Source organism: Crassostrea angulata, chromosome 8, assembly GCF_025612915.1.
Source record: "Crassostrea angulata isolate pt1a10 chromosome 8, ASM2561291v2, whole genome shotgun sequence".
In the NCBI taxonomy this organism is placed as follows: Eukaryota; Metazoa; Mollusca; class Bivalvia; order Ostreida; family Ostreidae; genus Magallana; species Magallana angulata.
The window spans coordinates 50,426,499-50,492,583 of NC_069118.1; the positions used below are offsets into that span (position 1 = coordinate 50,426,499).

The 66,085-nt window shown below is 32.0% G+C and overlaps 3 protein-coding genes, 1 non-coding gene and 3 pseudogenes across 4 annotated transcripts; 4 read left to right on the forward strand and 3 right to left on the reverse strand.

Moving 5' to 3' along the window:
* Positions 1–1,953: 1,953 nt before the first annotated feature.
* On the reverse strand, positions 1,954–3,632 carry LOC128158796 (uncharacterized). The gene is made up of 3 exons (XM_052821748.1): positions 3,362–3,632; positions 2,486–2,716; positions 1,954–2,159 (listed from the first exon to the last, which is right to left on the reverse strand). The coding sequence occupies exons 1-3, from the start codon at positions 3,630–3,632 to the stop codon at positions 1,954–1,956; spliced, it is 708 nt and encodes a 235-aa protein (XP_052677708.1).
* Positions 3,633–17,160: 13,528 nt separating this feature from the next.
* Positions 17,161–19,622, forward strand: LOC128161069 (uncharacterized). Its single transcript, XM_052824318.1, has 2 exons — positions 17,161–18,025; positions 19,012–19,622. The coding sequence occupies exons 1-2, from the start codon at positions 17,161–17,163 to the stop codon at positions 19,620–19,622; spliced, it is 1,476 nt and encodes a 491-aa protein (XP_052680278.1).
* Positions 19,623–25,133: 5,511 nt separating this feature from the next.
* Positions 25,134–26,077, forward strand: LOC128161070 (melanocortin receptor 4-like). Its single transcript, XM_052824319.1, has one exon. The coding sequence runs from the start codon at positions 25,134–25,136 to the stop codon at positions 26,031–26,033; it is 900 nt and encodes a 299-aa protein (XP_052680279.1). The 3' UTR covers positions 26,034–26,077.
* A 2,972-nt stretch (positions 26,078–29,049) lies between these two features.
* On the forward strand, positions 29,050–34,009 carry LOC128160291 (uncharacterized; annotated as a pseudogene).
* A 253-nt stretch (positions 34,010–34,262) lies between these two features.
* On the forward strand, positions 34,263–40,974 carry LOC128160290 (uncharacterized; annotated as a pseudogene).
* A 9,594-nt stretch (positions 40,975–50,568) lies between these two features.
* Positions 50,569–54,244, reverse strand: LOC128161406 (uncharacterized; annotated as a pseudogene).
* Positions 54,245–58,986: 4,742 nt separating this feature from the next.
* On the reverse strand, positions 58,987–59,106 carry LOC128161950 (U5 spliceosomal RNA). The gene has a single exon (XR_008240543.1). It is a non-coding gene; the product is annotated as a U5 spliceosomal RNA (small nuclear RNA).
* Between the last annotated feature and the right edge of the window lie 6,979 nt (positions 59,107–66,085).

Consider the following 66,085-nt stretch of genomic DNA (forward strand, 5'->3'; position numbering starts at 1 on the left):
AAGGGTAAGAAAAAATGTGCACATCGCCGCTTTTCAAAAAATAATTCATTGTTATTTCATGCATCTTCGTAGTCTGTCCAATCGCCAATGGTTCCTCATATATAGAATGTTATTATAATGTTATGTTCTCTTATCAGTTAATTAACTAACGGAAATAAACCGAAATTTTACAAAAGTGAACGGTGGTCAACAGAAAGATGGCCACACGCGCTTATTTTTGCAATATAAGTCCAACCTATGCTATGAAACGGTTAAACATGGTCAAATCAGAAGCAACCACCGCCACCATAGGCACTTGTTTCTGTGATAAAGTCTACCCCATTGTATTATAATAACTGTTATTACAGAAACAAGCTTGCGTGTCAAATATCTATAAATGAGGTATTCCGAACAAATGTCATAAAATAAATGTATTAAGACTAACCCTGTTTTATGAAACTCTCTTCATGATTCATCCTCATGCATGCATTGAAAATGTATATATTTATAGTGAACAATTTTTGGATGCATGTTCTTTTCTAAATATTTCCTGAGATTTAGGTGCCGTCTTACTTTTCTTTCTCTCTCCCTCTCTCTCTCTCTCTCCCCATCTCTCTCTCTCTCTCTCTCTCTCTCTCTCTCTCGCTCTCTCTCTCTCTCTTGACATTGGACAAAATTTATCTAGAATGTGGCCTCTTTACTCAATATATAGAGGCAAACACTTTGTGGTTTTATAAAAATTTTATATCAACAACTAGAGGTCAGAGGCTACATAATTCACCTGACCATTAAAAGCAAACTGGCATAAATCTGAACAAAAACAGCTTTAATAAATCAATAATGGGAAAAAATACAATTAAGCAGATTAAAAAAAAATTATTTTAACATTGATTCCTTAATAAGGATTAAGATTTTGACTGATTCTGTATTTTATGCTAAACTGTGGCATTGAGACTTACCCCATCCAATTGCAAGGGATCATGATTTAAACAAAATTAAATCTACACGTCTGTGGATGCTTCCACATAGGTTTCAATTTTTCTAGGATAATGGTTTTTAAAAAAGAAAAAGATTAATAAAAATCTACCCTTGTAAGCCTTTTTTTTAATTTGACCACATATTCTGACCCCATTCTACCCCCGGGGATCATGATTTGATCAAACTCAAATCTATGTAATCTGAATACCATATATCCTTTTTTTTTTTTTTTTCTAATTAATTTCTTTAAAAAGGGAATAGTCCTTCAATTTCACCAAACGTAAATACCCATGGACAAATTAAAAAAACATATGTACATTGATCTTTAGCAACAATATAGAATGCATCAATGTTTCAAAGCAATTGCACATACAAAAACAAGCTTATCAATTTTGATATTTTCTTTTCCCTATAATATTCTCAATAATATAAAACGTGACTGTATGAATGTTTATGCAGTATAATTTATGGTTAATTCATTGAATTTACAAGGTTACAGTATTGAATTCATATCCATACCATATATAGTATCAGATGGCTTTTATCTTCCTCAGAACAAATGCATTAAATTTTAAATATTTTATTAAAAATGTCACATTGCATTCTAAAATATTAGAGAGAAAAGAAAAGAAATGCTTCAATGCATGAACCTGCTTTAGAATTCTTAATGTCTCTAGATATAGCTATAAAATAAATTTAAAACTGACTTAGAATGAAACCTAACAAAATTACATGTTATGAAAATTACAATAAAATATCATTATAGTTTATGAATTTTTAATTCAATAAACTTTAAAATAACGTCTTGTAAACTAAATTCCAAGGAAAGAAATGTTTGCATATGATTGTGACAAACTTAAATGATAAGGAATTACAACAACCATAATGATCTATCGTAAAAACATGCTTAATAAAACAGTTGTGGATACATGTACATCGTTGTATATTAACGATATTCACATTTTTTAAAAACACGTTGATATTGGGCATAGAAATTTATTTAGTGTAAATTTCAAGTTCTGGAATATTTATGATATTTACAGAGCCTTTGATAATACGCAAGCGGACGTATTGGCCTACAGCTGGTTGTTCACACAAAATCTCAACTACTCCAAGGGTCTTTGATGGTCCTTTGTAAAACCCGCGCTGTATGTATTGGCTACTATTGGTCACTTCAACAGCAACGTTATGGAATCTTTCACCTGTTCATGATAAAAAAGATCTTTTAGAAAAACGTCTTAGAGTTGTATTCTATAGTATCAATTGATGACTGTAACTCTCGCAATGTGCGCAGGAATTTTTTTCCCAAACAAAATATCCAGACATGTTATGCAAAAAAAATTTTGCATAACAATTTTTGCATAAAAATTTTACTGACACTAAATCTGTAATATTTTTTTTAAAAATGACCCATACAGTTTTTAAAATACGGAAGAAAATATTGTACAATGAACCCTTAAATGAGTCCCAACGTTATGATAATCATTCATAGCAATATTTTAGTGAAAAGTGGTAATAAACAATGTACCGCCACCATCTCTCCTCATATATACTCGCAAAAAGGATATTGCTAATGCCTGTTGCAAATCAACCCTGATCCATGGAGCAGTTTCATATTCTGAATGAAATATATGTATTCCTCCATTTGGAATCAAACCATCAGTAGTATATTGTGGAGACCAATTCTCGTAATAATTATAGTATACTGACGAGCTATCAACTAGTTTTTGAAATGCTGCATTCTTCTTCCATTCCAACTCTAATAAGATACATAAAAAAAAGTATACAATTTTTCTATGAAGTATGAATCATTAACACAAACTAAAGTGCAAATATAAAATTTGAACAGATAAAAATCAAAGTCTTTTTTATATATATAAATATATGGTATGTTTTGAAATTAAATTTTATTCGTTGAAAAAATATAACATAGAAACACATTTGACTTTTCCTGTTAAATACACGAATGGATAAAAGACCAAACAACGTGACTTTGATTTTAAGGTAGAATGATACATTAAAATTTCTATGGATTGATAAATCATATCTAAAACAGATTGTTTGTTCATAGAAGTAAGTATAAACCAAATTATTTTAACAATTCTTTTTATATTTTACAATTGAAATTGGAAATAATTTTTGGTTGCAAGTAGCACACTGTTGAGTTAATATTAGTCCGCGCTATCATAAAAATATGACAAAAAATATAAACTAATTGAGTATATAAATATCCTTCTTAAAAAACAGTTCAAAGCTTTAGAAATCAAATGTAAAAATCTTAATAAGATCTAATTGCTTATTTTTACTGCATAGATTCCTTATGTCAGATCCGTAGATCAGACTGTGCAGATAATACATTTAATTGGTTCTCAAGACACTCATTGTAATGCAATTAATTTCTTACCGTATTTCCACCACTCGACATTTCCATTGGTCACACCAGTACTGTAAACGAATGTACAATTCCATCGACAGTGGTTATTATCACCGTTAAAGAAAAAGGTAACATCCTTTGCTTCTCTTCCAATTGCTGCACACAGTAAGAGACTAACTACGTATCTCTCCGTACAATTAGCAACAAAAAAGGGAGGTTTTGTTCTCATTTCATACCATTGCTGAGCCATGTTACTCATTGATATATCAATCATCAGTAATATTATTTTGAAATGTTTCATGTTTCTCAGTCCAAAAATTAAAGATACATGTATGTAAGTTTACATTGACAATTTAGGACAAAATGAGCAGCAGCTTCTATTGAAAAAGAAACACATTGCCGTAAACAATGGTTGTGTTACAACATCTGTTCCGTAATGCAATTACATATAATGATTACATAAACTGCATTATCAAAAGCTTTGTATTAAAACGTTGTCAATATGTATGCAAATCAGGTTCAAAATGAATAAAGAACAAACAAAAATGAACAGAAAAAAATTCATACATAGGCTAAAGAATAATTTAAAACTTTCTTTCATGTAAGCATGAAATTGGCAATTTCCACTTTTATATCCTCCTATCAGTTAATTATTTATTTCGATTTGGAGATAAATGATTTTTTTCATCTTAGTAAGAATGCCAAGATGAGACGCATATATTTCAAGCTAAATGCCTCTTGCAAAGTATGAAGAAAAATTAAACTTGGGTTCATGGGCCAGTCGTGAAAAGCTTAAATCTTAGATAAATGTCATTAAGCTACCTTAAGATTTCACCTGTGACATTTACATTTGTATAACTAAAGGCATTTATTTGCTGGTTTACCAAATTATTGCCCATAACATTTAGGATAATATCGTTTTAGGAAACACTTTTATTAATACTTGTGAAGCTTTGTAAACCTGGTTCCATACTTGTTTCAATAAGTTAATGTAATTTTTAAGTAAGGATGTTATTTCATGTACGTGTCTTTCTTCCTTTGGATGGTGATCGATCATTTGTCTATGAACCAATGCATGAAGTCTTATAACTGTCACCTGGTAAATTCAAATGTACTTGCTTTTCATCTACATTATATAAATAGTGCCTGTTTGGGAGGGTAACAGTTGAAATTCACCCCCCCCCCCCCCCCGAGAAAACCATTGTCAACATACTAATTCTCTCGGTGGATTGTATTCACTTAGTTTGTAGGCTGCACGATGTAAGTCAAACTCATAAAGCCTATGTGGAAATTTACTAGCCACTAAATTTCATTTTTAAAAACTTTAAACCATGCAACCAAACGATACGATAAATTTTCAACATAAGATATATTACTTAAAATCTGCATAACACTTTTAAGGATATTCAGATATGAAACTCGTGCTAAAACTACAGACGAATTTGTAAATAATATGTTTAGCACAAACCTCTTATGAGAAAAAAGGCGGTTAATAACAAGTTGCAACAAGAACACAGGGAAACGCTATATACTTACAATAAGGTCAATTTTGGCTATTGTGACAGCATGTAATAAAAGGTCTATCACCCCAGCCATACGCTTTTTCTTACAAAAGTGTTTTATAGATAAGAGGTTTGCATAAAAATCATGATGAATATAATGAAGAAGAACTAGTGAGCAAAATAACGTTTTAAAAACTTGTTGAATAAGCAAAGGTATACATAAATGTCGTTGAAATTGCTTAATACATATTTGGCATTTCTAAAATATCTCCGATGTATCTAGTTAAAACAAATTTTGCTTGTTCTTGCCAAAACTTTTTAGATACAAAACGTCTTGCAAGACGTGCAATCTGTTGCAAGATTCCATGCTAAGCATAGATAATGTCGACATAAATATATTTATCAAAAATGTATTTTAAATTTATTTAAAAGATAAAGTTGAAAAAATTAACAAATATCGTTAAAATTTTCACACATCTAATATCTTTATACAAATAACTATTTATCTAAATATATTGATTTTTTTTTGTCTCCATCAAATAATCTACTCAACCCAATCTAATGAAATATACTTATTGGACATAATCATGTCAGGTTACAATCGAGAGTCCCTCTACAGGAAAGGGATATTACCTCTACTAACATATGGTTGTAGATGAAGGTCCTTTTAAACAGCGTTAACTCTAAGACTTTGAAACGATTTCGGGAACGAACACACATGTCAAGAGATTGATTAATATCTAGGATTTCATTTCAACTTTAATACTCATCTTTCATCAGGGTTCATGTAGGACCCTGGAACAGACCATTAAACTTGAAAAGAATTCGATTTTTACGGCCATTATTTACAGATAAAAATTAACTGATTAAATGCAACATGTTTCATATTTATTGGAATTAATTAGTTGATCGCTGACTTTTTTATCACTTTTTTCAAAGTCCAAGTAACCACTCACAACGGGGTTTAATGTCATTTTTCATACACAAACTATGAAAGCGTCTTTTTTTTTCAAAAGTATGGGCTTTAAAGTTTTGGAGGATGACATAATGTTGCTGTCAAGTGACTTTTGTGAAAAGAATAATTTATGAAAAGGCGTTTGTTTTTATTAAGGTCTTCCGTTTCCAACGGAAGACCTTACTATTATTCTGAAAAAATTTCAAATTTCTTATTATTTTTTTTTTTCTTCTAGACGCCAACTTTGATCCTTAATATCTCGCTCGTTTGTTCACCGATTGTTTTGAAATTTTCAGGACTGATAACATGCCGCGTGATGTTGTCGTTGCATATTTTAGTTGAGGAAAATCCCCATTCGGTTTTGAGTTATTCCCCTTTTAGTAAAATTTAACGACTTCTTTTGTCCAGGGGGGTTTAGCTATAACGATGGCTGGCAGAGTCTCAAAGATGGGCTGGTTTGGAAGCTAATACATTGAATTTGTGCGAGATATATTTTATTTATTATTTAAATGCAAATAAAAGGGGTGGTATAGATGTTGAAACAAAGGCAAGAAAAAAATTCAAAAAAATTCGCGTATTTTCCGTGTTAGTTTCCTACCTGATAAAAATTTGTTATAACATGTATTTTAAAAGATCTTGGTCTTACCAAGACCTTTCATTCGGTATACAGAAAAAGGGGCTGGCCCCTATAATTAAGGAGTTAGATGCGTCAAAAGTTTCTTGTCAATAACTTGTAAAGGAATAAAAATTTCTAATGCATTATTGAAGCAAAGTTGTAAAGAAATTAATTTTGAATCCTTCCGTGGTATTCAATTTAATGTTTTCGTAATTTATAGCCAGTATTTGCAGAAACAATTGTTGTCAGTTCGGTCCATTTTTGTGGGGGTGCGCACGTTTAGGAGGTTATGAAAGGACTTTTTGTAATGCACTAACTGATACATGCAGCGCGCAAAAATAATTCTACATAAAATTCCCAAATGTTTTTATTCATATGTACATATTCATTTCATAAAGATGAACGTCTTTGACCTTATTTTTGTTGTTTGTTTCATAACTGTGCCCCTTTCTATATTTAGATGCATTACGAGACTCAGGTAACCGATCGATAGAAGAGTCGCTAGCTGTATTCAGGCCGTCGCCTTGACGACAGTGCATATGCTTGTAGAGCTGGACGTACACATGTTTAACGCCCCACTGTGTTACTGTAACAGAGACATTTTGAATTGTTTCAGTACTGGGAGATGTGTTAATTAAATGGTTCGAATGCATGGTAATTAAACTCAACTTTTCTACAGTACGTATACACGGCCGTCATATAAAGCACAATGTGTATTACTGACATGACAAATGTACGCTGGCAATTTAAACGAACGCGGGATTGCTCCCGATAGAACATTTCTTTTAAAGCAAAACGAAATACTGATTTCCGATGGATATAATATTATCATCGTGGAGATGATTTTAAAAAGTGAACTTAATATTCGTATACGATAATATTTGAATCCAAAGCCGCTATTTTTAAGTAACGGTTATTAGGGATACATGTATTAATTATGACTTGCCCCGCGTTTCACGTTTTTTACTTGCAATGCATCTACAAACGAAAATACCAAACAACCTTCGGCAGCAATTTATAAATAATTTATTACATACTAGTACACAATATTAAAGAGATAATTAAATAAATTGTGCTTTATAATTGTACTCGCTATCTTCCGTGGAAATAATGGCATGGAAAAAATGTTGTTCAATGTTCATCAAAAACGATGTAGCCTTAGCAATCGAAAATAATTAACAAACTGTATATTGATAGATTGACACATTAACAAACATTCAGACCCGCAATGTATTTTTTGCAAATTCTATAAAATGTAGACTCAATAAGTTAATTTTTCCGTTTGGGGTATTTTGAATCACATGTGTACGCTATGTGTACATGTACATATAGATTAATAGCCATATAGATAAACACTTTCAGTGTTGAATTTTTAAAAGATATTTTGTACATGCAAAGCAATCCAATGCAAGGGCTATTAAATTCGAACAATGTACATACGATAGGGATCGAACTGATACTGGTTCTGCTTGTTCTACAAACAGCGAATGAAATGCGAAGTATTAGGGTGTTATTTTTTAAACAAATAAGTATTGCTCTCTTAAAACCTTGCATTACTAAACAAAGTATTTCATCGGAAGCATCATTAGTTATCTTAGCTGCATACATGTAGCTCTCCTTCTGGAAAAATTGAGTACCATCCGAAATTTTTCATAGCAATAGCTTTCCAAAAAGCTTGCCTGACTACCCAAATTTATTCAATGGAAGCATGCATGTATCAATTAGACAATCTTATAAGAAATGAAATTTAATTTTCGCTGCGGATCATAAATTATTAAACTGAACGTGCAGAGTTTAGAAGCAATTTCAATCTTTTTCTTCGATCGAGTGCATGTACCTGTATATCACTGGAAATTAAATCATTTCATTATTTTAAATCATTTTAGGAATGTACATGTATCGAATAATCTCAAACAGTCAAATTGAAAATTGAATTTGTTATATATTAGATGCAAAATCAAAGACATTTTGTTATTTCTAACCATATAGGAAAGGATATTCAAACACGTACATGTAGCATCGTTATTTGAAAGTGTGTGTGTGTGGGGGGGGGGTTAGGTGGGCAGCTTCATCAAAAAAAAATCTTGACAAGGAATTTAAAAAATGGGGAATTTTGAAAATCCTAATCCGTAGGTGGGAGGGGGTATTTACATTTTAACTTCAATTTAATTCAATTAGAATTACTTTATTTTTTGGTTCCATTTATTACATGCTCCGACAAAAGTGAAAGATCCATGATATCTCTATTTATTATATGACCAGTTAAGAAAATAGAGTGGGTAAGACCATCTACACATCATGTGCTCTGGCCTAACTTGGACTCGCCCACTAATCGGCGAGCCAAAATTATGAATGAGACGTATTATGGCGCGAAGTCTTTCTTTACCATTCACGCAACAGCTGAGATCTCAGATAGATCCATCGGCATAGATCCACTGGGAGGGTGTCAACTAATAACTACATATATTATACTTTGGATTGAATGTTTTAGAAGAAATCTATCGAATTAACATACACACTTAATTGACTAGCAATTGTTAGATGTACATTTACATTTGTACACGCGGGTGAAACCCTTTTCCAGATGAATGAAATCGCCCAATTGATCGAAAATCGGGTCACACGTACCCCACTTCGGCGAATTACTTGTACGTAGCCCCTCCAGTAAATATTCCAATTATATGAATTTATATTTGTTTTAATTAATCCAAACTGATGATTCTTTGTTAATGATGATAATCCAACACCAACTATTACTTACATTGTACTACTTAGACAATGTGTATCATCTTGCGATGACACCTCCCCCTTTTTTTTTTGACCTTTCAAATATGGCAATCTATTTTTAAATCAGGATTACACACGTGCAATGTGAAATGCCCTTTTAATTGAACACTCTTGCTCATTGTGCTTATTACATCCCATATAACGTTTTCATCAATTATGAATATAAATGTTGACACATTAAAGATGCATCCTCAGGCAATTATTAATTCAAGCTTGTGGGTCCCCCCCCCCCCCCCCCCCACTTTTTCTCACAGCAACTAATTTTTTTAAAATTTGCTTATAAAAAATTGAATTATCAAGGATGTAAAAAATTTATATAAAAATAAGGAAATAAGGATTGAAATTGGGAGTTTTTTTTTTTTTTTTGGCTTGTCAAGATTTTTTGGATGAGTCTGCCCCCCCCCCCCCCCCCACTTTCAAAAAGGATGCTACGTGCCTGCATAAAGATAACAACATTCAAGGGCCTTCCGTCATTTTCAAGCCATGATAAACATGATAAAAAGGACTCTCAAATAAGAAAATAGACGCAAAGTAAACTGCATTCATGGCATATGTTCACATTGTATGATGTGTCTCAAAATTCCTATTTTGGACTCGTCCACTATAACTACGAAAAAATTAATGAATGAGACATCCTGATTCTGGCGCGGAGTCTTGTAAATGAAATTTCCATTGATCTGAATGGATTTTTCCGTGAGGGTCGGGGTACTAGGTATAAAAACAAATTTAATCGTTCAAAGTTTTGAATTGTTAACAACGATATATCAGATCGAATGTTTTAGAGCGATTTATAAATCCAAAATACAGTCATTTTTAATCTGTTGACGCGTGAGCATATGTATTAAGTAGGCGGGCATCCCTACACCCTATTAATTGAAGACAAATGAAATCGCGTCCAGCAGAACTCCCTGGCATTTTAGTGTTTGTTATTATAAATTTATGATTTTGTTTGTTAATAACAATTCAACATCAATTATTAATTAACAATGTACACTCTAGTAAGCTTATACACAGTTTTGTTGCGATGACCCCCCCCCCTCCCCGGACATTATACCTATTTTTAAATCAGGATTACACACGTGCTTGCATGTGCAGAAGACAATCTGGAACTTAACTGATAACTATATCATCTCTTTGGAGATTTATTTCTCCGTAAGCAAATACGTGTAGTAACTGATACATGCAATTGTGAAAACCATAGAGGAATGCATAATCTGCGCATAATAACTAACTGCTTGATGCAATATTTCTTTTTTCCAACATGTTTTAAGTCAATGATAATATGAAAATATATGCTTGACTTCATATCGGAAATTACTCATTTTCTTTATTCCCCTTTTCAATAAACAAAACAAACCAACAGACCAAATTGATCCAGATAAATAAATTATCAAAAATAAACCTAAAAAACAAACTACACTTTCATCCTTCACCCACAATATTGCCTTTTCGATATTTGTCATCGTGGTAGATCCGTGTAACAATCTATTAAGTAGGTGCTTGCACGACATAGAACCGGCCCTTGCTGATCAACGTTTTCATTAACACATATAAAGGAAAAAAAAATATTTAGATTTTTTCTTGGATTTATTTTGATGTAAATAAAAAAGAGAAGAAATTAGTTCTATAATATATATGCGATGTAAATCTTTTTTCCACGCAATATTTCGTATAAAACAACGAAGAGTAGTATCTTGAAACTTCATTCAAAATTTGATTAGACCTTTAAATTGTAAAATGCTAACATTGAAAATTGTGCCCGATTTCTTTTTTTTTAAGATAAAACTTTATTTAAAAAACTGATTCTTTGAGACAAAATAAATAAACATAATCAGTTTGATATTCTCTAAGTGCAGTTCTGTAGCTCTTAGTCTGAAAAAGAATCGGATGGACGACCTAGGACCCAGATCGTCCATCCAAATTTCTTGAATATTGCCATTTCTTTCGTACGCGGACGCATGTTGGCCGAATACTCACCAAGACTAAATGGTTCGTATTTTAAGTTTTAACTGCGTTTAAAGGTAATATTGGAATTCCGATAATTTTGAAAATGATTAATTAAATAAGAATGGTTAAAATTACCGTCAAATTACCGGCATCGGCCTTCCCCATGCGCGAATCAAGAAGAGTAGGGTGAGGGTTCCAGACCCCACCCCAACCCCCGCAAAATTTCTTTCCATTACATGTACAATATAAAATTACAAAAATATGCCTCGGACATCCCCAGGCAAACTCAAATAACCGTCAGACACTCAACCCCCACCCCAGGAAAATTTTTCTTATCTGCGCATGCCCCCTCCCCCCCCCCCTCAAAAAACAAAATTATTCTTCAGAACCCCCTGTAAAATTTCCAGGATCTCCGCATACATTCTAAAAGATTCATTGGCCCTTGCTTTCGATAAAAAATGCGAGTAAAATGTTTGGTCTTTTTACGTTCATACCGGGCATACCCACTGTGTGATTATAATCGTCGTCCATATTCTGTGTATATTGAGTCAATTATGATGATTCGATAAGTTTCTCAAAATAAAATGCACATGCAAAAAAACAACATGCGGCGAATCAAACTTCAGACAACTTTTAAAGATCTGTATTTGCTTATATACATGTACTTTGTTTCTTTTACACAGTGTTTATACATCTAATATTGCACCATGGTCAGGTATCAATTTTTATATTACGTCACAAGTATGACGCAGCTACGACGGAAGACCTAATCGTTGCTTGCAACGAGCTCGTCTCTAGTTTCGTTTCTATAATCTTGAATCCTAATGGGGTCTTTTCTTTACTTTCGGAGAAACAAGCATAAAAATGTATTGCCCCTTGTGTATTGTATTCAGACTAACAATGCTTTATTGATCAACGTAGTTACGCAATTGACAAAGCTGTTATTTGAAATATTTTGTGTGCGCGTTTGAGAAAAAATTAACCCCCCTCTTTCATTAATACCTGCGTTTGTTTACATTTTCCTTAGAGAAAATAACATAACTATATAATAAAAACCCTCAACTACTTGTTAACAATTATTTGATAATAAGACTGAGAGAATGAATATCCACACTTTACTTCAGTTTATATCTTGCCCTTAATTATTCAAGTAAACTATCTTAACGCCTATTGGGGAACACACTACGCATTATCTCATCAAAATTTAACTGCTCAGTTGATGTACAGTTTTCAGCCTCTAAATCAATGAGGTGGTCAACACCTGTAAGCCAATACCTCTGATGTGTTGATGATTTCAGATAATCTTGAATCCTAATGGGGCAATTTCTTTACTTTCGGAGAAACAAGCATAAAATGCCTTGTCCCTTGTGTATTGTATTCAAACTAACAAAGCTTTATTGATCAACATAGTTATGAAATTGACAAAGCTGTTATTTGAAATATTGTGTGTGTTTGGGTAAAAATTAACCCTCCCCCTTTCATTAATACCTGCGTTTGTTTACATTTTCCCTACAGTAAAAAACAGAACTATCTAATAAAAAACCCTCAACTACTTGTTAACAAATATCTGATAATTAGACTGACCGAATGAATTTCCACACTAAACTTCAGTTTTTATCTTGGCCTTAATTATCTTAGTAAACATCAAAATTAAACTGGTCAGTTGATGCACAGTTTTCAGCCTCTGAATTGATGACGTTGTCAACACCTGTAAGCCAATAATCCTGATGTGTCTATGATTTCAGGTGGGTTTGTTTTGAAAGCTTTCGAGGCCTAGCTGTGTCTTGCTGAGAAAACATGCCAGCACAATCTCTTTTTTCCTGCATTATATATAATTTGAGCAACATTATTATTGATAACACTTAAAAATATCAAGATTTTTAAAAAAAAAATTTATATCATATAACATAGAGACTATAACTAAAATAATGATCCCATATTATATTCTCTAATTTTCAGATTTTTTAGGGTGGGTCCTTATTCTCAGCAATTTGTGGTTATATTGACTATTAGCTAAACACATTAAATTATGTTATTTAAAGTTGTTCTTTTTTAATCATACCTAAAGTATTTACTTTTCTTAGCAGAATCTCGACAATATGTATACCACATTTTCATAACACGTCTTCAGCCAAATTCCATTGTCGTAGTTTAAAACACATTTTTAAGTAAACACATTTTATACATTATTACAAAATTTGAAATATCTCGATACAATTTTGTAATTTGATAATTAACATGTACATCTTTTTGCCTTTAAAAGCTAAAAAAAAATATAGGGTTAACATGCTTACTTTCTTCCTACGACCTTTATACTCTGTCCCAAGATATTTTGGATTCACGTTTGGCTTAATTGTTTGATATTTATAAATACCTCAGGATCCAAACGATGTTTATTCAAAAGTATGAAAAATTTCCAAGATTTCTCAGTCAAAACGCCCCTGTTAGCTTATCAGGTTTCAATACAATGCTAAAAAATGTGATGTCTACGGAGATTTTGCATTGCAGCAAGCCCGGATGATAACGTTGAAATATTGCGCGATGTATTCCGAGTGTATTCCGAATGGAGAAAAGATGTAAACCTCCCCCATTATAAATCTCCGTAAGGAATCTGTTTTCGTTCCTGTGAATTTTTCCGAGTGAAAGATGATAATGTGTCAATGAAATTATCTTGGAAAATATCCCTTTCAACTATTTCAATTGCACTTCTTTCACAGGTAAGTGTATTTTTATTAAAAATCGTCCAAACGTGAATCCAAAATATCTTGGGACAGAGTATAGAATATGTATATCCTCATTTCGTTTAATCGCCTTGACCTTGAAAAAATGGCATTAAATTTTCTTTCCAACAGTTTCTAAGTAAATTACAGTACCGATCAGACCCAATCTAACAGAACGTAAACCCCAACTAAACCCTGGGTTTACTTTTGTGGGTTTAGTTCGGGTTTACTAGAGTGGACCCAGAGTAAACCCAGTCAGAAGTAAACCCAGAGTGGACACAGAGAGTAAACCCAGTCAGAAGTATACCCTTGAAAGTAGACACTAACTATGTATTCGGAATATACAAAGGGTAGGAATTACAGGCAGTAGGATGGTAAGATAAAATACTAGTCTGCTTCACACTTCAGTGCATACAGTTGACCTCAAAAGCAATTTCAAAGTAAACCCAAAGTAACCCACGAGTAAACCCACAGTAAACCCCGAGTGGACCCAAATTTTCAAAAATTAAACCCCAGGTAAACCCAAAAAGTAAACCCGAGGTTTGTTTGGGTTTACTCTGGTATTAGGTTGGGTCTGGTCCGTACTGTACTTTGTTTTAGAAAATACAATTAACAAGAGGTCTCTAGTTATTAGCAATAGAAAAGGTTAGACAAGAAGGTTGTTAATGAAGTCAATTGTATATAACAAGTTACATATAACAACTAATATTTTTAAAATTGTTTATGACTTTAAAATAATTCTTCTCAAAATGTTTTGCCCTAAATCTTGTATCCATACGGTAGGTTTAGGATTGAATTGAATTATTTTTGTATTAGGTAACATGAATAAAGTTAACCACCAATTTCATTATGGTTGGCATGGGAATACCCTTTATGGAATACTTTGACACAAAATATATAAATATAATAAGGAATCATTATCGGAATATTATAAGGCAAGCTAATACAGTCTTATGTGATCAAATTTAAAATAAACCCATTTGGGCTATTCAATTTGATCCACCCTACTGTATTTGATCACTACATAATACTCGGAGAATACGAAGACAGACTTCAAGAGATTGACCAATATCTAGGATTTCAATTGAACTTTAATACTCATCTTTCGTCAGGGTACATAAAGGACCCTACAGACCAGTTAACTTAAAAGAAATTTGATTTTTAAGGCCATTATTTTCAGATAAAAATTAACTGATTCTAGGCAACATGCGTCATATTTATTGGATTTTACCATTTGATCTCTGTTTTTGACGACAAAACTTTTAAAAGTCTAATTTACCGCCGAGGGAGCATTTTAATTTCATTTTTTTTTTATTATTAACTATGAAAGCGTGTTCCTTTTACAAAAAGTTCGTGTCCTTTAAAGTTTTTGAGGAATATTTCAGATTGTTTACAGTGGGTTCTTAAACTCAGCAATTTTTTGGTTATAGTGATGTTTTTTCCGTTTAAATTATTAGCTAAACACATTAAGTTAATAACAGTTATTCTTTTTAATCATATTTGAACTACTTACGTTTCTAAACAGAATATCGACAATTTTCATTAAACGTCTTCAGCCAATTTTCATTTTTGTAGTTTAAAATACATTATTAGTAAATAAAAAATGACAATAACAAACCGTGAACCATCTCAAAAATCCATAAAACGAAATACAAATTCAAAGCAACACGGATCTTCAAATAGACAGAGGTAGGATCAGGTGCCTAGGAAGAGTGAGCATCCTCTGCTGACCGGTCAAACCCGCCGTGTGTTCTTTGTCGTAATCGGGGGGGGGGGGAGGGGATTGGAAAAGTCCATGGACAATTAGGTGATTAGTTATGGTCTAACAACAAGTTTAATGTTTATCCTTTAAAAAAGGACTACAATACGTGGACCAGTTGCATGTGTTTTCATCGAAAAAATGAAAGCCTTAAGATTTTCAGATTCCACCGACTCTAGCCCTCTGCTTTTAACCACTAAATTTGTACGTTGTATTACGTATACATGTATGTATAGCCCTGGCTTTTTATCTTAGAATTTAAAGGATTCATACTTCTAAAATAAATATGATCTATCTATGAATTAAGTTTGCATGTATAGTATCAGGCATTCGGTGAATTCTACTATTTGCGCACACATTACGATTCGCACTACTTTGGTACTACATGGGGCTAGAAATCTTATCTACACTATAAATCAGGTCAGCAAATTTTCAGGTCGATTCAAATTTTCAGGTCTTTTATATTTTTGCGTAAATAATGGATACGGATGTCATTAACTGTAATATCTCGCTTGTTTGTCATTAGATTTTATTCAAATTTTCATGGTTTATTGGAAATGACAATAGCTCACTATAGCACAAAATAGCACAAAATATTGTGAAATCGCTACTTCCGGTTTTGAGTTATTCCCCTTTGAATATTTTTAGTGGGTCACGTGTACCTGCAAAGGCTCCGAGTTGATCTGTAGCAAATAGTTTTAATTTACAAACTTTAATATAGACATGTAGTAGTTACCCCATATAATATTGTTGGTTATGTGCAGATACCCGATGGGCGTGGTCATAATGACACGAGGGAGCGTAGCCCATCGGGTATCTGCACTTAATCAACAATATTATATGGGGTAAGTTACTTGTACCATTGTTTACTAACATCATTATATATCGTAAAACATGTAGTCAGAATGGTTCCAATTTTGGTGCCTTTACAATGCACTGTGTATTTCATGTATTACTATTGAATGACTTTCTATCCACATCAAAAGATAAACGTTATTTTTTCTTAAACAATTATTTTAAAAAATCATTCGTTGTTATATCTTTTATTTCACATTTAATCATTTTCTGACATCTAGTACCGGTATTTGCTTCAAAGAATCTACATAAATGCAATTTAATATTCAAGAACTCATACATGTATCTGTGCGATGCCTCTGTTCAGAGAATAACTAGTAAATACGGTGTAAATTCAATTGATGGCGGTAGTTACTCTTTTAAAAATCCTATTTGCTACCTTGTATCTATAATACAATTTCTTCTTTTAATTTGGTTGTAAACACGTTTAATATACAATACAATGGATTTCTATATTTAAAATAATCAATGAAACATAAGCGAACAAATATATTTCCAGAAATATGTGGCGCGAAACAATAAATGACAAACGACTAATCCGATTGGCTGGAGCTATTCACCCTGTCCACAAAACAAGTTTATCATTCAAACGCGTTCTTATCACGTGATTTTTTTTCCATAATTATAAAAACTTTATACACGATACCCGTTTTTCTACTTACACGTGTTTCTCAATTTATTCGGACACATGAGTGAGAATATGGAAACGGAAAGTCTTTGGGACGAAACCATTGATGACATTGCCTTGTCCCAAGCCACTAACGAGATTGAGTGTGAGTATTTATTTGGAGAACTCAGTCTTAGTCAGTTGTCTGTGTTTGATATGGGCCATTTAGATCTGGGGGAATCGCTTACAGTAGACAGCATGATTGACACGCTAGAGGACAACTTCGAATGCGAACAAGAGGAAACAGCCAGGTTTGCTTTCGTGGAGGACCCTGACGTATCAAATCTTATTACCTCTACAGAGAGCAAGAATACGAGAAAAAACACCAATTGGGCCTTTTCCGTATTTATGGAGTGGAGAAAAGCGAGAATGGCGACTAAAGGAACAGTCATTCCTGAACTCGCTCTTTTTGATACCGAAAACATCAACTCATTACTGGGTAAATTTGTAATTGAAGCACGGAAAAAGGATGGATCACCCTACCCCCCTCGTTCTTTATACATGATTACTGTTGGCCTACTCCGTTACATGCGTGAAAATGGAAACCATCGCAATTTTTTGGACGAAAAAAACTCTGACTTTTACGAATTTCGTAAACAATTGAGTGCACGAATGGCACAACTGACGACCGAGGATGTTGGATCACATGTAAAACAGGCAGAGCCAATTAGCATTGAAACAGAAAACAAGTTGTGGGAGTTGGGTCTACTAGGCATCCAGACAGCAAAGGCTATAGTTAACACCGTATTCTTCTATAATTGTAAGTTATTTGGACTGCGTGCGGTGGACGAACACAGGCAACTCTCGGTGGATCAGTTTGAGCTGGGGACTGACCAGGAGGGAAAGTTTATCAAATTTTCCGGGAGAGCCAACAAGACTTATAAAGGTAATGGTTTTCCCTATTTTACCCTTCTCTCTCTCTCTCTCTCTCTCTCTCTCTCTCTCTCTCTCTCTCTCTCTCTCTCTCTCTCTCTCATATTTATGCAAATATGTACTTGTGGTAATAATCGAGCAAAACAGGCTTCGTTTTGTAAGATGCATTTTAACTAACATGATTGGCTGTATCTTTACCCAAAATACCTTTGTTAATTTGATCTTACTTTGAAATATTAATAATACCCAGTCCAAGGAATCTAAGAAAGATACGCCCACATATGTGCGAAAAGCATGCTCTCTATTTTCTGTAGGAAGCAAGTACATGTTCTTCATTTAGGTATTCAAGCGTGGTATAGAAGTCTTATAACAGTTAGCTTGATAATATTACTTTTTATTTGCTTTCATGAAATGGATACTTCTTTTGCATATACACTACCATTAACCAATCAGTGTTACCACGTATTTAAATGTATTGCTACACATGCATGGTCAGTCAAACTTTCATTCAACCAAAAGCGTGTGATTTGCTTGACCGTGCGTGCTCAAACTTTGTACTTCGATTACAATACTGCGCATCGATTGGCTGTTAGTTTTCAAGGCAATGAATACTATTTTGCATATCAAATACAGATCCAATGATAGCACTGACCAATGACAATGAATGATGATCTGCGACTTTTTGTAGTAAATATTAACACGTGGTCAGTCAGAACTTATTTTATATTGAATTAATCGGGGAATTTATTGATGATATTATAAGGAAATAAATGGATATTGTTTTTCTGATTTGGATACATAGTTTGTTAACAATATGGTAATTATAGTAATAAGATAACAGGAAGCAAACCAGGCTTTATTTGACCACCTGTTGATATTTTTACAGAGTATTTTACAGTTACAGTCCGAAATCATATATTATTTAGTCAACTGACTCGCAGCAGTGGTTTCTAAAAAAGGTAAATAATAAATTTTGTTTTGTTTATTTTTTTTTGTCAGGAGGCTTAAATCAGCGACATATTACAGCCAAGGAATTGAAACACCACTTTGCAAAAGAATCTTTTTATGAGATCTATAAAGTTTACATCCAGTGCGTCAAAGAAAAAGGTCCAGAACGTTTTTATTTACGACCACTAGAAAACGGAGAGAATGGAAGTGTACGATTCAGTTCCCAACCAATCAGAGTTAACAAACTGTCTAGCCTTTTAAAAAGCATGTGCACAGAAGCTAACATTCCAGGTTTCTTCACAAACCATTCAGGTAAGCGTACATGCGCTACATCCCTGTACCAAGCGGGAATTCCGGAGCAAGAAATAATGAGAAGGACTGGACATAGATCAGTAGAGAGTATACGAAAGTACAAAAGACCCTCCTCGGAAATGCTACACGAAGTGTCGGGTGCTTTAGAAGCTGGAATCCCATCGGCGTCGGGGGATGAGGTTGAGGAAACGCCTAACAAAAAGATTGAAAGTGAGGCAAAGGAGCATGAGCAGAAGTTGGAGTTGAATTTTTCCTGCACTATTAATTTAAAAATATTTAGTTTGGTAGTTGTTGCTTTTTTCCTAACATTGAGGGCGGAGTTTGAAAAAGTGTGGGGTATGTACAGATAACCCACTTTTTTAACAATAGAAAACACGCCAAGCTATGGTACAATGAGCGTTGTCCTTCTAGTTTTACATGTTTGATTAACGCACGTATACTTCTTAAAAAATTACATCGAAATTTATGTTTCAAAAAATGTTAAATTTTGCTTATATCTTTGCTCAATAACTTTTTAGTTGTTATTTTTTTTCTAGACACATATAGAACAAAAGTTGTGCAGAATAATAAGAGCTTTCATTTGATACCTAAAATGAGGGTTCTAGATCCCTTAAAAGTCTTTGCTTCATAACTCTAAAACGGTTAATTTTTCGATATGGGCGTCGCTGCAAAAAATGTTGTTTGTGACTTTATTGATCTAATTAAACTGTTTTTGTGTTCGGGTATTGCATATGCATAATATGAGGGTAAAAAGTAATACGTGTTGACCAGTTCTTGCGGCAATTTGGCCAAGTTAACGAAACTCTCCCTCGCCCGCGGCCGAGAAAATCGGTCACCATGGTCGCGGCTGGACTACCCAGCGGTCAGCGGTTATCTAATACCGGTACATGAGAGTTGCGTCTTTCATATGTGAGTTTTTTTAGCCGCGAACTCAGGAATTGTTTTAGTTTTGATTACACATAAAAGTTTATTGACTAAACGATTGGGTGTCAATTAAGAAATCCTTCAGTTAATTAATAAAAGCAATGTCGTTCTCAGTCTAAAGCAATATCAGACATAGATCAATTGTGGGTTTTAAGTTTAAAATAAATAACTTCTTTTTGATAGAATATGGTCATTATACTGCAAACTTTTCAAATCTTCCTGGGTTCTGAGCTGTACGTGCCTGTGCGTTGTACCTTTACGTAATCTACCCTTCGTCCACGGCCGAGGAGATCAGCCACGGCTGCACTACCTAGCGGAAAGCGGTTATCTAATACACAAGATTCGCACACCGCGACGCACACTTAGATGAACATGAACGTGTTTGAGTTTTTATAGCCGTAAATACAAGAACTGTTTTAATTTTATGTTATAAAAGTTTGTCCATCATTTATTTATTTAATTAAACATTTGAGTGTAAATGAATATTAATGAACGATATTAATCCAAATCGGAAACATTGTCAGACTTAAATTAATGGTTTGATTGTATATTTAAAATTGTTTGACCCCCCCCCCCCACAAATATTAATAAATGATGGTCATCCCTCGCACATGGCCGAGGAGATCCAGCACGAGTGGACAAGTGTTCCGCGGTCGGCTCGTGTTCTTCTACATGTACCTTATCACGTGTTCGTGTTTCATATTTTACACGGACAGAACTATATTTTATTATGTTTTCAAATATTATATAGGATTAAGATGAAAAGATAAATTTATTTTACTTGTACAGTTGATTAAGCATTGGTTTAAATTATACGATAGCGTACAAGGTAGTTTAAAGATCAAATCAAATTACAATCCAAGTTCCATATGTTACATGTTTGCGGTAGGTGCTAGCACGAAAAAAGAATGTCCTCAATTAAGGCATTTGATGATTATTTTAAAGAATATTCACATGAGTTTTAAACAACTTAAGATTAGATTCTATCGGTCACATATTAATCACTCTGTAGTTTTTCTTATAGATGGTTGTTCGTTTCAGTGTGGAAGCGAACTCATTGCTGCGTCCTCCCGCCCCGCTGACAAGTGCTCGCGCTGGATTTTTTTTTTTTTAAATTGGCGAAAAGATATCCAGATCAGTCGAAAATCATTTTTGGTGACTTCTTCCTATGTGTAACATTTTCTCCTCAACGTGTTTGACTTTCCCACCCGTTTGTATATTCGGTCAGTCTGTGTTAATTCAACTGCCACGTGCGACCGAAAATCTTGTGTCGCTTTATCGCACACAACTCAGAACATGTGTAATTGAGTAACAATTGGAAGGATGCTTTTATAAACAATAAGACTATTATTCGAAGTCAGTCATCTTCACATTAAAGATGTGAAATCGTAGCCTGAGAATGTGGCTAATGAATTAACCCGCTGAACACGCTAAATTTCTTTAGTTATGAACAGAATAATTCATAATATATTATAATTGAAAGTTGGAATTCAAAGGAAGTTTTGTTCTTGGGAAATACGACTACATTATGCAATGCAGTCGACGACTACATTATGCAATGCAGTCGATCGCAATAGAAATCATCAAAGTACTGCAAGTGTCGACAGATTTCTTATTTCTTTGAAAGACCATGATAGTTCACTTGACTTGCAGACTATAGTATAGCGACATATCTGCCTCCCAAAAATATATGCGCTTCTCAAAGTTACACTTAAGTGCGTTATTTGGGATTTTTTTTATTGCTAATTGTATGAAAATTGATAAAAAAAAAAAACTTTTAATTGAAGTTGTGTATTATGAGGTTGTAATGCAACTTAATTTACTTACAAGGTTAGCTACAGCTAGTGGAATACTAATTTTAGATGAATACCCTATATATTAAAATAGAAGATAATAGTTTCCAGAACTATAATACTATGCATTTGTATATAAAGGTTGTACCCTCATTTGTATGGCTGTAGGTGAGGAGGTAAAGGTGTATTGATGTACATACAATGTATGACTGCACATACGGATTCCGGACCGTGGCTACAGACGATACCCATGATAGTCTTTTAATACATCAATGCGCAGTTTGATCTAGAAACTGACCCGTTTCATAACTTCTTCGAATTTCTCTAACACCTAATTCCATCCCAGAATTCCAATTTACGCAAGCGCAATTGAAGTTTTTTTTTCAATTTAATTAGTCAACCCACTGACATAAAAATAAAGGTTTTGCATATTGTTACATCGTCGAGAGAAGTAATATTCATTTCTGTAAATAAGTTTATTTAATTCACGTTACATAGTGGTGTCTCTATGAAACAGCACCATCTGGTGTAAAATTTAGATGCTCGCTTTTGCATAAATTCTCCCGCTGGTCTTTTTTTAGCTGATTATATATTATGCTGAATGTCCAAGTCTACTCGTATCATTAAATAAAATCAGACGACACACATTTAAAAGACACACAAAAAAGAAGTTATCTTAGAAAAAAGGTTACGTGTTTTGTAGGCGGGTTCGGTTTAAAAAAAATACAATTCGTGACATTAATCATGAGTACATACTGTTTATAACAATGCTTGCTACCATTTGAAAACATTAAACATCTCATGTTTTAAAGAATTTTTGAAACGATTACACAAACTGTGTTCGACAAATATTTTTCCTAAAATATTTTCTTCCTGTCTTTTTCAAAACACGTTTTATGTACAGGTTTTCAATCACAACACGTTTTTATAACAAAAGCAGAACTGAAAGTTTAGTCATTATAATCGTTTGACACCATATCACATATATTTTCAACCCGCAGCAACAACGGAAGACCTACTCGTGGTTATGTCACGAGCTCTGTTCTAGTTTCATTTTCTTTTTCTACCACATTTCACATGGAAATATAATAAATACACCCACAAAGTCATTTTATTTGACGCAGAACATAAGTTCAAATATATCATTTATATAAAATTTTATGTCATTCAGGTCTTTAGTATTTCAGGTATTTAGTATTCCCTATGTACCAATCCCAATACATTGTTTTGAAATAAATGAAAAATTCCTAATTTTTCGAATAGATTATAGTCTCGAGAAAAACGCGCCTAACACGACAGTCTATGATCTACTTTAAATTTAAGAGTAAAACAAAAAATGTGATATTTTTTAAGGCATAAAACATATTTCTGCATGAAAATATAATTTTAATTCATAGCAAATTAACAGAATACATGTATTAATTTTATAAAAAGACTATCCCGCAGAAACACAGTCACAATATCTAAATGTATATCAAAAAACGGACCGCCTTCTGGCGGCCCGTAATAAAGTGCAACGTTATATGATTTTTTTCTTGATCAGTTTAATTACAATCAGGTTCTGTTCGAATTTAATATTTTCAAATTGTACTTGAATTTTACGATTTAGTTTCAATTTATTGTTAAGATATAAGTGTATGGTAGTTGCCTACTGTGACTGACAATTAATAAGTTGATTTTATCCATGGATTGAAAATATTAATACATGTATTATTTTTAATTCTCATTTTTATAAACAAATTTTTATCAAAATAATTAAACGGTGTATTTGACCGTATTTTGCATGTATTTATAGATATTTGTATAGTGCATCAATTAAGACCATATTGGGGGGGCCCTGAAGTATCATTTTTGCAGCCAAAACGCGTTTCCGGTTTCTGTTAAAAGCACAATAAATCATATTAAATTAATGGAAGCCGATATTAGTGTCTTTCTTGTAAAATCATGTTTTAAAAAGACCCTAATCAATCTATCAAATAATCCATGAAAATTGATGTGTTGCGCCACTTTAAACTGTGTAAACTAAATAGTGATGGAAAATCGGAAGAGGAAACCTTTTGTATGTACCATTTTAACTTCCATAATTTTACAGCAACGAAATAGCATAATAAAACACACAAGGAATGCAGTTTCTAAAAATATATATAAAACTAATACCTAATATAAAACTTTTTTAATTGCTCATTTATCCAGACCTGGGAAAAAAAGAGTAGGAAATACAACTTTAATTATTATAGAGTGAGAGTGGGTGTATGTTGTGTTAATTTCAGCCGTGAACAGGGGCCTTAACTAGCGTTTTGACTGTTTTCTCATTTGAAAGGACCCACCACCCACCCCCACCCCCACCCCACTTCCACACACAAACATACAGTTCATTATAGCCCATAAACATCTTGGAGCATCGCCTTCTCCACCACAACATACTTACAGATAGCTTAGCCTAATCCGTTAACTACTGTAGGAACATTATAGTAGGCCCAGATGAGTGGGGGTGCTCAAAATATTAGCGATAGCGAGCGCAAACATTGTTTGTATCATAGCTTTCGATATACATAACTCTAAACGTAGTCGTACCAATTATTGATCTTCTCTGATTTTCAATAAGTCGCCAACGTAAGGTCGGGAAAAATGATAATTTGCCAAAGTGTATGAAGAGTTTAATTATGGCGTCATAGTTAATTTGCATTATTTTATGCACTTTATGCAATTCGAGTTGTATGGATTAAGTGGTTAATTTGTATGAATAATGTCTAAAAGGGGTCCATAAAAGAAACTTGTATTTTATTATATCGCCAAACGTCGAAAGAATTATATTTGACAATATAATTATGACAATATATCGTGTTCTATATAAAGACACGATGCGGTGTTGCGTTTCCGTAAATAAACCCCCAACAAATTCAAACGAGGAAAGTAAATTAAAGCAGATACACGTCACATCATGTGATGAGGAACAAACTTTAAAAGCCAATTCGCTCTATATACGATACCCATATTCTTTTTGTTGGATCAATGTTGCTTTTGTGTTTGTTTATTGTTGTTAGTACAATATACAGAGGATAGTTTTATGCATTAAAAAGTTTGTGGTTTATGAATGTGTAAAACCAATCAGTAAAAAACTAAGTTATCAATTGAAAATACAAAATGATCGATATAACTACATCTGCTACCGACAACTTGGATGATAATATAAGCAAAATTATCCAAAGAGGATTCAGAAATAATGTGACCTCAAAAGGATTGACTTTGCAACTCGATTATATTGACACGACTTTCGATATAACATTCACCTGTGTGATTTTTACTGTTGCGTTCTTTGGATGCATTGGAAACCTTGTTACAATAGGTAAAATTGTACTCGATCCCATATACCATACACCGACATTTGCTGTTATCGGGCAGTTGGCTTTGGCAGATTTTCTATCAGTCACAATTGCAGCTTTTGTCAGAATGACAAATATTATGAACATCTGCAACACCTGCTCGCATTTTGTATTCATCGTGAACACTAGTGCTTTGATTTCTTATTCTCATTTGTGTTTTCTGTCCATTGTTAGATATTTAATAACAGTACATCCCCTACAAAGCAGACAACATCTAACTGTAACAGCGGTGTGTTCGTGTTCACTCACAATATGGATATTTTGTGGTGTTTTTGAAGCTTTATTAACATATACTACAGAAAATTGGATTTATACCATAAAACTATCTTTAATTGTCAATGTTTTTGTATTGTTAATAGTCTGTTCTATAATTACCCTTTTGCATGTGAAAAAGATAAGAACATTACGGAATTCTTTGTCCGTAACAGATCACTCACAGAGAAGAATGAATATTGTTGTCACTGTGATCATTGGTATATTTGTATTATATAGATTGATTTGGATGGCAATCGGTATAATAGTACTTATTTGTTTTCAAGAATTTTCAGATGAACTATACTATCAAACGGAAGGCTTATTTTATTTTAGCATTTTCATTGAATGCATTAACTTTTCTTGTAATCCTTACATATTATTTTTGTCACAATTTATTTGCAGCTGAGCGTTTGTGCGTCTTATATTGCATAAATCATTTTATATCCAATAAACTATATATATCCAATGCCATGTATCATATGTTATGTTTTTAATTTGCAGCAAATCTATCCAGTCATTGTAAAATAAAATTTCAAAATAGACAAGGTTTTATAAAGAGTATTTCCTCCCATTTTTTTAAATCACAAATACTTTATAAATGCACTATAATACACATCATTATTTATGTATTTTGTACCAATAAAACTAACTATTTATGATCAAAAGAGCTGATCGTGTTTCATTGTGCAAACATTGTGCCAGGAACATTTCATAAAAGATAATATCGCTCTGTAGCAACCTCTTATGATACAACGTCAACTAATGATATAATGTTGCATTAGTGGACAGGATGTTGACCACTAATGATATAATTTTATCATTAACGAAGAACCGAACCATCCGCTAATGATATAATTTCAGATTTATATCATTAGCGGTCAAAAACCGTAACCTCTAATGATATGGGGAAAAAAATGAGAAATAAGTACTATCCTGAACACTAATGATACACATTTGCACACATTTTCAATTGCATTAGTGGATAGATTTGCAACCTTTAATGATATAATTTAATATAAAATTATATATAAAATTATATATATCAAGATAGTACAGTTAAGTGTTAAATCTAGGATTTGAAAAGGGCATGTTAAATAATTGGTAAAAAGAGCACTTTTCTCCGCGGTAAATATTATAAAACGTTGAAAGGGGCACCTTTTTCTAAGGTAATATTATAAATCATTTATCCTTGAAACAAGCGTATTATACATGTACATGTTATAAGGAAAATTTTGCATCGTAATCAAGTGTGACCTCAAGATCTGTAATGAAACAAGATAATTGAACAATAAATGATTTGCTTTTGCATTCACATAAGTCTTATACAATATTTTATTCACAATTTTTTTCTTTCTTAAACTGATTTTCATTTATTTTTATCCCTTAGAACAGTCATGGCATTGGTCTGACTAGTTTTAAAGTATATTAATGCATTAAAAATTCTTTATTTCATTTAGGCTTTATGTAATATGTGAACTTAAACATATCTGTATCCTGTAATGAATCATAAGACATGTATAATGTAGACAATGCTAGTATTATCTTTTGAGAAGTAGAAAGGCATAGCATGGGTGTAGACTATGCCTGTCCACTTCTCAGTCAAGTGAATATGTAGACAACTGATGGCAAAATCATTTAACCCTTTTAACCACAAAAAAATTAAATATTTAAATTGTTGTTTTAAGCTTTTTAAAAACCAATTTGCATTAAAATCTGCATTACAATCTTTACTGTGAATTAAGTTTCTGCATCCTTCAAGAAGAGGAGTTACGTTTTTTGGGAAACAGAGAAAATTCTGGTTAATGTAACTTACGATTGTTGACTTTAAAAAGAATAAGAAAACTTCACATCTACATTTTTATTACATGTTTCATTAGTCAAAACGTGGTTTTAGGTGCCTCAGTGTTAAAATTTCAAATTATCTCCATAAAATATATTCTATTGTGATAATTCTATTTATAGATAACCTTACGATAACCTTACGATGTCTCAATGATAAGCTAGCTTGTACAATTAGTATACTAATTTCAATGAGATAATTCAGTTATTAATCAACTATTGTACCAGTAATTAGGTGTCAAATCACCCATTTATACAGGACAGCTGTGTATACCCCCTCAGCTTCGGCCTCTAGTTTATCTGTATCGTCTATTGTCTCAGCGAGTCCAGCGAGTGTTGGTTTAACTTTGCAATCAAAACAGAGGCTAGGGCAATGGTGGCTTTGAATTAAATTTACTTTCGATAAAAAAGGCATCACTTTTATTTATTATTAAAAGGGCATGGCGATTAGAATCAAAGTACTGAAAGTACTGGAAAGCGCTAAGCCGGGAAGAAGCTGTTAAATCATACCGAATGTTATGAAAATACATGTTAAGAATCATATTTGAATCGGGGTTTGTTCGTTATTGCAAAATTTTCACGTACTCAGGATTAAAAGGATATAGAATTTCGATATGCCATAGTTATAGAATACACAAATCTTTTTAATGATTAATGCATGCTGTCGTGTTACAGTGAAAACAGAATGCTGATGACTTTTAAAAAAATCATAACCACAGCATTTAATGTAAGCAGTTAATGTAAGTGTTTCTCTATTTTTGAAGCATAAAATGTTTTATCAATTTGACTGTAAATCAAAGTTTCCAATTTACAAATTATAATAATCTGCCTTAAAGCATGTTTACAAAGATCATGATTGATTTTAAAATTTTAGAACAAATGTATCTGCATGCAGGATAACTTGAAGATATTAAGTTTTCCCTACTGCATAATTTTGAGTTCTCCCGAGTACGACTTCTCCAGGGTACGACTTCTTTAGCATCCGCCAGTAGGTGGCGGTATTTCGGAAATGCGAAAACGAAAGTGGAAGTAGGATAAGAAATCTGGCGACAAAAAAGCGCTGCAGCTATGCTTAGCGCTTTAAAAAGGGCATGGCACTGATAAAATGGGGCATGGCGCCGCGCCACGCTATTTTGCTTTAGATTCAAAAGTGAAGTTAAAATATATATATATATATATATATATATATATATATATATATATATATATATATATATATATATATATATATATATATATATATATATATATATATATACACAGCAAAACTCAGTTATAACGAAGTCACTGGGACCTAATAAATTACTTCGTTATATCCGTAATTCGTTATAACCGTATAAGAAATTCATTAAATTTACATAGCTGGGGATCCAAGATGACTTCACTATATCCGTGAATTCGCAATATTCGTGTTCGTACTAAACGAGTTTTACTGTATATATATATATATATATATATATATATATATATATATATATATACCTGACTTCTGCATTTGGTAGACCGATTGTATTATTTTATCTTTATTAGGGAGACCAGTAGATTAGGGAGACATATTTTGGTCTCCGTATTATTTTGACCTTGTCTAAAATGTAATTGGCTTATCTTTAAATGAATGAATGGTGTGTCTTTGCCTAAAATGCATCAATGTGTCTATTATTTGACATCCAATAGTTGCCTTTTGTCTATATTTTTTCGTAAAAAGGAATTCAATCTGCCTCCATCGTATAATTAGCAATGACTATTTTTCTGCATTTAGGAGACCAACGAACACTTGCAATATTGCAAAAAATCTAACATATATAATTTGTTTAGCCTTTAATTATTCTAAATGAACTTGTTTTCAAAATACTTTTTCACTTTTTATGTATAAAGCCTAACTAGAAAAAAAGTCGTTAATTTCTTGACCATGTTTGAACATTTGGCAAGTGCTCTCCGCCATTTGTTCCGAGTACTCTCGGAACGTCTCGGGTTAAAACAATGGACCTTTTAACGCCAGCGTGTTGCCTTTTAGGAATCAAAGCCATTTTATGGTAAGTACTTTTGATAATCCTACTACAATTGAACAAAGCAATGTTTTTATGAAGTTTTTTTTTTAAATATTCAAATAAAATAGGGCGATAATGTGTGCAACTTGACTATTTTACACCAAATGTTGATTAATCTTCGAGGACATTCGAAACGAAGTTAACAATAAAAGCATGATTTTCATTTCCACTGTACGTTTGATGTAATATGTAATTCAAGGATTTATCAGTACCTTCTCCAGAGCAAAAGTCGTCCCCATTCCCAATTGGAAATAAGTTCCCTTCAGCAGCTGTCCAAATTATGATCCCAATTAGTATAGCAGTATTTTTCCCCAACTGGTAAATAGTTCTTATGTTTATTTCTTATAAAAAAAATACTTCGTAAAATAACCAGAATGTCCATAAATGTTCAGTATTAACAAATGATTAAACCCATTTAGCAAATTTGCAGTCATAAAAGTTTCCAAACACGCTGTAAACATCGCCAACTTTTAATCCGATTTTCCTCTGTTTTTCTAAAACATCGTTATTTTGTGGTATACAGTACAGTACTGTAAATGGTACATGCTTTTTTTTTACACACACTAGACTGATATAAAAGTAAAAGGTAAATGTTATGAAATATTTCAAACAGAAAAATACATTCTCAATATAAAAGGGGATGTTGATAAATTCTTAATAATGTAATACTTTTATGACCAGTGTTAAAGGTGTTTATTTCAGGGGAAAAGACGTGTTCTAATAACTAAATATAGGAATATTATACATATATCTATATTGTGAAGTTAATTAGATTCTATTCAATTAAAGTCTAGCTCTTTGATTTTCCATTATGATAATAAATTCAGAAATCATGATGTATGCAACATATGATTTCTCCCAACTGCATGAAATTGTCGATACAATTTTCCCAATTCCAAAAAAAATGGCATTTTCAAAATATAAAAAAGCTGAAAAATCCCTGTAATTATATAGCTAGTTTATTGAAAATGGACAGAAAAGTTAACCGAAGAATGTCGCTTTATGTAAATAGATCGACATGAAGAATTTTCTATATTACAGTTATACAATGTATGTACCAGTAATATTGTTTTAAATTAATTATGTACGTAATGTAGATATATGTACATGTACCCCTTGTTACCTAAATGAATTAAAAGCAAATTAAGATCATTTGCTCTTTTTCACTTGTATAGTGGAAAGATAGCCGACTATTCTATGTACGAATTGACTTATTATAGGTAAGATAGTCAGGCCTCCATGTTTACAACCGGGATGCTCACCCCACATTTACAATTGTGACCCACATTTACAAATGTGACATCATAGTATCACTCTCGTTTGGCTTTTCGGATATCATCAGGTTTGTAAAATTTTTGGCTTTTGATGATTAATAATAATGTAAACAATGTGTCTGCAGATTCCGGTTGGGCTGAGTGTGATCTGTTGACCAGGCAAAACATGTATGTCTTGATTACACAGCGTTGTGCACAATGTGCTCTCAAGAACATTCAATCCAGAAGCATGACCAATGTAGCAACACTTTGATACTTGTATTAATTTTAATGTTTATGCGCACCCGGGGCGCCCTTCCCCCTGTAATTGTTGATTTATTAGAATAACATGACATGTTTCATACATGATAGCATTAGAAATGGTCGATGGTTGTAAATATTTTGTTGTTTACCAATTTAATGTATGTTCTCACTAGAACATGCACATATTATGATATATGGTAGACTATTATCACATTCAACTCTCTCTCTCTCTCTCTCTCTCTCTCTCTCTCTCTCTCTCTACAGCAGCGATTCATCTTATGACCTTTAAAAATCATGCACCTGCACTCTTGCGAGTATACAAAATGTTGTAAAATGTTCGTACTATATATTGTTCGTGCATTGCACTGCGATGATTTGGATCGCATTCAGTCGCGTCTGAATAGTGTGCATGTCCACAATTTTTAAGGAGACTTGATGCAAGCACTAAAACGCATGCAACAAATGCGAGACCTCATGCAATATATGAGAGAGCTCGTGCGAATCTAAAACATTCCGATCGCAAAGAGTTATTGTAAAGTGCTCGTACGCCAATTGTGAATGGGGCTTAATGTAGATGTTTATGAATCCAAAAGTTTTCTTTGCATATAAACAATGCTTTCACACAGGTGCTTGTGGTTTTAATGTAGGTTTTGGAGTTATTAGCACAACCAGTCATGTCAGTGGAGATTTTCTCCTGCAGGAGAAACATTAAAAGGACAGGATGGGGAGGAGAGATTGAAGACAAGCACAGAAAACAAAATATTTATCTATAAATATAATGGAAAAGAACTTTGGTAATACGATTTATACATATTTACATGAAGCTGGAGGTATGTAGCTCCTGATGTAAAAAAAAAAATTGAAGCAACGTTTATCCAAATTTTTTTTCAGACCAGGAGATACAGACCTGCAGCTAAATGTAATATTTTAACATTTATGTATGGCAGTAATGTTTCTAGAAATAACTATAAACAATTCTAATTAAGTCAAGCAAAAATACCAGTAATTATATGCTTCTTATTTAAGGTTTGATTTCTTTTTATGTACACTGTAGTATTGATGCTGTCAGGAGTGAACAACCATACATGTATCTGCCAGTTTGTAAATGATGGCAAGGACGATGCAAACTCCACCATAAACTCAGAGTGTTTAATGGAAGGGAATACCTATGATTGTTTGCTAAGAGAGACATTGTGGTTGGGGAAGAGATACTTCATGTATATGACTATGGTTGTGATGGGAAAAGCTTGCGGTGGCGCAGCAAGGTAGGAAAATGGTTGGATTAATTATACACAAAAAATAATTATTAAGAGAGAGTTTAGTGATTTACAATCAGGCTTTGGATATCTTGTTATCTGGCTTTGGTTTTGTTTTTGCATTTTTTCGTACATTGATTTGTTTTAAACTAATCTAAAAAATAGGTTTTTCTCAAGAATTTAAAAAGTATCAGAATAGATAATTTATATGTTTTTATTGAAAAACAAGCCTAAAACTTCTGTTAGTGTTGTTAAATAGGTTAAAAATCGTGATCAATTAATCAGCAGAATTGGTTGTCTCTTGCCATCTGATGATCGGTCAATAATCGAATCGGTAACAAATTATAATCAATTCAATAATATGGGGCACTAAATTTTATGCTATGTATAATCTAAAATATATAAGTGCTATTTTCACTTCCTTTTAAAAGCTTATAAGACTTTTGCTGTATTTTTATTAGGTAGAATGTTACACATCTTTTGAGATTGAAGAAAACCCCTAGCTCACAACAGTTTTCATTTCATTCAATACAGATTAGAAAACAAAATGATAGGTATAATATTAATGTAATAAACCCAGACTGAGTATAATTGATTATAAAATCTAAAATCGATTATGATAAATCAACAACCTTTTCAACTGATCATTGATTGAAATTCAATCATCGTGACAACACTAGCCCCTGTTCATGTACATGTTTTTACCGGTACTAGTTTTGATTGATTTCAGAAAAGGCTGTGATCCTTTTGATTTTGGTAATGGTTTTGTTAGGTTTTATTTCACTTTATTTTGTTTATAGTTGTTTGATTTTCTTTCAATTTTAACATTATATACGGTTCTTGTGCTGACCTGAATAGATTTATTTTGTTTTCATTATCAAGCACTATTAAATTAAAAGCTTGAAAGAGGTGTCCAGTTGTGCAGTGGACAATGCACCTGCTTATCACCACTGCGACCCAAGTTTAATCCCCATGATCGACAGTTGTTGTATATGATAGGGTACATTGGTCGCCTGCTTGGACACGTGGGTTTTCTCCAGTCACCCCAACTTCTTCCCACATCATGACCCACTCGCGCTAACATCCATGCCAACAAAAAGCTATTAATATAAGTCAGTGTGCATTGTGAATCTGTCACTAATGTGGAGGGTCTCCTTTGCAGAACAAAATTGTTTTTTGTTAGATAAATTACAAAATCTGTTTCTGTAGTAAATATGTATATTTTGCAAATTGTTTACATAATGTACTTCTTGAAAAATATACATTTACATAGAATTATCAGATTTGGTAGGTTAGTTAATTTAAGCATCAATCTGAATTGGAATTCATTTTTCACTGAATATTGGTACAGTCTTGTTTTTGTACCATGGCTGAAAAGTTTGATTTAGTCAGTGGTCTGTTGTCAGATTTATAAAAAAGAAACATCAATTACCAAATGTGGTAAACTAATAATTGATGAATGTTTATGAAAGAAAATTTTCTAAATTGTTTTAATTTCTTTCAGTTCCCTCTGATGTGGATTCTGAACCATTTAGTGTATCAAACTACTCGCCAAGTTCTGATTCTGAATCAGATGAAAATAAGAAGGTTTTGGGTAATGTTATTATTTAAAGAATAATTTTGCATCTGCAGTCCATTTTCACTTTGCAAAAAATACCTGAAAGAACAAGAGGCTGAGAGCCCAGTCATTTTAATTCAGACTAAAGTAAATCCATTTATATTAACTAGATATACTATGAAATGTAGTTGTGTATAACAATCTACATGTTGATCTGGTCTCCCTAATGCTGTGATAATGCATTAGATTTACATGATATGAGTGGAATGTAATGGATGTAATATATTTGTAACAGTTATATTTATTTTGTTTAATCATTAGGAATAAAATTTGCAATGATTTAAAAAAGTAAACGTAGAAGCTTGTATTTACAATACAATATATTGGTATTTTTACAGAGTCCACCCCAAATTCATTGAGAGCTAGCCGCAACACAATGGAAAAACAGGGCATCTAGACCCTCAGAGAACACAGTGAGCATTTTGAAGCAGGTAAATGAATTAAATTCAATGTTGCAATGTTATTATGTTTTTAAGCAAGAAACATTAATACAGTCAGTTGGGTAGCTAGACCTGAAACGAAGTGCATGCTTAAAATGGCAGGGGGTGTGGGGGCCACCATGAGGCCCCCAGTGGGTCTAGGACAAAGCCCAGGGGGCGAAAGCCCCTGGAAGCTCATGGATTCTGACGATTTTTAACACCAAAAATTAAAGCAGAAATTGAAAGGAATGCTTACTATTTAAGCCTATTTTTAGGCAGTTAAAATTGTTTTGGCTATAGTTTAGGCATAAAATAAAATCACAAAACTTATTAAAAGTTAAAAGAAGAATTTTTTTTTGACATTTGCCTTTGACCCACTCAAAGCTTTTATTCTTAAGTTCATTTTCACATAGTTTATGGTAATGAATATCTCAATAAAGCTGTGATATTCTATCGGGGAAATTTAAAATGTGTAAAACTAAGTTCAACTGCAAAATAAATAGTTGCCTTTTTAGGTACATGCATTGTGTACTGTTTCTTTAATATGGTACTTTAAGACCATATTGTGTGGCTATATTTGGTGCTTAATACGTCTTTGTTTAGCATTGATTTCGGATAAAGTAGGACCGAGTGACGGAAACGGGCTGATGGAATAACTAAGTATGGACCTTAATACTTGAATTCTTTTTTTATATTTTTTTTTCTTTATTTATTTTTTTACTGATTTTCCCCCCAAATGATGTGCATGCTCAGGCATATAAGCATACATGGTAGCTACGCCACTGGCAGTGTACAATTTACTACTCAAGTCTAAGATTGCTCGTGATCTTGGGGCTTGGTCTCCCTAATGCTGTGATAATGCATTTGATTTCCATGATATGAGTGGAATGTAATGGATGTAATATATTTGTTATACTTATAAGTACATGTATAAGTCTTAGGAATAAGTTTTGCAAAGAGATAAAGAAGTAAACTTAGAAGCATGTATTTATGATACAATATATTGGTACTTTTTTACAGAGCCCACCCCAGTTTCATTGAGATCTAGCTGAAACACAATGGAAAAACAGGACAGCTTGACCCTAAGGTAAAGCAGTGAGCGGTGGTTGACAATGGTTTTCGAGGGGTGTCAATTTCAATAGATACCCTCCCAAACAGGCACTATTCATTTTATTTTACTGAATGTCTTATTTCTAAAGAAAATTTTACTGCTTTTATTTAGAAATGAAGTAAATTCTACGACAAACCGTACGCTCATAATTTAAGCGCATGTAACAGTTCGTTGTGTTACCAATTGCCAAGTGTGTTGCTAACGCTGAGGGTAATAGAACGGATTACCAACTGCGTCTAAACCAATCAGATTTCAGTATTTAACATTTAACATGAAAGTATAATAAAATTGTTTGTCTGGTCTCCCTAATGCTGTGATAATGCATTAGATTTCCATGATATTAGTGGAATGTAATGGATGTAATATATTTGTTATATTTATTTTTATTAATCATTAGGAATAAACTTAGCAATGATATAAAGAAGTAAACTTAGAGACTTGAAATTGCAATACAATATATTGGTACTTTTTACAGAGTCCACCCCAAATTCATTGAGATCTAGCCGCAACACAATGGGAAAACGGGACATCTTGACCCACAGAGAAAACACTGAGTATTTTGAACAAGGTAAATGAATTAAACTAAATGTTGCAATGTAATTATGTGATCCTGGGGCTTGGTCTCCTTAATGCTGGGATAATGTATTTGATTTCCATGATATGAGTGGAATGTAATGGATGTACCGGTAATATATTTGTAATATTTATTTTAATTAGTCATAAGGAATAAAATTTGCAATGATTTAAAAAGTAAATGTTGAAGCTTGTATTTACAATACAATATATTACTACTTTTATACAGAGTCCACCACAGATTTATTGAGAGCTAGCCGCAACGCAATGGAAAAACAGGACATCTTGAACCTCGGAGAAAACAGTGAGCATTTTGAACAAAGTAAATGAATTAGAATCAAAGTTGCAACGTTATTATGTATAACAATTAACATGTTTGTCTGGTCTCCCTAATGCTGTGATAATGCATTTGATTTCCATGATATGAGTGGAATGTAATGGATGTAATAAATTCTCCTATATGTAATAATATTCCTAAATATAAATACACTGTGTAGTAAAATCTCAAGAGATCCGAATATCAACATGGTGTGTAATTTTGAAGCGAGCAAAAAAGTGTTGATTCCTTCAATAATATGAATTAAATATTTAGATGAAAAGTATTTACAGCCTCAGAATGGTTTGTTATGAATAATTTGACTGTTATTTTCAATACAACTTCATTATTTTTCTCAAAAATCGATTCGGAGCGATTCTGCAATTTTCTGCTACATTACGGGTATATGGGAGGCATTCCTGTCAGATTATTATAACTAAGCAGAGTGTAGTGAAATTAATAGCATTATTGTAGGCTTAAAGCTTGGTTCTGTAATTGTAAACAATACGGTGCGTCGATGTAGTGAATGTCCGATATCATATGCAATGTCAACCCGTGCACGCACGGGTCAAAGTCTAGTAAGAATAATTAATTTTGACTTGTGAAAGAAAGTAATCATTTTAAGATTGATAAAGCCACAAAAGGGGCAACTGTTTCTTTAAAAGATTTCTTGTTTTAAACTTTATTTATGCAATAACGATTCTTTGATCTTTTGCAGTTCCATACCATTGTTTTCCCTCTCTCAGTTCCTGTGATGAAAGAAGTCAACTTGATAGGTTTGTTTCAATCTATTTTGTGAATGTTTTTCTTGTTTGATAATAGGATAGTCATACATATGTAATGTAGCCCTCTCCGATTTTTTATAACTGATGTTTACTCCCCCCCCCCCCTCCCCCCCCCCAAAAAAAACAAAAAAAAAACAGGAGAGGGCTACATTATTGCAGCTAGGTGTTAGGCTTCTGGCTTTTGAATGACAATGTATAGATGGAGTTATTTCCTTGTGACTTGTGACAGAGGCTGTAGTGCACAATTCCATTTGACTTTCAAGAAATGTTCAGATAGTAATGAAAATGTAAAGTGTTTAATAACATTTGCTGAGTACCACTTTCAATACTGTAAAAGGGATTATTTACATGTAAGGGAAAATTTACACTTAAGCTTAAAACTGGGTAAAATACCCCCACATTTGCATATGGGCAGTGCCTCAGTGTGGTAAATCACTGTGTATGTATTTCTTTTTCTTTTTTCTTCATTAAATAATTTTTGTATTTGTATACATTTTTGAAATTTTATCTAAAAGGGTGAGTGTCGGAGTTACATGTGCACAATCCTAAAGGTCCAAGTACAGCACCTGAATCACATGTGACTGAAGAAGATTTGATGTCCAAACCCTGCGAGAGTGGAAATGCAAATGCATCGGATGTTACACCACAAGGTGATCAGTCTTTTTTTTTATTTGTGTGAATCTGTGTGTGGTAGTGGTGGTGGGGGGGGGGGGGGGGGGTAATAGAAGTCATATTATTGAAATGATAAAAACTTTTCTCAATAATTTTCTTTCTTTCTTTAAGATGACAATGGTACATTGATTTGCATCGTTTAATGATTAAAACCCATCCAGAATGTTTTCTCTTTTCATTACGTTTTATGCATGCCTGTCCTTAGTATTTGCAAAGTAAGATATTCATGATATTGTTATTACAGAGTGCTTCTTTGAGATCGAAGATGATAATGGAACTAAAGTTCTTGCAAGCCCAGTTGCAGCCAAGAAGACTAAAAGCAGCTCAGGTGATATATCTTTGTTGCTTGGTCTATCTATCCACAATTTGATGAATTAGCAATTTTTAGGTCACCTGAGTTTATTGCAATCCGTTTTCGTCCGTTATCGTGCATCTTGCCTTAACAATTTTACATTTTTAACTTCTTCTTAAAAACTACAGGGCTGATTATTACCATTTTTGATGTGAGGCATCTCTATGGTGAGAGGAATCTAAATTGTAAAATTCATGGCTCTACTACCCCCGAGGCGCCACGTGGGGCCAAATTTGCAAAAAAAGAGCCAAATTTTAAAAAATATTCTTCTCTATTCCCACACATGTTAGGAAAAAACTGGTTGCATAGTTATAATGTCCATGAAGCCCTCTACATAAATTGTGAAATTCATGGCCCCTGGGTCAGGGGTTCAGGCTCTAGAATGGGGCCAGTATAGCCATATAGTATATATGTATTTAATCTTAGAAAATCTTCTTCTCTACCCCATATATATTTGTTAAAACTATATGCATGATTATGATGTCCATATTGTGAAATTCATGACCCCTGGGTCAGTGGTTCAGGCTTTAGGGTGGGGCCAATATGGCCATATAGTAAAAATGTATTAAATCTTAGAAAATCTTCTTTTCTACTCCCATATAAATATATATATATATCTGGTTATAAAGTCCTTGAAGCCCTCTACCAAAATTGTGAAATTTATGACCCCCGGGTCAGGGGTTCAGGCTCTAGGGTGGGGCCAATATGGCCATATAGTAAAATGTTTTAAATCTTAAAAAATCTTCTTCTCTACTCCCACACATGTGGGCAAAAAACTGAATACATGGTTACGATGTCCACTAACTCCTCTACCTAAATTGTAAAATTCATGGCTCCTGGGTCAGGGGTTCAGGACATGAGGGGGGAGGCAATATAGTGTTAATGCATATAATGTTATAACATTTTCTTCTCTATTCTCACACATCTGTATAAAAAACTGACCTATAATTATGTTTACCAGGAAGTCCTCTACTGAAATTTTAATTTTCATGTCCCCTGGAGTATGGGTTTTAACTCTAGGGCAGGGCCAAAATGGATGTATAGGTGTTATTGCATATAATGTTAAAAAATTATCCTCTTTACTCCCACACACCTGAAAGGAAACTGAATTCATGATTTTGTAGACCCGATCTTTTAAGTTTTTTGCCAAAATTGTAGGTTTCACAGTTCTTTTTGAAAGATTTCAGGCAGGGAGGTGGCCGTCATTACTAATTTATAATTTTTCTACTCCAGAATAAAACCTAATTAATTAAATGCATATATGAGACTCCTCGACAAGTTTGTGTATGGGTTATATGCTACTCAGTGACCGTTACAGGAATAGAAACAAATTTCTCATGGAGATTTATAATGTGAAATGTTTACATCTTTTCACCATTCGGAACCCACTTGAAATACCTCATACAATTTTTCAATTATGTCATCCAGGCTATTTCATGGCCGATGCAATGCAAAATCCCTATAGGCTTTCTATTTTGGGTTGTGTATTGAAGCCTAAAGTGGTAGAGGGGGCATTTCAAAACAGATAATCTTGACCTATAAGTGGATGAATGTAGTTCGAGCATGAATGTATTTATGAAAATCAAAATATTCAGCAAGAAGTAGTGGAAGCAAAAACCATACAGAGTATGGTATGCCTTGAATCTATACATAGGTATTATCCTTTTTACATGAATATGTAACAATATAATAATTCTGATTGTTCATATTATTTTTAAAATCTTTTCAAGGTAAAAGAGAAATCCAGGAGTTTTTGGAAAAACATGAAATGTATTCATTGGAACGGCTTGATGAAAGGACCAAATTTTTGAAGATTAGATCTAAAATCTTCAACGAGAGAAAAACAACAAGACTTAGGACATTTAAAAAATTAAATGAAATGAAATCAATGAAAAAGCAAACATGAATCTCATCATTTTACATATAATGTAACTGTAATGTAACAACAAGACGTAGGGCATGTATGATAATTTATTTTTAGCTCACCGAGACGAAGTTCGGGGGAACTTATGCTATACTGCTGGCGTTGGCGTCCGGACCTGGTAAAAGTTTTTGTTGCAGGTCCTTTATCTTAGTTATTTCTTGTCCTATCTTCACCAAACTTGCATGGATGATGCATCTGGACCTTTTTATGAACTTGAAAAACTTGGATGCTGAATCTGGGCAATGAATTTTAGATGCTGGAGGTTAAGGTTTTTGGAACAGGTTAAAGTTTTTGGTGCAGGTGGCCTTTGATAGCAATTTCTAAATTACTACTGATCCAAACTTGCATGGATGATGCATCTTAAGATACTGATGCACCTGAAAGGCTTGTATGCTGAATCTTAGCCATAGGTTTCGGATGCTGGATGAGGTTATGTTTTTTGGAACAGGTCATATATTAAATTTATTTAGTACTATTTCAAACTTGCATAGTTGATTTAACTATAATATAAATGAATTGCAAAGGTAGCTTCAGATGCAGAGCCTGATCTTCATAATCAAGGATGCTAAAAATATATCTTAGTAATGACTGGTCCTAACTTAACCAAACTTGAATTGATGATGCGTCTTATGATACTGATGCATCTGGCAGGCTTGAATGCCGAATCTGAGTCATAGGTTTTGGATGCTGGATGAGGTTTAGTTATTTTGGAACAGGTCACATGATTTATAGACAATAGCTTGCATAGTTAATTTAACTATAATATAAATGAATCATAGAGGTTGCTTCAGTTTCAGATCCTGATCTCTATTATCAAGGATGTTTAAAAAGAATATCCTACCTCACTCTAACCTGATTGATAGATGTGTTTGTTGTTAAATGATATAACATGATTCATATGATATAGTTTTGTCAGATTTGATACACTATTGTTTTATATGATACAATGTTATATCATATATTATATTATAAAAAGTTAGTAGGATATTGTATCAATATTTTTGTGCATTATGATATGATATTGTATCATTATATTGTAATGTAAAGTATTTTTTTATTATGATGCAATGTTGTATAAAATGATAATGTATTATATACTATTTTATCACATGATATTGTTTCATATTATATTGCCATATTTAATATGGTATAATATGATACAATATTGTATTGTAATATATAATATCTTATCACATGATATGATATTGTATAAAATGATATTGGTTTATATAATATATTATTTTATCACATGAAATAGTATTATTTGATATTGGAATATATAATATTGTAACATATGATACGATATTGTATAAAGTGATATTGTATTATATAATATATTACTGTATCACATGATATTGTATCATATGATTTGATACAATGTTGAATCAAGTTATATTGTATCTTATGATACAATATCATATTATGTATCAAATATGATATAATATCATACAATATCATACTTAAGTATACAATATAATATAATGTGTTACAAAATTGTGATGTATTATGTGATATGACATTGTATCATATATTATGATATTGTATTATGTGATCAAATGCAATAATGTATTTAACATGACACTATGTCATATCATATGTTACAATATCATATTGCATCATTATTTATTACAGTATTTTATTTTTATTATTATATTTGTGTATCTTATATTAATCTATGAAATGAACATATGATTATTATCCAATTTTTTAACATATGATATAGTAATATGATATTGTTTCGAAACAGTATCCATAGATATCCAAGATTATTAACTATGATTTTCAGGTAATATGATAAAGGTGGTCTCATAAAGGTGATGCTTTATAAAGGTGATGCCTCGTCTCGGTGCTTTGTAATCTGTGATTACCTTTGTTTCTTATAAGGCAAGAAAGTGGCCCCTAAACGTGATGTGTATTGCAGACGACATCCTAATGTCTTTATGTTTGAAAATTTTGAATTTTTTTTAGCTGCATAATCCTGTTCGTCCTTTAATATTTTTTTTGCCATGCATTTGATCAGTCATTTTTGCTCCCAGAGTAACTTTTAAACTTTGTCAATTTCTTACATGTGTACTTATTATCAATGTTATTCATTAACATTTATTAATGAATGGTTCATTCAATACGTGATCTTTGATCACCTTTTTTTATTGTTATATATATGAATTATGAAGAATATTAAGTAAATCAATTTTAAAAGCTTTATTTTCTTGAAATGTATGAAATTTGAAATATGAAGGTTGAAAATAGATTATGAATATTTTGATTTCATAAATTTACAGATCCTTACATACATGATTTTGTTGCACAGAAAAAAATGAAACTGTTGTAATTGAACTGCAAGTTCACCAAAATAATGGACATGTTATGTACACTGAATTTTGAATGGAAATGATTGCTCTATTAATAAATTTGAAATGATTAATTGTTTAAACTTTCAAAATTGAACTAATGTTTACACCCTGGTCCATAAATTATAAATGAAATCTATTTGAAATTAGTTTTGATGATTAGTAAAGTTTGTTCATGAACTTGAAATGGTTTTTTTTTTCATTTATTAATGTGAAATTCTAAAACACATTAGGATACATGTAGAATGGATTGAATTGAGAAGATAATCTTCAGTAGGGACGCAAATTTAAAATGCTACATATTTTCCCCATTTTCGCAAATTTCGTGACATGCGAAAAAAAATCGGACAGTGAAAATTAAAGGGCTTGCAAATCACGAATGTTATGGTTAAAAAAAAAAGAATGGTCTACCTAAACCCTAATTAAGTAATATTAATAAAAATGTATTATCGGTATCCCATAGCCGCATAAGACAGTAGCAAAATATTAGAGGGACAATATAGTATATTTTTAAGGGCTAATAGTAATGAAAAATTAAAACAGATGTGAGATTATTGCCATTCCACAGACCTCTAAATGACCATCTATGAATATTAAAAGTCCACACCATCAACTATGTGAGATATTAACAAAGCTTACATATACATGCACATGTACACAGTGACCTTGCATTATATCTTAATTCTATGTTGCGTGGCGATAAAAAATGATAGAGCACTTGCAAAGCATGAAAATTATGGGAAAAAAGAATGGTCTACTTAAGCCATAAAAAATATATATGAAAATATATGCACGGTCTCCTTAAGCCTTATGAGAGAGTAACAAAATATTAAGGAGACCATTTTTGCTGTATTTTTTTAAGGACAAGATATATTGAAAAATTAAAACACATGTAAAGTTATTTGAATCTTGAAGACCTCTAAATGACTATTTGCAATAAAAAATATGCACATATAAAAATTTTGTATATTGTCTCCCTAAACTACATTTTAGGGTATGGTCTCCTCAATGCCTAAATCAGATTTATATATATATATATATATATATATATATATATATATATATATATATATATATATATATATATATATATATTCGAAATGTTAAATCGTTGTTGAGTATACCTGCGCTCTATACCTACAAAGGCAATGTATCAAGGAAACATGACGATATTTACATTTTAAAAAATTGCTTAAGTGACGTCATAGATGGACAGGTCAGGGACAATGATGACTAATGTTGAGTCTAATATGTTAGACAACCTCTGTATAACGTTGGATAAAGATTTGATTTTGATACGATACTACATAAGAATTGGTTAAAATTTCGGGGGGGGGGGGGGGGCAGTTATTTGATCCTGTATATAGTCCTATATTGTAAAATACACTATTTTGACATTGCCCCTGATATTTTGCCTTTTTACTTGAACTGAAATAGTTGCATACAGATAAAATACATACAATTTATGACTTCGTCTGTTTACTTGAAGATCTAAATTGATTATTATTAATCAAAAAGGAATTGTGCTAAATTTTTTTAGTTGAAGAAAGTTTGAAGAAAAGCAATTTTATGATATTAAAAAATTATTGTTAAACTCTTAGCGGGATTTTATTATCATAAAAAAGGTCCAATTCATAAGACTATTTGCTATTGTGGTCTGTAGCACAATTGAATCACTAATCTGTTGTTAAGTTGAATATGTTGGTTTGTTAATTATATATTAGATCAACAAAGAATATTAATTAAAGTTGGTTGAATTAAAACTACTTCAACAATGGTGATTATGTCGGTGTAACAAAGAATGTTAACCCCGGTTAAAAATTGACCCGGGTTTGATAAAATTATATCATTAGTGGACAACATCCCGACCACTAATGCAACATTATATCATTAGTGAACAGTGTATAATTAGATGTTGCTACATACCACGTTTTCAGTCAAATGAAATATTAAATGATTGAAGTCGGAAAAATCAACTTTTGAAATGTTGAGCGGATAGTATGAAAGAGTTCAAGTTTTGAAACCGAAACTTTTTTAAAAGTACACACATGTACAATTAAACTGTGTAGAGCAAGTTACACTTCTGTGCAAAGACAGTTCAAAACTCTGAAGTCGGAGTCAATTTTCAACAGGGTCAGTTTTCAACGTGTCGATGTTATTAGAAGTTTAAAAAATATTTTTCAAGCTGTTGAAAACTGACCCCAGGTGTAATTTCACGACTTTTGGTATCAATTTTTCAACGTTGAAAAATGATATCTGGGTCAAATTTCAACTAGGCTGAACCTAGCAGCCACTAACAGCAGCCACTTAGCTCATAGAAGATAGCAGCCAATAAGGAAATTCATCAAAGTATTGAGAGTACTGGAACAGAAAATTATATTTTACTTAATTATCGCCATATTTTAATTAATATCAAAATGATTAATGCTCAATAATTTGTATGAGCATTGACGACTTCCAAAGCAGTAAAGCTCGCCTGGATAGGAGTTATAAATGCGTCTTTGTTGGATAGAAATGAAATACGTCTATACGGGTAAAATGTTATGAAAATAATGTTAGCCTAAGTGTAGACTTATTGATACAAATAGAAAAACTTTATGCGTCGTATAAAGTGATATTATGATATAAAAGATTGATTATGATATTATGATGTAAAAGACATGATATATAAAAGTGAAGTAAAAGGCATAAAACGATACAAATACAATAAAAACCTCAAGTCAATCCAGTGTGGCAAGATAATTTGTTTACATTTAAGTTGAACATGTGCGTGTTAAAAATATTATCCTTTGGCCTTTTTACTCCCATGGAAACAGCATCAATCGAAATTTAAAAAGACGTATTATTACGAATATGAAACAATAGAACACCCAGCATTGTTATTTTATTCTCATAAGAAAATGATCGTATGTGGCAGTCAAAAACAGCGAAAATCATCGGGTGAAATTGGGCTTAATTTGTCTCAGCCATGTTTTGACGTGAACCTTCGAATACAACAAAGACAGTAAAAAGGGTCGGTTTAGCTCACCCGAACTTTGTCATATTTTAGCATTTCACAATGATATAGGGGCGGGCCATTATCTCTTTTATTTTTGAAGACGACCTCTGGAACCCATTCTCCTAGCAGTGAGCGGCCACCGCGCTCCCCACTCGGCCATCTAGGCAAGACAAAAATGTGTGTGTGTGTGTGTGTGTGTGTGTGTGTGTGTGTGTGTGTGTGTGTGTGTGTGTGTGTGTGTGTGTGTGTGTGTGTGTGTGTGTGTGTGTGTGTGTGTGTGTGTGTGTGTGTCTGTCTGTCTGTCTGCGTGCGTGCGTGCGTGCGTGCGTGCGTGCGTGCGTGCGTGCGTGCGTGCCATTAGTGGTCAAGATAGTACTTATTTCTCATTTTTACTCATATCATTAGAGGTTACGGTTTTTGACCGCTAATGAAATAAATCTGAAATTATATCATTAGCGGACGGTTCGGTTCTTCGTTAATGATAAAATTATATCATTAGTGGTCAACATCCTGACCACTAATGCAACATTATATCATTAGTGGACGTTGTATCATTAGAGGTTGCTACATCGCTCTGTATTTTATATAATCAATTGAAAAGTAATCATATATCATAAACTATTAATGCTGCTTTTGCTCTTTTTTTTATTGTTACATTTTAAAATATTTCGGGAACTGATAAAACAATGACATGAGCATTAATCTGATTGTGACAAAGATTAGGCATTTTATTTAAGTGAAGCCTTAAATGTAAAATATAATGTCATATTCGATATATATTATGGCTGCATTTTAATATCTTATTGCAGGATTTTGTTCGATGGAGTTTATACTGCAGAATCATTTGAATTTGTGGTGGCTCAATTTTGTGTTATTCGTTAGTAGCCCACCCACACATTTACATCATTGACGAAAACTAATGATTAAAGGGTTTGTTTTTCTACTTAAACTAAAAACCGATGCATCCACGAAATTGCATCCTCACAAATAAGTAAAAAATGCGCAATTCACAAAAATTGGTCTCCGTAAAATTAACTGATACATTAGTAATACTTTTCAACTGATAACCATGTTAAAACTGAACCCACGTAAAAATATTCGATGTTACTGATGATGATCAACACATGATCAGTGTTGATTGAAAGGGTATATGTACCAGTTATAGAAAAAAAATTAACAAAATATAGTTGAGAAGGTTTGCTCTGCTTGCTTTCGCAATTTCACTAAATCTAAAATAGTGCAACTTGTAATAAAAGTTTACTTAAAAATAAATACATGGCAAAAAAAACATCCTTTGTAATACTTTGTCCTATGCATATGTTTATATGTCACGTGCCCCCTTCTCAAATACACGTTACGATCAAACATTTGAGAATGCCCACCCTCATCTAAATATAGATTTAACATTTAAAAAATAGCAAAGCATAGTGTTAGTAATAGTGACATCATATTGAAACTCACACTCCACCATTCAGATATCATACATCCTTCTTTTTATAATTTGAATAAGTTAAAATCCACGCCTAAAAATCATGGCCCGGAAAGCATTCTATTTCCACTCGGTACTTGTAATTCTTAAACATGCTGTTTTTTAAGTTTATTTTATACTGTATGCATGATTATTTTCTTCACTTGCACATAGTTTCGCCCCGTCTTGAATTCGCACTGACAATATATTCGGGAAATATGATATGGAATATTTGAATTCGCCTAGTCTTAAAATCGCTCATTGACAACAAAGGCGAAAGGTTGAAAAAAATACGGGCGAATATTCCCCTGTGTACATCGCCGCTTAACTTTATGTACAAAAATACGCAATAATGCTTATCATGTTTTTAATTGCACAATCATGTACATGTATTACAAGTAACAACCGACATATTAAACACCATGTATATCTATAAAGTTTTCTTAAGAAAAGCTAAATTTGTTATCTTAATACCAATATCTTTGTAGTGCGAGGATAAAACTACTAATTATTGAATTAAGAAAGAATTTAACGAGAATAGAGTTGTTAGTAAACAATGATATTTGGACTGTTGATTTAAAAGGTAGGCTGTCTACTATATGATTGATGATATCATTCAAATCAATTTAAAAATTATAAGATAATTGAATGAAGAATTTACGATATCTTTTAGCAAATTTTGATGCCTTTTTTTACAGGTTCGCTTAAGAAAAGTCTGTGGATGCTTCCACACTTGTTTCAACTTTTCTCGGATAATGGTTTTTAAGAATGAAAAAAAATTAATAAAAATTGTAACCTTGTAAACCTTTGTAAAAATTTGTCCCCCACAATGTGATCCCTTTACATCCCCAGGGATCATAATTTGATCATCCCAAATCTACGAAATCTGAATACCATATATCCGATAACTTTCCCGATGATCTAATTTTCGCTTTTTTTTTCACGATATCTAACAAATTGCAAAATATTGAAGACGCAGAGATAATATTCTGTATTATTTCATATAAGACACTTTTCAAACCACAAAAACTAACTGATACAAAGTAAAAATGCTACATCTTTTCCCTGATTTCGCAAATTTTTCGACAAGCGAAAAAAAACGGATATACGTTATGCTTTAACTTTCAGGGCCAAATATATCTTTAAAAGAAATTAATAAAAGATTTTCCCTTTCAAATTAAAAGTAAATTTTGGCAACTCATGTTTGGTTTTTTTTTTGTCTAACCTTATGTGTACCTATGTGTAATGAGTTCTTTTTGGATTTTGTCAGCTGAATGAACAAAAAGATTTTGTAAAGAAAATAAACAAGTTTTAATTTGAAAAAAAAATTAATAAACAAAACAAATCATTATTCTCACTCCCCCTTTCACACCACTCTCATTCGAACATAACAAAAAAAAGAATAATAATTGAATTAAACAAATGAACAAATATCTGATACTATCAACTGAATTCAAAATTAAATCACACTGTATCAGATATAAAATGGAAGTAAACTACAAAATGTTGTTTAGAAGCTATTTCAACCAATAAAACTCTTGTTGAACAATTTACTCAAAAAAATATTAAAGTTCAATAATTCAAAATACCGTGAATTTACAATTACTTCAAATTTCAGCTCAAAAGCATGTATATGAAAATTAGCCTGTAATAACAGTCGGTTTTTAACACTTAAAACCTCTCTGAAAATGAACTCAAGGTCACTATGCACTCGAGACGCTCCTGCCCTCGTCAAATGTCCTGTCCCTCTTGTCGCTATCCTAACCGAAAGCCCCGGACTCGCAGGTCTCTCGCTTCCAGTCTACGACCACTGCCCGGATAGAAAGCCACGCCCCACTCAGCAAAGAATGCGTCCCCGACCTTCGTCAATTGTCCCCACGACCTTCCATAGGAAAATTTCCGTCTAGCACACCAGTCTGTATTTCAGGTAATTGTATCAAACACCCTTACGCACTGAAAAAAACATACTGTGACTAATAAAGTCCCGATAAACATACAAACATACTACCAATTACACTAAGAACTAAATTACCAGCGAAATGTACTAAATAACAACAAAACAACCTTACCGGCTAGGAAAACATGTGCCCGCCTAACAGAATCCAAAATAAAATTCAATGGCTACCCATTTCTCCTTAGTATTAAGCTAAGTGGAGATATTCACCATATCTTAAATCAGGAGCTGCAAAACGTGGCACCCGGCTGATGTCGTTACCGGACCCTCTACTGACCACTACACCCAAACCGGTCACTTTAAATACTCGATCTAAAAATAGCACACTCACCCGACACTCATCACTCACATACGGTAACCCATTCGTAACAAAATTAAAGAGGAACACAAATATGAACACCAGTATATAGCAAACTGAATCAACTTTATTACACTATGAAAACACAAAATAGAAATTCCTCCATTGTGGCCTAATCCTAACCGCGTGGACCACGATTTGCATAGACCTGAGTGTACACCATCTGAAGATGCCTTAATATGAATTTCAACTTTCAACATTTCAACATGATTTTGTTATTTATATTCTAATTAATTCCTTCTAAGAGGGTAGTGGAGTAGTCCTTTATTTCAACAAACGTAAATCCCTATTAACAAAAACATATGTACATGGATATTTAGCAACTATATAGAATGCATCAATGTTTCAAAGCAATTGCACATACAAAAACAAGCTTGTCAATATAGATATTTTCTTTTCCCTAAAATATTATTCTCAATAAATAAAACATGATTGTATGAATGTTTATGCAGTATAAGTTATGGTTAATTCATTGAATTTACAAGGTTACAATATTGAATCCATATCAATGCCATATATAGTATCAGATTGCTCTTATCTTACTCAGAACAAATGCATTAAATTTTGAATATTTGAATCAAAATATAACATGGCATTCTAATATATTAGAAAGAAAAAGAAAAGAAATGCTTCAATGCATTAACCTGCTTTAGAATCCCTAATGTCTCTAGATATAGCTATAAAATAAATTTTAAACGGACTTAGAATGAAACCTAACAAAATTACATGTTATGAAAATTACAATCAAATATTTACATTCCGAATATTTTTTGCATGTAAAGTTTGTGAAAAGATACTGCAGTTATAAGACCGTAACACACACAGGGTACCCAAAGGTTAATACGACTAGTTTTATTATGACGTCACAAACGGTGAACGCTGTAAAATGCAACGTCACAAGCGAGAATCAAAGTTCACGCTTGTGGCTGTTGCAGTGGCTCTTCCATTAATTTGAACTTACCCTTAGAATAAATCAGAAATTTTGACGTATAAATCACATTTCCAGACAAGGAAAGAAGTTCAAAAAATGTCAATATAAGCATTAAATCATTATTTTGAAAGATATAGTCTCATAACTGCAGCAGTATGTGCATATCTTTCACAAAATAATGATTCAATGCTTAAATATCATTATAGTTTATGAATTTTTAATTCAATAAACTTTAAAATAACGTCTTGTAAACTACAGTATATTCCAAAGAAACAAATGTTACAAACAAAACGTATAATTGTGACAAACTTCAATGATAAGGAATTACAACAACCATAATGATCTTTCGTAAAAACATGTTCGATAAAACAGTTGTGGATACATGTACATCGTTGTACATTAACAATATTCACTTTTTTTCAAACATGTTTTATGATATTGGCATAGGAATTTATTTAGTGTAAATTTCATGTTCTGGAATATTCATAATATTTACAGAGCCTTTGATAATTAAGCATTGAATCATTATTTTTTGAAAGATATAGTCTCATAACTGCAGCGGTGTGTGCATACAAATTGAGTAACGCGCGCTAGCGCGTTATGAAAATTTGTATGCACACACCGCTGCAGTTATGAGACTATATCTTTCAAAAAATAATGATTTAATGCTTATATTTACATTTTCTTTAACTTCTTGCCTTGTCTGCAAATGTGATTTATAGGTCAAAATTTCTGTTTTATCCTAAGGGTAAGTTCAAATTAATGGAAGAGCCACAGTAACAGCCGCAAGCGTGAACTTTGATTCTCGTATGTGACGTTGCATTTTACAGCGTTCAACGTTTGTGACGTCATAATAAAACTAGTCATTCTAACCTTTGAGTACCTTGTGTGTGTTACGGTCTTATAACTGCAGTACCTTTTCACACACTTTACATGCAAAAAATATTTGGAATGTAAATATTATGCAAACGGACGTATTGGCCTACAGCTGGTTGTTCACACAATATCTCTATTACTTCAAGGGTCTTTGATGGTCCTTTGTAAAACCCGCGCTGTATGTATTGGCTACTATTGGTCACTTCAACAGCAACGTTATGGAATCTTTCAACTGTTCGTAATAAAAATGATCTCTAATAAAAACGTCCTAGAGTTGTATTTTATAGTATCAATTGATTAATGTAACTCTCGCAATTTGCGCAGGAATGTTGTCTTTCAAACAAATTATGAAGACATGTTATGCAAGTTTTTGGCAAAGGTTGAATTCAGTTTGTAAAATCAAAGTTGAAAAATTCTACTGACACACAATCTGTAATATTTTTATTTTAAAATGACCCAAAGAGTTTTTAAAATGCGAAAGAAAATATTGTACGATAAACCCTTAAATGAGTCCCAACGTTATGATAATCATTCATAGCAATATTTTAGTGAAAAGTGGTAATAAACAATGTACTGCCACCATCTCTCCTCCACATATATACTCGCAAAAAGGATATTGCTAATGCCTGTTGCAAATCAACCCTGATCCATGGAGCAGTTTCATATTCTGAGTGAAATATATGTATTCTTCCATTTGGAATCAACCGTCAGTAGTCTATTATAGAGACCAATTCTCGTAGTCATTATTGTAAACTGACGAGCTATCAACTAGTTTTTGAAATGCTGCATTCTTCTTCCATTCCAACTCTAAATAAGATAAAAAAAAAAAAAGGCCTACAACTTTTCTATGAAGTATGAATCATTTACACAAACTAAAGTGCAAATAGAAAAATTTGCACAAATAAAAACTCATTGTGGTTTTTTTTGTTTTACATATATTTGGTAAGTTTTGGAACTTAAATTCGTTGAATAAAATATTAACACATTTAATTTTTTTCCTGGTAAAAACGAATGATTAAAAGACCAAACAGTATGGCGACCTTAACTTCGACATGACTTTGACTTTAAGGTTGAATTCTACACTAAAACTGATTTGTTGTTCATTAGAGGAACTATAAGCTAATTATTTTAACATATTTTTTATATTTTTCAAAAGAAATTGGAAAATCTGTTTTGGTTGCAAATAACACACCGTTGACTGGTAAAAATCCGGATTACCATTGAAATACGACCAAAAAATATAATATAAACTGAGTGCAAAAATATCTTTCTTTAAATGACGATATTTAATGTAGTTATATTCAGTAGTATATTATCATTATATATTTACATTCTACTGCGTTTTTTCATTAAATTCTGTGATTTTTAAATGCCTCTAAATGCAACAACCTATTCCCTGCGTATCAATTTAAATGTATTTTACATAGGTAGTTACCAAACATTGATTTATGTTATTGTTTTAAAAATACATATTATACATGCCGATAAAACACCATGTTTTAAAATTATTAAACAATGAAAATGGTTTTATTGTTATAAACAAAACTTAAAGTTAGTTTTCATGGATTAAAGTTTGATGCACAACTCAACAGTCTGTGTAATAACCAGTTTAAACTGGTTTTAGAAAACAGCTGTTCTTGCTGTTACTAATTTACTCCCTCCGTAATCTGCAATTTATACCGATTTCATTTATTTCATAAAATACCTGATTTCATCAATAAGGTAACGTAAATATGTAAGCCTTCCGTCTTACGGATCCAACTGAGGGTCAGCTCAAACTTAGTGATGACAAGTCCAGTATTTCTTTCTCAAGCGGTTTTATTAAGCGTGATCGTATAGTTACAATTACATCAGCTAATAGCAGCCCAAATCAGGAGTCTCGGAATCTCTATAAGCGGAATTTATCTATCTAAATCTGTTCAACATCATTTTACATGGGTATATATAACATTTTACTTATGATGGACAGTTCTGACTAGTTCGGCCCATTTACGACGATCATGCGTGAACATTTAGTGTTCAAAATTAAGATTAATAGTTTATTCCTAAATAAAGTAACAAAACCGTCAAAACTGTCAATCAAAGAGTCTGGATGCAGGATTTGAGTCTCCGAGTCCTGGGTCTCGGAGTCCCCCACTTAGTATGAGGCATCACTTACTCATAATACGTTCATTCATACATAGCATAAAAGGTTACAAAGGTTAATATATAGAATACACAATACACGAGTCAATATAGAGTACTAGAGCTATCGTTGCAGACACAGAATCGCCAAATATGTCACTTGTTGTTAAACTCTCAATTTGGATATTATTATGCCCGTATTATGCACCTGGTTTCATAACATCATTTAGGAATACTACGCATTGCTACAAGAGTCACAGAGTTCATTCTGTTAATTATCATTAATACCATTCAGTGCGCAGTATTTAGGTACACATACATATCATAGTGACCATTATGTAATACTAGCAATTCAAGGTCATAGCATGGCTATCTGTTTACAAATATAAGCATTAAATGATTTATTTTTTTACATTGTCGTGTCAATTACTCCCATCAACTGAGCAGACAAATTATTATTACGCGCTGTAAAAATGTAATTTAATTTAAACAATTTTATTCAATAGAGTTAATTTGGTACTGGAAATATAAATAAAATACTAGAATTAATATGTGATGCAAAATTTTTAGACTAGAAGTAACCCAACATGGCTACCTAAAACATTTGGAGCGAACCTCCTTAAGGATAACACTTCCTATAACTTAAAACAATATATGAAGTGTGCATATTTGAAGCTACAAAAGAAAATTTCCTTTTCTAAAAAGCAGTTAGAACTCTTTGGAAAGCAAATGTAAAAATCTAAATTAGATCTTATGGCTTATTTTTACCACATAGATTCTATATGTCAAATAGGTAGTTCAGGCCGTGTAATATACATTTAATTAGTTCTCGAGACAGTTATCATGATACAATTAAATTCTTATCGTATTCCCGCCACTTGGTACGTCCATTTGTCACACCGGTAATGTAAACGAATGTACAATTCCATTGACAGTGGTTATTATCAGAAAAAGGTAACATCCTTTGCTTCTATTCCATTTGCTGCACACAGTAAGAGACTAACTACGTATCTCTCCCTACAATTAGCAACGAAAAAGGGAGGTTTTGTTCTCATTTCATACCATTATTGATCCATATTACTCATTAATATATCCATCATCAGTATTATTATTTTGAAATGTTTCATGTTTCTCACTCCAAAAATTAAAGAAATGTAAGTTTACATTGACAATTTAGAAGAAAATGAGCAGCAGCTTCATCGAAAAAGAAACACATTGTCGTAAAAAATGGTAGTCTTACAATACCTGTTCCGTAATGCAATTACTGATTACATAAATTGTATGATCAAAAGCTTTGAATTAAAACGTTCTCAATATGTATGCAAATCAGGTGCAAAATAAATAAAGATTCTAGAAAATATAGAGCCTAAAGAATAATTTAACGAGGCCGAGTACAGATCGAGTACGCATGCTTTCGCGCAGCGTTTCATTTGCATTGTGACGTTATCTTTGTACTTGGTTGACGCCATGGCGTGATAGTTTCTGCAGATATTCAGCGAAAATTGTTGAAAATAGCTCGTTTGATGCGTAAAATTGATATTAGATTGTAGAATAAACATAAATGACTCGAGGTATAAGCTATATTTGGGCTCGGGTCGAAAACGTGAAGAGGATTCAGCAAGCCTAGCCCTCTGTCACGTTTTCTTAATCCGCCTAAATATAGCTTAATTCATATATTTCAAGACAGTGACCATGTATTGTTATTAATGACCCTTAATATGTAATGCTATATATTTATTTATTACTTAGATATGTCTGAATGTTTAAATAATACTACAAAGATCACCATTTCTGTCTTTGTCAAATAAAAATATAGCCATTATCTGACATATCTGGGAAATTGGGCATACAAAAAACAACAAATTTGAGACCCCTGAAACAAATCAGGGGGTAAAAGGTTGTTTTTTTATTTGACCATTTGATGCCTTTTAGCAATAACTTTAATATGCAGAACAAAAAAAGAAATCCCTAGGGCAGAGGTTTTTAAAAAATGCAAAAAATGTGCAAAATTGATACATTTCAAGCAAAATCCCATAGGGTCCTATGTTAAAAATTAACAAACTTTGAGATGACCCCTTAAACAAACGGTGCGGTAAATGTCTTATTTTTTAATAATTATATCAGTAGAAATTCATGCAAAAAATGTCATTCAAAAATCTAGGGCAGAACAAATTAGACCCGACCTCGTTAAAACGTTTTCTCATTTAACAATGAAATTGGTAATTTCAATCTTTATATTCTCCTATCAGTTAATTATTTATTCGGGTTTAGAGATAAATGATTTTCACATCTTAGTAAGAATGGCAAGGTGAAACTCATATATTTCAACCTAAATGTACAATAGTAATCATATTTACTTAGTTTGTACGCTGCACGATGTAAGTCAAACTCATAAAGCCTCTATAGGAATTTGCTGACCACTAAAATTGTATGTAATAATTGGTGTTAGATTATCATTATTAACCAACAATAACAGTTCAGATTAAAACATTGTCAAATATATATTCATGTCGCTGGAATATTTACTGGAGGAATTTAAAGCAATATGAGCTGCATTTTTCATGTTAATTTTTTTACTAAAATGTTCTCTTCTACTAAAATGAAAAAAATATCATGGTTTTTAAATTTCTGTTAGAAATAATCTTTTGGAAAAGGCCGTTAAGAAGCCTGTTTTGGAGCAAAATTGAATTATTGTCGTCCTGTACAAAAATTGTTTTGCTATATATTCCATAGAAGAGAAATATTTCCTTTTACAAAAATTAATGATGTTTTCAAATCTTATTTATCATAAAAGTTTAAGTTATATGCAGACTTATCATACTAGCAGGTTTTAGCAGCAAAATAAAATTCTAAAAAATACAGCTCATATTGCTTTAATCGCCGAACAGGCGTGTGTCCCGATTTTTGATTAATTAATCGATTTCATTAATCTTGAAAAGATATAACTCGCATGTCTTACTAAATGTACTTTGATCGATTAGTAATCAAGTGTGGATAGTGTTTCTTCGATAAATTTCTTCCGATTTCTCGGTATTAAAGCCCAAAAATTCGAGTCTATTATTTTAATAGTAGTATAGATAGTTGTTCAAAACAGATGGAAATAAAAAATCAGTTGACCCCCTCCTAATGGGTTTATTCAAAGCATCGGAGATCTCATCCTTTGAGTGTTAGGTAATTTTAAAACCAGGACTTCGCGCGATAACTTCCCATGAATTGATAATTTTTGCGTGCCGGTAAGTGGACGGGATCAAGAGAATAAAGCTTTTTGCAGCTTTATAAATATTTGAAAAAGAAAAACCTTACTTTCCTTTAAAAGACCTTTGATTTTCCATCTTAATATAACAAATACAATTTAACTGCTTTATCTTTCAAGCTTACATGCATTTATTTGATACATGTACATTTTAAAAAAAATGAAAAAATGAAATAAATTAATTTCAAATAATAGACACGTACATGCATAATTATAGATCGAAGAAAAAGACTGAATTTTCTACTTAAATCTGCAAGTTCCGTTTATGAATTTATGAACAACAGCGAAAATTAACATTCATGTCATTAGATACGGTTGCCCTTGAATTATTTTGTTTAGTCGAGCAAGCTTTTTGGAAAGCTATTAATTGTACAGCTTACATTTCTGTCAATACTGGAGAAATAGTATGTCACATGCTCAAAACAAGGATGGCAAGCACATGGTATTGCTGTTTTCATTTTCCTGTCTTATCATCTTAAAGAGAGGGCAAGAAACAGTGAAGACATTGTGGCAAGTTTTTAAAATTATAGGAGTTGACACTGCTGCTGATTTCTATTAAACCAGCGATGTATCGGGAGTGGTCAAAAATTGCCCTCTTAATTATGTTATCATGCAGTTTTTAATTGTTACCTCGGCTAAAAAGCTCTTACAGTTACTTTGCAGGAAAGATGTTCACATGCATTAAACATGTTAATTATCATGCTTTTAGATAAAAAAAATAATAATAAACTACATTGAATTTAAATACATTTTGCCCATCGTCTCAGTTTGTACATTAATCTTTTACATTGGGCATTGATGGAGATGCAAGCGAAACTTGCGTAACATGACCTCTGGTGAGAGAATGCAAACTATTATGATGATGATGATGATGTATAAATTGATATAGCATGAAACATAGTTAATTTCTTACTACAAAAGGCAAATAAAAAATGTATAAAATATGTCTTTATTTACATTATATACCAGCACATCCTTTCTGTAATTATTATTTGAAGAACGTTATCAATACATTTCATGACGTCATGACGTTATTGGTTAACTGAATAGCTATAAACAATGCTATGTTTAGATAACTATTATATGGAAACCGTACAAGATATTTTAAAAAATCAAACTGTTTTGAAACCGGTTAATTCTCCAAATATTTCACGTAAAATTTCATGAATTTTGAAAACAGGGCCGATTTTGCTGTTTACCGTACCAAGTTCTTTATGTAAAAGATAAATAAACAATTATTGTTGAAATTTTCACACCTTTGATATCGTTATCTGAATATATATTTATCTATAAACGTATTGATTTTTTTGACTCCATCAAATATTCTACTCAACAGATTATCAGACCTGCATACAAGTGCAAGTGATGCAATTGCAAGTGTCACCAGTCTCATGGAATATATTTATCGGACATAAATATATGAGGTAATATCTAGAAGAATTACACTACATAAGCGAAAATACCCTCTACTTACATATGCATGTAGATAAAGGTTCTTCTAGATAACGAGAACACATTTCAAAAGATTGATTAATATCTAGGATTTCATTTCAACTCTAGTTCTCATCTTTCGTCAGGGTACATGTAGGACTCTGGAACAGACCAGTTAACTTGACAGATATTTGATTTTTACGGCCATTGATTCTCTGCAGATGAAAATTAACTGATTCCATGCAACATGCGTCATATCTATTGGATTGAAGTAGTTGATGTCTGCCTATATTTTCACAAAAAGAACTTTTTAAACGTCTAATTAACCACTGAAAGAGTAGCTTATAATTTCATTTTTTTAACTTATAAACTATATAAGCATGCTCCTTTTACTGAAAGTTTGTGTCCTTAAAAAGTTTTAGAGGATGACATAATGTTTCTTTGAAGTGTTCTTTGTAAAACTAAATTTATGAAAAGACGTTTGTTATTCATTTTATTTATATCATCATGAATCCTAATCGGGGTATTTTCTTTACTTTCGGAGAAACAAGTATAAAAATATATTGCCCCTTATGTTTTGTGTTCAGACTACATGTAACAAAGCTTTATTGATCAGCATAATTACCTAATTGATAAAAGTGTTATTTGAAATGTTTTGTGTGTGATCGGGTGTTTTTCTTATTATTTGTTTTCTTTTTATCTTGGTCTTCATTATTCAAGTTAACTTTCTTATCCCCTATCGGGAAACACACTGCACACTATCTCATTAAAATTTGATTGGTCGGTTGATATTCAGTGTTCAGCCTCTGAATTAATAACGTGGTCCACACATGCAAGTCAATCCCTCTGATGTGTTAAAGATTTCAAGTGGGTTAATTTGTTTTGAAAGTTTTCGAGGCCTCATTGAACCTTGCTGAGAAACCATTCTAGTGCATTCTCTTTTTCCCCTCGTTTTATGTAATTTGAGCAACATTATTGTTAACACTGAAAAATGTCAACTTAAGTCAAAAGATTTTTAAAAAATTATTTTTTATCGTATAACATAGATACTACATCTTTTTAAAATGATCCCTAATAATATATCTTAATTTTCAAATAGTTTACGGTGGGTCCTCTCAGTCATTCTGGAATCGGGTTGAGAGATAAATGATTTTTTTTCATCTTTTTTTTTTTTTTTTTTTTTTTACCCTGAATGAAATCAGGGCTTGAAAAATAAGTCTATAGACTCATTAGATGTTCCTCTGCACGGAAATCTTTAGTAAAAGGCGAAAGATTTAAACGTGGATTGAAGAGAAACCAGAGTTTTTTCATTTTTTCATCTAAGTAATTTACCAAGATGAAACGCATAAGTTTCAACATAAAAACAAATTGTGCCTTTATACTCGGATTCAGGGGCAAGTTTTTTTTTCAAAATCGTGTAGAGCTTTAATCTTTAAAAAATGCTTTAAGATTTCATCTGTCTTCATTTCAGTATAATACGTTATTAATGGTTTAAAAAATATTGCCCATAGAACTTAATAATTTAGGATAATATCATTTTAAGAACACAATTTAAAACAAACTTCTAAAGCTTTGTTACCCTAGTTACACTTTTTTTATAGATTATTTTTATTTTTTAAGTATGTTTTTTATGTCCATGTCTTTTTACATTTGGATCCTAAATATGGTAGACATCCATCATTTATCCATAAACCAATGGATGAAACCTTATAATAAAACCTGGTACTTTCACTTCATCTACATTAAAATTAACTAATTCTTTGGTGTATTTTTTTAATGAAAAATTGTTGAAAACGGAGTAAAAAACTAATAACTTGTTCTTATATTAATTGTGTTTAGTTATAAGTTTGTATGCCTTTCGATGTCATTAAAACCCCTAAAGACATAGATGAAATTAAACGACCACTAGAATTATTTTAAATTTGTTATACCATGCAACGACAACAATACGATTAATATTTGTCACATGATACACATGTATATATATCTATATATATCTATAGATATATTCATATATATCTATAGATATATTCATATATATCTATAGATATATATGAATTCTCAAGGATATATAGAAACGAAACTCGCTGTAAAAATACAGACGAGTTCGTAAGAAAATAAAGAATGAATATATATATATATATATATATATATATATATATATATATATATATATATATATATATATATATATATATATATATATGTGTGTATATATATATATATATATATATATATATATATATATATATATATATATATATATATATATATATATATATATATATATATATATATATATATATATATAACTATAACACAGGTCTCTACGGTGGCTGCCATAGGACATATGCTTGAGAGATTTTTTTTATTTGTGGCCACAAAATAAAAGTCGTTACCACGAAATAATTTGATTTCGGGGGAACGACTTTTATTTTGTGGCCACCAATTTTATTTCGTGGGAACGACTTTTAATTCGTGGCTACGACTTTTATTTCGTGGCCACGACTTTTATTTCGTGGCCACGAATTAAAAAAAATATCTCAAGCATATGTCCTATGACAGCCACCGTAGATCTCTTTTATTAAATAGAACGATTAAGATGTTGCAACAAGATCACCGTAAAACAATAAATGTTTACAATAAAGTCGATTGTGGCTATTTTAAAAAGTTTTATCACACCCGTCATATGCTTCTTACGAAAAAGCTCAATAGATATGTCTGGTGTAAAGATATTAGAGGTTTGCATGCATAATGATTATAATGAATGGAGTGTGATCAGACAGAAAAGAATGAGCAATTTAAAAACAATTGTTGAATGAGCAAAAGTATATGTCGTTGAAATTACTTTCACATTTGACATTTTTGATAATTTTGGATGTATTTAGTAAACGAAGAACTTTTGCTTGTCTTTCCCAAAAGTTCTACATGTAGATACAAAATATATAACAAGAATGTAATTTGATGCAAAAATACTATGCATGGATAATGTCAAATAAATACATTTATTATATATTTATTTTAAAGATACAGTTGAAAAAAAAAATTAACGTAATTATATTTCGTTGAAATTTTTACACCTTTGATATCTTTATATAAAAATAAAAACTTATCTAAATAAATATTTTTTGTCTCCATCAAATCTTCTACTCAACTGAATATCAGATTTGCACACACGTGTCATCTACCTTACATGTATTAGACGTAATTAGATCAAGTAAAATTGAGAATCCAACTAAGGATGGAGATATTACCTCTACTAACATATGCATGTAGATGAAGGTACTTTTAAACAGCTTTAACTCTAAGAGTTTGAAACGATTTCGGGAACAAACACAAATGGTAATATCTAGGATTTCATTTCAAGTGTAAATCTTTCGTCAGGACCCTGGCACAGGACTATTTAAACAGGGTTTTTTTTTTTTATCGAAAACTGATTTAATGCAACATGTATCATATTTATTGGATTTAATCAATAGGTGATTTCTTCCTTTTCCGATAAAAAAAACTTTTTAAATAGTCCAATCAACCGCCGTGACATGGTTTAATTTCATTTTTTATACATAAATTTGGAAAGCGTGTTCATTTTACTAAACGTTTGTATCCTTTAATGTTTGGAGGATGACATAATGTTGCTTTGAAGTGTCTTTTGTTAAAGAATAATTTATGAAAAGGCGTTTGTTATTCATTTTATTTAAATCATCTTGAATTCTTATGGGGGGAGGGGGGTCCTTTACTTTCGGAGAAACAAGTAGAAAAATATATTGTCCCTTTTGTATTGTATTCAGACTAACAAGGCTTTATTGACCAACATAGTTACGTAATTGACGAAGCTGTTATTTGATATGTTTGATGTGTGTTTGTGTAAATATTTAACACCCTCCTATATTGATATCTGCGTTTGTATATATTTTCGATAGAGTAAAAAACAGAACTATTAAAAAAAACCTTAATTAGCTACTTGTTCACAGTAATGGGATGGTTAGATTGACCGAATGGATCTTTTTTGGTCATTTACATAAAAATGTTACTTAAGCCCTAGGCATTCATGAAAACTATCTTCTCTACAATCGGAAAAAAAACACTGCGCATTATATCATCAAAATTCAGCTGGTCAGTTAATGTAAAATTTTCAGCCTCTGAATTGATAACGTGGTCAACACCTGTAAGCCAATACCCCTGATGTGTTGATGATTTCAGGTGGATTTCTTTTGAAAGTTTTCAATCGAGGCCTAATTGAACCATGCTGAGAAGCCATTCCACCGCATTCTCTATATCCCCTCATTTTATGTTATTTGAGCAACATTCTTGTTGATAACACTTGGAAATGTCAACTTGAATTTTTAAAAATTATTTTTGCATATAACAAAGAGACTATTACTTCAAAAAATCGTTTGCAATGGGTTCTTATTCTCAGCAATTTTGTGGTTATAGTGATGTTTTCCCTTCAAATTATTAGCTAAACAAATTATTGTTAAAAGTTGTTGTTTTTTAATCATATCTACACTATTTACTTTTCATAGCAAAATCTTGACTCTGAGTATACCACCTTTTTTATAACATGTATCCAGCCAATTTCAATTTTTCTAGTTTAAAATACATTTCTAAGTAAACAAATGTTATACATATTTACAAAACTTGAAATATATCAATACAATTTTGTAATTTGATAATTTACTAAGTACTGGTATATCTTTTAACCTTTAAAAGTTAAAGAAAATATAGGGGTTAACATGCTTATTTTCTTGCTACAACTTTTAGAATGTGTATACCCTCATTTCGTTTAACCGTCTTCACCTTGAAAGAGTAGCATTAAATTTTCATTCAAACAGTTTTTAAATGACTTACTTTGTTTGTTTTAAAAAATACAATTTAGTAGAGGTCTTTATTTTTTAGCAATAGAATAGGCAAGGCAAAAACGCTGTTTATTTAGTCAATTGCATGTAACAAGTTATATATAACAACCAATATTTTTAAAATTGTTTATGACTTTATAATGATTTTTCTTAAAATGTTTTGCACTAAATCTTGTATCCATACAGTAGATTTATGAATGAATTGAATCATCTTTGTATAAGGTATTGACATGAATAAAGTTAACCACCAATTTAATTATGGTGTTCATTGCAATATCCTTTGTGGATAACCTTGACACAAAAATATTTAAATATAATAAGGAATCATTATTTGAATATTATCTAGTTAGCTAATACAGTCTAGTGAAATCAACTCTATCAAATACCCCTTTGGTCTTTTTAATACTCATCATTCGTCAGTGTACATGTTGGACCCTGGAACAGACCATTTAACTTAAAAGAAATATGATTTTTAAAGCTATTATTTGCAGATACAAATTAACTGCTTCTATGCAACATGCTTCATATTAATTGGTTTTAACCATTTGATCTGTGTTTTTGACGACAAAACTTATAAAAGTCTAATTAACCACCGAGAGAGCATTTTAATTTCATTTTGTTTTATTATAAACTATGAAAGTGTGTTTCTTTTACAAAAGATTCGTGTCCTTTAAAGTTTTTGAGGATGACATAACGTTGCTTTGAAGTGACTGTTGTAAAAAAAATAATTTATGAAAAGACGTTTGATATTCATTTTATATATATATATCATCTTGAATCCTAAATGGGGTCTTTTCTTTACTTTCGGAGAAACAAGCATATAAATATGTTTCCCTTATGTACTGTGTTCAGACTAACAAGGTTTTATTGATCAACATAGTTACGTAATATTGACAAAGCTGTTATTTGAAATATTTTGTGGGGGGTTTTTTGGTGTGTTTTTTTTTTTGGGGGGGGGGGGGGGTTGTATTTTGTTTCATTTTATTGTCGTTGCGTTTAAAAAGAAGGTCGAGTTAAAGTTTTGAATCTATAGCTAATTGAAAATGAATGAATATTCTTGAAATAATTTATTCCCCTTAATTTCTGTGTTTGTATAAATTTCCCTCGAGTAAATAACAGAACTGTATACAACAATAAAACTCTCAATTAATAACTTGCCAAAAGCAATTTAATAATTAGACCGACCGAATGGATGATTTTGTCATCCACACAACTTCAGTTTTTAATTTATCTTGTCCTTAATTATTATTCATGTAAACTAGCTTATACCCTATCGGGAAACACACTGCGCGTTCTCTCATCAAAATTTATCTGGTCTATGGATGCACAATTTTCAGCCTCTGAATTGATAAGATTATCAACATCTGTAAGCCAATATGCCTGATGTGTTGATGATTTCAGGTGGGTTTGTTTTAAGAGTTTTCGAGGCCTTATTCGGGCAAAGCGTGCAGCGTTTCGGGCAAAGCGTGTAAATCGTTTCGGGCAAAGCGTGCGAGAATCGTGTGAAACGTTCATCAGATTTCATTCGGAACTCTCTGACAATTTAATTGTTTCAAAATAGAGCTCGTGTTAAACATTACTTTAAACTGTTTGTGATTGGCAAAACTCCTTTGTAGATATTCTCGTGAAAAAATCCATAAGAAATGATATAATTATCTTTTTACAAAATTGAATTAATTTTTAACAAACAAAAGAAAAGTACGCGTATTTAAAGAAGACTAGTTACGGAGACTATTCGGCTTTGTACAACCAGCACACATAACCTCGGACATCGGGTAAGACCTGCCCCTGGCTGAACCTGTCAATCAAACTCTGTGTATTCGTTTTCATTGGATGGTCACGCGTCTCTTCTTTTGTCAATAGCCAATAGAAATTTAATGACTTCAAGGTAGTCGAAATCAGTATTTGTTGATGCACACAATTCAAATGATAGATTATTTAACATTAATTTGAACAAAAATAAATGTAAACATAGAAAGAAAATATACTGTTCGTTTCTATGAAATGCGGGAAGTAAATTATTCTTCTGAATCCCGACTAAAACTATTTCTACAAGTTATTATTTTAATTATTTAAACACTGATAACAGAAAACAACAAGTAATTAACACATGCAATTAATAATCATGGAATCTATATGCATGGTACTTAATTCAAATAGATTATGATAGATTTATTGTACGCCGTTATGCGGGGCGCCGGTTATGTATACGAATATTGAGACCAAAATTTAAATCATTTTTTTTTGTTCTTTCCGAAATCCGAAATAGTAATGACAACTTTCTTTGTTTTTAATCGATTGATTTTTTTCTTTGATTTTATGTACGGAACATTTATTTACGCGAATGATACGACATAAAAAAAATAATCGGTTGTTTTATAGCATTTTTCTAACTTATGTGACTAATTTTATTTTACATAACTTTCAAAATTATCAATGTAAATAATTACAGGATTATTTACTGTTAGTATTTTTACATCGTATTCTCTGAAACCAATACAAATACTAAATATGAAAAGAAAAAACAAATCCCGCCGAATACTGAAAAACCGATTTCAGTTTGTAATCATACGGATTTTATTTTTGGTATTGAATATTGTGTTACGGTAACTTTTTTCTCCGGAATTTTTATAATTTACGGCACTAATAAGAATCATGGATATTTCTTTTGAGCAAAAAATATATTTATAGAATAGAATATAATTTTTTGCTTTAAATATAAGTACCAAATTAATTTAATTAATCAATTCAATACTTATGTACATACATGTATATGTTTCTAATATCAGAATTTCTATTATTTCGTGTTTTCTTAAAATTAATTCTTACAAACAGATTCAGGGTAAAAATCCGAGAGCACCCGAATCGATCAGGATAAAAGCGTGACAAAGCGTGTGAAAAGCGAGCAAATCGTTTCGTGCGAGAATCGTTTCGTGTAAACCGTTCAGCGTTTCGTGTAAATCGTTTAGCGTTTTGGGCAAAGCGTGCAGCGTTTCGTGTAAACCGTTCAGCGTTTCGTGTGAACCGTTTAGCGAGCGAGTAGCGAGCGTGCAGCGAGCGTGTGGTGTAGTGGTACGTTTCAGGGTCTGTAGATACAAAATATATAACAAGAATGTAATTTGATGCAAAAATACTATGCATGGATAATGTCAAATAAATACATTTATTATATATTTATTTTAAAGATACAGTTGAAAAAAAAAATTAACGTAATTATATTTCGTTGAAATTTTTACACCTTTGATATCTTTATATAAAAATAAAAACTTATCTAAATAAATATTTTTTTGTCTCCATCAAATCTTCTACTCAACTAAATATCAGATTTGCACACACGTGTCATCTACCTTACATGTATTAGACGTAATTAGATCAAGTAAAATTGAGAATCCAACTAAGGATGGAGATATTACCTCTACTAACATATG

Coding starts and splice junctions, on each gene's coding strand:
- LOC128161070 (XM_052824319.1), top strand. CDS start 25,134: ATGATCGATATAACTACATCTGCTACCGACAACTTGGATGATAATATA.
- LOC128161069 (XM_052824318.1), top strand. CDS start 17,161: ATGAGTGAGAATATGGAAACGGAAAGTCTTTGGGACGAAACCATTGAT. Junction 18,026..19,011: donor AGCCAACAAGACTTATAAAG/GTAATGGTTTTC, acceptor TTTTTTTGTCAG/GAGGCTTAAATCAGCGACAT.
- LOC128158796 (XM_052821748.1), bottom strand. CDS start 3,632: ATGAAACATTTCAAAATAATATTACTGATGATTGATATATCAATGAGT. Junction 2,717..3,361: donor TGTCGAGTGGTGGAAATACG/GTAAGAAATTAA, acceptor GTATCTTATTAG/AGTTGGAATGGAAGAAGAAT. Junction 2,160..2,485: donor TATGAGGAGAGATGGTGGCG/GTACATTGTTTA, acceptor TATCATGAACAG/GTGAAAGATTCCATAACGTT.